We start from the raw sequence: 71,412 nt of genomic DNA, 5'->3' as shown, positions 1-71,412 counted from the left end.
GTGGGATGTACAGGTGTTCCATGCATCTGCATGCAGGCAGTCCCATGCATACGAATTGGGATGCAGCGGTTGCACGGACATCCAGTTTGACATCCGCGTGGGTGCGTGTTCTGAACTTGCACTGTCTGTGTTCCCTGTGCATCCCAGGCATGCAAACATTGCTCTTCGCATGGATGTACGCGTGGAAGGGCCCAGGCGTTGCAGACTCCCAGTCTGTCCCATCCACCTTTACGGCCTAATTTGACTGACAGGCCAGGAGACTCTTGGTTTGTCCCGCCCACCATGACATCATACCTTGACTGACAGGCCAGGAGACTCCTGGTTTGTCCCCCCCACCATGACATCATACTTGACTGACAGGCCAGGAGACTCCTGGTTTGTCCCACCCACCATGACATCATACCTTGACTGACAGGCCAGGAGACTCCTGGTTTGTCCCGCCCACCATGACATCATACCTTGATTGACAGGCCAGGAGACTTCTGGTTTGTCCGCCCACCATGACATCATACCTTGACTGACAGGCCAGGAGACTTCTGGTTTGTCCCACCCCCCATGACATAATACCTTGACTGACAGGCCAGGAGATTCCTGGTTTGTCCGCCCCACCATGAATACCTTGACTGACAGGCCAGGAGACTCCTGGGTTTGATCCACCCACCATGACATCATACCTTGACTGACAGGCCAGGAGACTCCTGGTTTGATCCACCCACCATGACATCATACCTTGACTGACAGGCCAGGAGACTCCTGATCTGATCCACCCACCATGACATAATACCTTGACTGACAGGCCAGGAGACTCCTGGTTTGATCCACCCACCATGACATCATACTTTGACTGACAGGCCAGGAGACTCCTGGTTTCTCCCCCCGCCCACCATGACATCATACCTTGACTGACCAGTCCGGAGACTCCTGGTTTGCCTAGCCCCACATGACATCATACCTTGACTGACAGGCCAGGAGACTCCTGGTTTGTCCCACCCACCATTAAATCAATACCTGACTGCCCACATACACTCCCATTAAGTGCAGCAATCCCCATGATGGGAATTATAGTACGATCTAGCATTGCCAAACAGTAAAAGGAAGCGACGTTGGCGATTCACCGATCCCTCCCCACCATGCCCGGGCATAGCTGCATCTTACCTTAAAGAATAATAACGTCACTTACATTTGTACAATCATTTGCACTAAAATGATGTAAGTTTAGAAAATGATATGTATTAATAATGGTAAGAATTATTCGGGGCACTTTGAATCCCGGAGTTCTACTCTAAAGCCAGTTAAAAAAAATGTAAAATAAAGTTGACCTTGGTCTTTAGTCTCCATTTTTTAGACAGATCTCTGAAAAGTGTTTTTTATCATTGTGGAAGGAATATGGGAGAGGAGGTTGGGGGAAGGTTGTGAAGCCCGTTGCTCTGTGATTGGTTCTCTTCCTGAGCGTTCCTTCTGTAAATAAGCCCTGAGGGTGGCGGCTGGCAGGCTGCCGGTGGGATGGGTTGCCGGGGATGAGGAGGAAGTCAGTAAACACATAAATCACTGAGATTTACGGAAGGTGTCACCTGTGCTGGTGATGAATGACGCCGGCAGCGGAGGTCCTCTTCTCTGACAACGCAAACATTCTCTGCGCACTCAGGTGACCCAAAGCTGCCGATCACCTGACCAGCTACCGGCGTCACCAGGGACTCAGTGTGAACCATCTGCCGTCATGGAGCTGGACGCTCTCTGGAAAGATTGCGGGGTGGTTACAGCTCAGGTCAGACTGAAACATATAGAATGTATCTAAAGCTTTCTTTTTCAGTTTTGTATAGAACACGGGTGGGTTAGAACCCCTGTCAAGGTTTTTTTTGGGGGGGGGGGGGGGGGCTGTCTGTGTCCTGTTGGGGGAGGATTTTCCTTCACTTCCTGTTGTGGAGACACAACAGGAAGTGAGCAGAAATGCCTGACAGGCCCGGAGTCACCTGGTTTGCCTCGCCCACCATGACATTATACCTTGACTGACAGGCCCGGGGTCTCCTGGTTTGTCCTGTCCACCATGACATTATACCTTGACTGACAGGCCAGGAGACTCCTGGTTTGTCCCGCCCACTATGACATCATACCTTGACTGACAGGCCAGGAGACTCCTGGTTTGTCCCGCCCACCATGACATCATACCTTGACTGACAGGCCAGGAGACTCCTGGTTTGTCCCGCCCACCATGACATTATACCTTGACTGACAGGCCAGGAGACTCCTGATTTGTCCCGCCCACCATGATATCAGACCTTGACAGGCCAGGAGACTCCTGGTTAGTCCCCGTCTACCATGACATCATACCTTGGCTGACAGGCCAGGAGTCTCCTGGTTTGTCCCGCACACCATAAAAATCATACCTTGACAGGCCAGGAGACTCCTGGTTAGTCCGTCTACCATGACATCATACCTTGGCTGACAGGCCAGGAGACTCCTGGTTTGTCCCGTCCACCATGACATCATACCTTGACTGACAGGCCAGGAGACTCCTGGTTTATCCCGTCCACCATGACATTATACCTTGACTGACAGGCCAGGAGACTCCTGGTTTGTCCCGCCCACCATAAAATCATACCTTGGCTGACAGGCCAGGAGACTCCTGGTTTGTCCCGTCCACCATGACATTATACCTTGACTGACAGGCCAGGAGACTCCTGGTTTGTGACGCCCACCATGATATCAGACCTTGACAGGCCAGGAGACACCTGGTTTGTCCCGCCTACCATGACATCATACCTTGACTGACAGGCCAGGAGACTCCTGGTTTGTCCCGCCCACCATGACATTTATACCTTGACTGACAGGCCAGGAGACTCCTGATTTGTCCCGCCCACCATGATATCAGACCTTGACAGGCCAGGAGACTCCTGGTTTGTCCCGTCTACCATGACATCATACCTTGGCTGACAGGCCAGGAGTCTCCTGGTTTGTCCCGCACACCATAAAATCATACCTTGACAGGCCAGGAGACTCCTGCTTTGTCCCGCCTACCATGACATCATACCTTGGCTGACAGGCCAGGAGACTCCTGGTTTGTCCCGTCCCACCATGACATCATACCTTGACTGACAGGCCAGGAGACTCCTGGTTTGTCCCATCCACCATGACATTATACCTTGACTGACAGGCCAGGAGACTCCTGGTTTGTCCCGCCCACCATAAAAATCATACCTTGGCTGACAGGCCAGGAGACTCCTGGTTTGTCCCGTCCACCATGACATTATACCTTGACTGACAGGCCAGGAGACTCCTGGTTTGTGACGCCCACCATGATATCAGACCTTGACAGGCCAGGAGACACCTGGTTTGTCCCGCCTACCATGACATCATCCTTGGCTGACAGGCCAGGAGACTCCTGGTTTGTCCCGCCTACCATGACATCATACCTTGACTGACAGGCCAGGAGACTTCTGGTTTGTCCCGCCCACCATGACATCATACCTTGACAGGCCAGGAGACTCCTGGTTTGTCCCACCTACCATGACATCATACCTTGACTGAAAGGCCCGGAGTCTCCTGGTTTGCCTCACCCACCATGACATTATACCTTGACTGACAGGCCAGGAGACTCATTTACACTAAAATTATGTAAGTTTAGAAAATGATATGTAATAATAATGGTAAGAATTATTCGGGGCACTTTGAATCCCGGAGTTCTACTCTAAAGCCAGTTAAAAAATGTAAAATAAAGTTGACCTTGGTCTATAGTCTCCATTTTTTTTAGACAGATCTGTGAAAAGTGATTTTCATCATTGTGGAAGGAATATGGGAGAGGAGGTCGGGGGAAGGTTGTGAAGCCCGTTGCTCTGTGATTGGTTCTCTTTCCTGAACGTTCCTTCTGTAAATAAGCCCTGAGGGTGGCGGCTGGCAGGCTGCCGGTGGGACGGGTTGCCGGGGATGAGGAGGAAGTCAGTAAACACATAAATCACTGAGATTTATGGAAGGTGTCACCTGTGCTGGTGATGAATGACGACGGCGGCGGAGGTCCTCTTCTCTGACAACGCAAAACCTTCTCTGCGAACTCAGGTGACCCGAAACCGCCGATCACCTGACCAGCTACCGGCGTCACCAGGGGACTCAGTGCGAACCATCTGCCGTCATGGAGGCTGGACGCTCTCTGGAAAGACTGCGGGGTGGTTACAGCTCAGGTCAGACATATAGAGTGTATCTAAAGCTTTCTTTTTCAGTTTTGTATAGAACACGGGTGGGTTAGAGCAGTGTTTCTCAACTCCAGTCCTCAAGGCGCACCAACAGGTCATGTTTTCAGGATTTCCACTATTTTGCACAGGTGATTTGATCAGTTTCACTGCCTTAGTAATTACCACAGCCGTTTCATCTGAGGGAAAACCTGAAAACATGACCTGTTGGTGCGCCTTGAGGACTGGAGTTGAGAAACACTGGGTTAGAGCCCCTGTCAAGGTTTTTTTTGGGGGGGGGGGGGCAGCTGTCTGTGTCCTGTTGGGGGAGGATTTTCCTTCACTTCCTGTTCTGGAGACACAACAGGAAGTGAGCAGAAATGCCTTTCTTAGATGTCCCCATTGGAAGATTTCCCCTTGCATCACGTTCCAGTGACAACTGTATAACTTTAATTTTCTTATCAACAGGGACAAATAGAGAAGGTTAAGTCTGCCCAGAAAGAACCTGAATAGGGGGGGTCTGATCCTTTCCACATTTCCAGAGCATATAAAGTTTTGTCTATCAAACCGTTAATCTGCTTATAATTCACCTTTCCTGGTTCCCCACCTGAAATCCAATAAATGAAAGGGGGCGGGGCCAGGGACAGTCAGGCTGGGAGAAAAATTGCTAGATGATGCTGGACGTCCTCCAACCAGGAAAAGAGACGGGGCTCTTATCTGACTTTCTACAGCTTCTAATGCACATTGTGAGAAGCTCACAGTGTGCAGTGAAATCGGAGTAAACCATCTCAGTCCAGGAGGAGGAGGAGCCAGTACAACTGTACAAGACTGAAGGGAGGCCGGATTTAACCACTTTTGGAGGAGGGGGGATGGGAGAGCCATCAGCTTGTGCTTAATCCTTCCCTCTTTGGACGTACTACATATGTCCAGAGAGCTGAAGTTGTTAGAGGGGGATGGGAGAGCCAACTTTAAATAAGCCAGGGGCCATCTACAGGAAAGTGGGCACAAGCTGATGGCGGCTGCTCCTGCAGTCATCAGCTTGTGCTTAATCCTTCTTTCTTTGGACGTGCTACGTACATCCTAATAGCTGAAGTAGTTAAATGCAGAGGGGGGTGGGAGAGCCAACTTTAAATAAACCGGGAGCCAGCTACAAGAAAGCGGCACAAGCTGATGGGCGTCTGCTACTGCCGCCATCGGCTTGTGCTTAACCCTTCACTCTTTGGACGTACTGTGTACGTCCAAAGAGCTGAAGTAGTTATAATCAGAGGGGATGGGAGAGCCACCAGCTTGTGTTTGACCATATACTCTTTGGACGTACTACAAACGTCCAGAGAGCTAAAGTAGTTAAAATCAGAGGGGAGGGGGGAGCCAACTGTAAATGAGTGAGGTGCCAGCTACTGGAAAGCAGGCAAAAGCTTATAGCAGATACTACTGCAGTCATCAGCTTGTGCTTAACCCTTCACTCTTTGGATGTGCTACGTACGTCCATAGAGCTGAAGGAGTTAAAATCCGAGGGGAATGGGAGAGCCAACTGTAAATAAGCCAGGTGCCAGCTACAGAAAAGTGGGCACAAGCTGATGGGCGGCTGCTACTGCAGTCATCGGCTTGTGCTTAACCCTTCACCCGTTGGGCGTGCTACATACGTCCAAAAGCTGAAGTATTTAAAGTCAGAGGGGAATGGGAGAGCCAACTGTAAATAAGCCAGGTGCCAGCTACAGAAAAGTGGGCACAAGCTGATGGCGGCTGCTACTGCAGTCATCGGCTTGTGCTTAAACCCTTCACTCTTTGGGCGTGCTACGTACGTCCAAAAGCTGAAGTATTTAAAGTCAGAGGGGAGTGGGAGAGTCAACTTTAAATAAGGGATGGGGTTTGCTTTTAACATACAAACATTTAAGGGTTTGACCTTTTTTTCCCCAGGAATGATCACGAGAAAGTCATCCACCAGAGAACGAACACGGTGCCCTTTGACCTCATCCCGGAGGATGCAGACGCAGGCGGTCTCGCCGTCCGAGTCATGAAACCTTTAGAAGCCACCGAGTTAGACTTGGAGACCGTCTATGAGAAGTTTCACCCCACAGTGCAATCTTTCACCCAACGCACTGGGACACCCTCCTGACCGGCGAGCGGCCGAAAGGGGTCCAGGAGACGGAGGAGATGCTGAGAATCGGGGCGGCGGTGACGGGGGTGGGCGAGCTGGTCTTGGACAATAAGACCATCAAGCTTCAGCCCCCTAAAGCCGGCATGCAGTATTATCTCAGCAAGCTGGACTTTGACTCATTGGTGCAAAGACAAGAGTCCCAGGTCCGGGTGTGGAAGATCCTGTGCCTGCTGTGCGGGGTGGCCACCTGCGTCCACCCTCTTCTTCATCCTGAGACGCCAGTACAAGCTGTACAAGGAGAAGCAGCGCCTGAAGAGGCTCCAGCAGGAATTCGAGGACGCGCGGGCGAGGCTCGGAGATGACGAAGCGGAGGAGGCCCGCAAACACCTGCATCATCTGCCTCACCAACCAGAAATCCTCCGTATTCTTAGAGTGCGGCCACGTCTGTTCCTGCTACGAGTGCTACAGGCTCTGCCCTCGCCCAAAAAGTGCCCCGTATGCAGGAACGCCATTGCCAGAGTGGTTCCTTTATACAATAGCTGATTGGTTGTTGGGATGAAAAACTCCGCCTCTCTCAGGGCAGCTTAGGTGAAGCGAAGGAGACAGGAATAAGGCCAGGCCGGGCTGAAAGTGACTCTTCTGTTGGCATTTTTGTAGCGATGTTTTTCTTCCGATTTTCATATTATTTTCTTCATTGGGATGGAACCAGAGAACACCAGACGCATTTCCCAATCTGCCATCAGGACGGGGCGATGTCTTGATGGTCATTCCATCTCTCTCTGTCTTTGTAGAAGGCAACAACTGCCGAGTGCAGCACCCTCAACCAATCAGAACTCGGCTTCATGTGCTCAGTGAAGCGACATCTGGTTGCTATGGGTTACTGCACTCCGCGTTGTCATGGGTGCTCTCCGCTCCGTGCCATAGGTCCATCTCTTCAATTATTTTGTTGATATTTTAATCCCGAATATCTCCTGGCATGTCTCTGCTCCTGAGTCACCCCGGCTGTACATATCTGTTTATAAAGGGTAAAAATATTTTTGTGAGGGAATAAAATGTGAAATAAAGTTTTATTTTCCTACATTTACCAAAGATTTATTTTTTTTTGCAGCACTTCCTGCTGCTTCTCTTGACAGAAACTTGTTTTGGAACTTGGTACACATGGCAGTTCTCGTCACGGCGTTACAGGGGTATGGGCGGAGCTTAAGGGGCAGCAATTGTGACCCCGTTCATGCTTTGGGGGGTACCCGTGCGGCCTCGCTGTCACAGGTTTTACATTGTGTTGCTGGGGAAAAGTGCCCCCGCCTCCCAGCCCAGTACAGCCCTGCCTCCCCCCCTACCCAGCCCAGTACAGCCCTGCCTCACCCACCCTGCCCAGTACAGCCCTGCCCCCCCCCCTACCCAGCCCAGTACAGCCCTGCCTCACCCACCTGCCCAGTACAGCCCTGCCCCCCCCCTACCCAGCCCAGTACAGCCCTGCCTCACCCACCCTGCCCAGTACAGCCCTGCCCCCCCCCTACCCAGCCCAGTACAGCCCTGCCTCACCCACCCCTGCCCAGTACAGCACTGCCCCCCCCCCCAGCCCAGTACAGCCCTGCCTCCCCCCCTACCCAGCCCAGTACAGCCCTGCCTCACCCACCCTGCCCAGTACAGCACTGCCCCCCCCCCCCCAGCCCAGTACAGCCCTGCCTCCCCCCCTACCCAGCCCAGTACAGCCCTGCCTAACCCACCCTGCCCAGTACAGCACTGCCCCACCCACCCTGCCCAGTACAGCCCTGCCCCACCCACTCTGCCCAGTACAGCCCTGCCCCTCCCAGCCTGCCCAGTACAGCACTGCCACCCCCCCCAGCCCAGTACAGCCCTGCCCCCCCTGCCCAGCCCAGTACAGCCCTGCCCCACCCACCAGACCCAGGGGGCCCGTCCCTGGAGCCCTCTTAAATTTCTGGTTTTACCTACACAGGCCCCTTTCCCAGCCGTGAACTCTCTGCCCTGCCCCTCCCACCCTGACCAGTACAGCACCCCCCCCCCCCCAGCCCAGAACAGCCCTGCCCCTCCCACCCAGCCCAGTACAGCCCTGCCCCACCCACCAGACCCAGGGGGCCCGTCCTGGAGCCCTCTAAATTTCTGGTTTTACCTACACAAGCCCCTTTCCCAGCCGTGCACTCTTTGCCCTGCTCCTCCCACCCACCCCAGTACAGCCCTGCCCCCCCACCCTGCCCTCCCACCCAGCCCAGTACAGCACAGCTCTGCCCACCCAGCCCAGGCAGGCCACAATCCGCGCTGATGGGTTGGCTGGCTTGTATGTTAAACTGGAATCAGATTGCTCGCCCACCCCAGTGGTAGTGGGGGGGGCAGGGGGGTCCCAGGTCAACTTTTGCAAGGGGGGGTTCCCAGGTCCACTTTCGCATTTGGGGCCCCCCAAAGCTATGCCTCTCAGATGGGGGGGGGGGTAATCCACATTAATCATGAGATTTATGTTGCTGCATTCAACATTTTTTTTGGAAAAGAGTTTTTGGAAAGTCCCAGTAAATCTATAACTGGAGGGTGCAGGGCAGAGGATTTAGGCGTATTTGGTGAAATCTGGAGGATATTGGATTAGGAAAGCTCCGAAGCCTGGGAAGTTTTCTACCTCCTAATTAAATCATCCTCCAGAGTTCGCCATTCCTTCTATTCCAGCCTGATGAAGGGAACGTTCGATATGAAATGCGTTGGCTTGTTGGATTTTATGATGCAGTGAATGCATTTAAACTCTAAAACCATCAGTGTGGCCTCCTACTTCTTCCCCCCTCCCCCAGTACTGTCCAAGAAGTTTCAAGCTAGCTGTTCATTGACACACCCACGAGCACCATCAGATCAGTCCCGCCCCTTGTGAAGTCATCAGCGCTTAACACATGAAAGGTGAAGGCTAAAGCCGACATTTCGGTTTCTGGTTATGAGACTAAAGGATTTGATGTTTCTTTTTTTTTTTTTTTTTTTTTTTTTAATTCGAAAATCCCTTTGTTCAGAAACAATGATGATTTCAGTTTGTACTTTGTGAGGTCTGTTCCTCGGGGGCGGCTCTGCAAGATGTTGATATGATGAACTGCCACCATTTCTGATGTGTAAAATAAAAAGTAATAAAACAATGATTTGTCTCTGGTTTTGAAATCTCTTTTACTGTCTTCAAATAAAATATCGCAACAATGTTATTTATAAAGCTCTGACATATACCGCAGCGCTGTACAGAGATCACTGAGCCAATCACATCAGTCTCTGTACCAGAGGAGCTTACACTCTAATGTCCCCTCCCCCCCACAGTCGCATGCTATATTATTATTATTATACATTTATATAACTCTGACATATACCGCAGTGCTGAACAGAGATCTCTCTCTGTACCAGAGGAGCTTACACTCTAATGTGTCCCCCCCCCCCCCACAGTCAATTATTGTATATATATATAGCTCTGACATATACCGCAGTGCTGTACAGAAATCACTGAGCCAGTCACATCAGTCTCTGTACCAGAGGAGCTTACACTCTAATGTCCCCTCCCCCACAGTCACATCAGTCTCTCTACAGAGGAGCTTACACTCTAATGTCCCCTCCCCCACAGTCACATCAGTCTCTATACAGAGGAGCTTACACTCTAATGTCCCCTCCCCCACAGTCACATCAGTCTCTGTACGAGGAGCTTACACTCTAATGTCTCCTCCCCCCACAGTCACATCAGTCTCTGTACAGAGGAGCTTACACTCTAATGTCTCCTCCCCCCACAGTCACACCTCTATACAGAGGAGCTTACACTCTAATGTCCCCTCACCTCACAGTCAAATATATATATATATATATATATATATATATATATATATATAGCTCTGACATATACCGCAGTGCTGTACAGAAATCACTGAGCTAGCCGCATCAATCTCTGTACCAGAGGAGCTTGCACTCTAATGTCCCCTCCCCCCAGTCACATCAGTCTCTGTACCAGAGGAGCTTACACTCTAATGTCCCTCCCCCCACAGTCACATCAGTCTCTATACAGAGGAGCTTACACTCTAATGTCCCCTCCCCCACAGTCACACGCTATTATTATTATAATACATTTATATAGCTCTTACATATACCGGCAGTGCTGTACAGAGATCAGTCTCTGTAACAGAGGAGCTTACACTCTAATGTCCCCTCCCCCACAGTCACATCAGTCTCTATACAGAGGAGCTTACACTCTAATGTCCCCTCCCCCACAGTCACATCAGTCTCTGTACCAGAGGAGCTTACACTCTAATGTCCCCTCCCTCAGAGTCACACACTATTATTATTATACATTTATAGCTCTGACATATACCGTAGTGCTGTACAGAGATCACTGAGTCAGTCACATCAGTATAACTTGGGTGTTGTTGGTTTGTAGGAGAGAAGAGTTGTACAAACTCCATGCAGAAATCGGGAGGAGAACCCAGGACCCCGGCGCTGTAAAGTGCCAACCACTGACCCCTCTCCGTGATTACAGACGGAGTCGGGCCGGTAAATATCTCGGCGGCTCCTCAGTAAATAGGTGCGGAGTGAAGCTGGGGGGTCTCGCTGTGAGTTCCCGAGGGAAAATGATGCTTATCGCTCGCCCTCCGAGCCCCATCTGTCATCCCCATCATCGGCGTGACTTCCTCCGCCGGGGCAAACATCCGCAGCTTCAAGTGTCCGGGTAAATATACAAGCCGCAGACTCCTTGTTTTGGAAACCAGATCTATTTATAGATCTCGCCCACGACAACATATTCCAGAACCAAAACAACAACATTGTCTGCTTAAAGGAGAATTCCACCCAGAACGTATTTCTCCGTCTGCATTGGCCAGAGTGCGGGGTGGGTTGCCAGATTTACAGCATATTGCTGTCTGTTGTGCGGGATTTTCTCTTACTTCCTGTTCGGATCTATGGACAGGAAGTGCAAACTTGCCAAACCAAGGACCTGGCAGCAGAAGTTTTAGCCTCCCCCCCCCCCGCTATTATTCGAAACATTTAGGCCTTATTCAAACTTGGTAATTTTTTGGGCGTTGCCCAGAACGCTTGTACAGACGTTTTTACACATTTTTTTTTTTGTTTTAGCCAACAGCTAGTAACTAGGCAAACAAAAACTGCGAAAAACACATTACATCCTTTTTTCTTTTTTTCAGGTGTTCCCATTGAAGTTTATTGGGCCGAAATGCGTGACCCCCCCCCAAAGAAGCTCAGGTACTTTTTCAAGAAATTAGCTTCAAGCAGCGCTACACTGGGTGTGAATAAGTGCCATTTAATAAAATGGAAATCCTTGTGCTGAGCGTTGAAGCGCTTTTGGTGGGGCCTTACTTTTTTGTGGTGCACTATCACACATTAACCACTTAAGGAACAGGCCTATTTTTCAGACTTTGTGTTTACAAGTTAAAATCTTTTTTTTTTGCTAGAAAATTACTTAGAACCCCCAAACATTATATGTATTTTTTTTTCAGACACCCTAGAGAATAAAATGGCGGTCGTTGCAATACTTTATGTCACACCATATTTACGCAGCGGTCTTACAAAGCAATTTTTGGGGGGGGGGGGGGGGGATACATTTTTTTTTCAATTAAAAAATGAAGACAACAGTAAAGCTAGCCCCATTTTTTTTTATTCTGTGAAAGATAATGTTACGCCGAGTAAATCAAAATTGCGGTGAATCCGCCGCTGAGACCACTTTTATCTGAAAGCGGACCGCCCGCTGTTGAAGAGGATACCGGGGTTATGGAAGCTATCTGCTGCCATAACAACAGTACTCCTCTTCAAACAGCCGACGTACCACTGCGGTGGGCGGTCCTTAAGTAGTTGATGCGCACAGCATTAAAGCCGAGCTCCAACTGTCACTTTAAAATAGTTTGCTTGGACCAATCAATTGTTAGATATTAGCGCTTGTTCACAGGGGGACCTGCGCGTATTTTCTTCTCCAAATGCAGGGCTAGAAGTTCCTGCATAAAATGCGTGCCTAAAGCACTCGTGTTTTAGATGCGTTTTAAATGCGTAAAATCCTTTCATGCCAACGAAGGACGAAACGCGCCCGCGCTTAAAATCTGCAGATTTTGGCTTATTGATTACTATAGTGCTGCGTTTTAGATATAACCCCATTGAATAACTTTAGAGCGGCGCTGGTTGTGCTCCCGGTGAGACACTGAACCTGGATGTCCGGCAGTGTCCATCCAAAGCCTAGGCTCCTCCCAGGCAGGCTGACGCATTTCGCCCCACCCACGGAGCTTAGTCATCGAGGGGAGATTGTGGAGCAACAGCTGGATTCTTATGCATCATGGGCCTCATTATTACCTGCTATACCAGCAGGTCGTGATGCAGAAAAATCTAGCTGCACGTTTTCACTTCTATGGGTGGGGCAAAACGCATCAAAAGGGCGAGGCCTGGGAGGGGCGGGGCCTAGGCTGAGGCTTCTTACTCTATTCATGGGTTGTTAGGAATGCGGCATCTTTGTGTTTCACGTTATGCTGCTTTAGATGCGCACAAAACTAAATGCATCGTGTGTGAATGAGCCCCCCCCCACTCACTGGCAGATGTGCCCACTGGGGGGCACTGTATAAACTGCACATAACCTACATACAGTACGCAACGCTGCTCATCCATTCATAGGAAACCTTGCATTTTTGTAAATGAATCCAGGGCTTCCTCTGATTGGCTGAGGGGGGGATCGTGACAGCATCCGCCTGCCTCTTCACCTCCGCCTGCCTCTTCACCTCAGCCAATCGGAGGAAGCCTTGTATTCATTCAGAAAATACAAAGCTTCCTGTGAATGGCTGAACAAAGCTCAGCTCAACTATCCGGACAGGTGCCAGGGCGCTTTACCACTCCCGCAGCTGTCTATTACCCGCTGCGGTAGGGGGCAGTGTGGTGCGCGATTCAGAGCATCACACGGCTCTTTCTTTTTTTCTTTTTTTTTTTTTGCTTTGTACAAACTTTATTTGAAGTGTACAAAACGAACACTTCAGCAATGGCGCTGTACAGCAGTGTGCTGCGCTGCAGTGCCATGCAGTTCTGTACGGTGTGCTGCCGGTGGGAGGATTTAGGTACGTTGTGCCAAGCGGAGTGCTCCTTTACATGGTAGAGCAGCGCTGCTCACGGATTGGCTGGTTCTGTAGCCCTGGGACGGACTCCAGTGAGGGCGGGTATTTGTGTCCCGATACTGCAAAGTGCCCCATTGTGGAGCGCTGGCTGTGCGGGTTCCTCCTCGCCTGTCGCACTCCATCTGGGTTGGGTAAATATTTGCTCTCGGCGTCTCTGCGTCATTGGCTCCTGAAATAAATACCTAGTTACCGGGATCATTATCACCGACACCGAGCGTAGACACCCGATACAGTGCCGTAAAATCACCACAATGCATCGAATGTCCAATGAGAGCAGGGAGGCTTCGCTCAGCTTCATAGACTCTTATACATGTCGTATTTTTAAAACAGTTTTTTATAAATCTGCAGCTTTCAATATAATAATTCCCGGGGATCCTGCCATGATGATCCTTTTTCAGGCACTTCCTGTTATAGGGTGACAACACTTTGTCCTTCTCACCCAGTTGTGCTCCTGTGTTGTCACCTTGTCGCACAGGGCTCTGACCGAGACTACAAGTGCTCATTTCATCACAGATTACACAGTCGTTGTCGACGGTCGCTCCTGCTGATCCTGCCAATAAGGGACCTTATTTAGGCACTTCCTGGTTCAGGGTGACAACGCTTTGTCCTTCTCTCCCAGGTGTGCCCCTGCGTTGTCACCCGGGGCTCTAAAAGAAACTACAAACTCATAAACTAATTTTAATTTAAAGTGATTTAATTCAATTATTTTCTTTTAATTGTAAATGAAATTGAATCAATTATTTCAAAATTTCAAGTGGCCATTTCATCATAGATTACAGTCATTGTCCTCTGCCAACCCTGGTGATCCTGCCATTAAGGACCTTTTTTAGGCAGTTCCTGGTTCACGTGACAACGCTTTGTCCCTCTCTCCCAATTGTGCTCTTGTGTAGTCACCCTGTCACATAGGCTTCCAATGGCGACTACAAGTGGCCATTTCATCATAGTTTACAGTCATTGTCCCTTATTTAGGCACTTCCTGGTTCAGGTGACAACATTTTGTCGTCCTCACCCAGTTGTGCTCTTGTGTTGTCACCTTGTCGCACAGGGCTCTGACCGAGACTAGAAGTGGCCATTTCATCACAGATTACACAGTCATTGTCCACTGTCGCCCCTGGGGATCCTGCCAATAAGGACCTTATTTAGGCACTTCCTGGTTCAGGGTGACAACGCTTTGTCCTTCTCTCCCAGTTGTGCCCCTGTGTTGTCACCCGGGGCTCTAAAAGAAACCACAAGTGGCCATTTCACCATAGATTACAGTCATCGTCCTCTGCCAACCCCAGTGATCCTGCCATTAAGGACCTTATTTAGACACTTCCTGGTTCAGGTGACAACGCTTTGTCCTTCTCTCCCAAATGTGCTCCTGTGTTGTCACCCTGTTATATGGGGCTTCCAATGAAGACTACAAGTGGCCATTTCATCACAGATTACAGTCACTGTCGCCCCTGGCGATCCTGCCATTAAGGCCCTTTTTAGGCACTTCCTGGTTCGGGGTGACACCGCTTTGTCCTTCTCTCCCAGCTGTGCTCCTCTGTTGTCACCATGTCACACAGGCTTCCGACAGAGACTACGAGTGGTCATTTCATCACACATGACATAAACATGATCCACTATTGTCACCATCAGGAAGCCCGCCCTGAGAGATGCCGTGCGGCCATTGCTGGAGTGCATGGAGACACGAAGTGGCTGCAAAGAGGCTGCAGGAGATCAGCAGCAGTGAGATGTAACAGATGAAGAAAACAAGATAGAAATAACTCCTATGATTAAAGAAATTCAGGGGGCGAACAAAATATTCATTTATGGTTAACATAAAAAAAAAAACAAAAAGAAAAAACCGTATCAGAGCGTCAGACCTCAGAATTGTGAAGAGGACGACGCGGATAATATCCAGCCTGGACGCGGTGCGGGGGGACTGAAGACGCCATCATCGCCAATGCTTCAAACAAACACAAACATGGAGGCAACTACAAAAATAAAACAATGTACTAAACTCATTTTAATTTAAAGTGATTTAATTCAATTTTTTTTTTTAATTGTAAATGAAATTGAATCAATTTATTTCAAAATTTTCATTAAAATAAATGTAATGTTCTGAATAAAATTGTTTTTTTTTTTATAATCAAACTAATAAAAACTCTTAAGATTCTTTTAAGGAGTCTGGCTGGCAATGGGACTTGCAGCAGTGCGGTTGGTGATGGGACTTTCGGCAGTGCGGTTGGTGATGGGGCTTTCGGCAATGCGGTTGGTGATGGGGCTTTCGGCAATGCGGTTGGTGATGGGGCTTTCGGCAATGCGGTTGGTGATGGGGCTTTCGGCAGTGCGGTTGGTGATGGGGCTTTCGGCAGTGCGGTTGGCGATGGGGCTTTCGGCAGTGCGGTTGGCGATGGGGCTTTCGGCAGTGCGGTTGGCGATGGGGCTTTCGGCAATGCGGTTGGTGATGGGGCTTTCAGCAATGCGGTTGGTGATGGGGCTTTCGGCAGTGCGGTTGGTGATGGGGCTTTCGGCAATGCGGTTGGTGATGGGGCTTTCGGCAGTGCGGTTGGTGATGGGGCTTTCGGCAATGCGGTTGGTGATGGGGCTTTCGGCAGTGTGGTTGGTGATGGGGCTTTCGGCAATGCGGTTGGTGATGGGGCTTTCGGCAGTGCGGTTGGTGATGGGGCTTTCGGCAGTGTGGTTGGTGATGGGGCTTTCGGCAATGCGGTTGGTGATGGGACTTTCGGCAGCGCGGTTGGCAGATGGGGCTTTCGGCAGTGCGGTTGGCGATGGGGCTTTCGGCAGTGTGGTTGGTGATGGGACAGTCCGCAGTGCGGTTGGCGATGGGGCTTTCGGCAGTGCGGTTGGCGATGGGGCTTTCGGCAGTGCAGTTGGTGATGGGGCTTTCGGCAGTGCGGTTGGTGATGTGGCTTTCGGCAGTGCAGTTGGTGATGGGGCTTTCGGCAGTGCGGTTGGTGATGGGACTTTCAGCAGCGCGGTTGGCGATGGGGCTTTCGGCAGTGCAGTTGGTGATGGGGCTTTCGGCAGTGAGGTTGGTGATGGGACAGTCCGCAGTGCGGTTGGCGATGGGGCTTTCGGCAGTGCAGTTGGTGATGGGACTTTCGGCAGTGAGGTTGGTGATGGGACAGTCCGCAGTGCGGTTGGTGATGGGGCTTTCGGCAGTGCGGTTGGTGATGGGGCTTTCGGCAGTGCAGTTGGTGATGGGGCTTTCGGCAGTGCAGTTGGTGATGAGACTTTCGGCAATGCGGTTGGTGATGGGGCTTTCGGCAGTGCGGTTGGCGATGGGACTTTCGGCAGCGCGGTTGGCGATGGGGCTTTCGGCAGTGCGGTTGGCGATGGGGCTTTCGGCAGTGCGGTTGGCGATGGGGCTTTCGGCAGTGTGGTTGGTGATGGGGCTTTTGGCAATGCGGTTGGTGATGGGGCTTTCGGCAGTGAGGATGGCGATGGGGCTTTCGGCAATGCGGTTGGTGATGGGGCTTTCGGCAGTGCGGTTGGCAATGGGGCTTTCGGCAGTGTGGTTGGTGATGGTGCTTTCGCAGTGCAGTTGGTGATGGGACTTTCGGCAGTGAGGTTGGTGATGGGACAGTCCGCAGTGCGGTTGGTGATGGGGCTTTCGGCAGTGTGGTTGGTGATGGTGCTTTCGGCAGTGTGGTTGGCAAAGGGGCTTTCGGCAGTGCGGTTGGCGATGGGACTTTCGGCAGTGCGGTTGACGATGGGGCTTTCGGCAGTGTGGTTGGTGATGGGACTTTCGGCAGTGCGGTTGGCGATGAGACTTTCGGCAGTGCGGTTGGCGATGAGACTTTCGGCAGTGCGGTTGGCGATGAGACTTTCGGCAGTGCGGTTGGCGATGAGACTTTCGGCAGTGCGGTTGGCAGTGGGACTTTCAGCAATGTGGTTGGCAATGAGACTTTTGGCTGTGCGGTTGGTGATGGGACTTTCGGCAGTGCGGTTGGCGATGGAACTTTCGGCAGTGCGGTTGGTGATGGGGCTTTCGGCAGTGTGGTTGGTGATGGGACTTTCGGCAGTGTGGTTGGTGATGAGACTTTCGACAGTGCGGTTGGCGATGGGGCTTTCAGCAGCGCGGTTGGTGATGGGGCTTTCGGCAGTGCAGTTGGTGATGGGACTTTTCGGCAGTGAGGTTGGTGATGAGACCTTCGGCAGTGCGGTTGGTGATGAGACTTTCGGCAATGCGGTTGGTGATGGGGCTTTCGGCAGTGCGGTTGGTGATGGGGCTTTCGGCAGTGCGGTTGGTGATGGGACTTTCGGCGGTGCAGTTGGTGATGGGACTTTCGGCAGTGAGGTTGGTGATGGGACAGTCCGCAGTGCAGTTGGTGATTGGACTTTCGGCAGTGAGGTTGGTGATGGGACAGTCCGCAGTGCGGTTGGCGATGGGGCTTTCGGCAGTGCGGTTGGTGATGGGGCTTTCGGCAGTGCGGTTGGTGATGGGACTATTGGCAGTGCGGTTGGTGATGGGGCTTTCGGCAGTGCGGTTGGCGATGGCTCATTTAGACTGTCGTTGGTAATGGTGTCGGCTTTAGAAAATGTTTTGACTGCTTGGCTATGGGCTGGTAAATTAAAAACCGGATCAGATCGGTTCTGACAGAGCGGAAAGGATGCTATTTGTGTGTACGGAGCTTACAGCTGTTGCCATTCCACTTTCTGAACACTAGGTGGAGACATCGTTCTTCCTATTAAAGTGGAACTCCGGGTATGATCCCACTTGGTGCTCTATAAATGGCAAATACATTCAAGTAAAAAACAAAACCATTGATTGGTAAGCGGTCGCTCTGTGGTCCTGCAATGCCGGGGATGGGAAGGACTCACTGGTGGGTCTACATCACAGATAAGATGCGCACACTCCACAGGAGTTTATAAAATAACCGGCCAATGGGACGACTCAGGAGCGGGTGGGCTGGTTCCAGGGTCCCAGTAAGAGTCCCAGCCATGAAAGGTCAGTGTGGGAACCCTGGGCACAAACATGGTGGACAGGTGACACCAGAAGTGCTGTTTTGTACACCTCTTTTCACTGGTGTCACCCTAGCACTCTTGTCCCCAGCCTGACTGTCCCTAGCCCCACCCCTTTCATTCATTGGATTTCAGTTCTTTTATTGAACATCCCATGTGGGCGTGTCCATAGAGCCTGCCTAGAACCGCCCACTCCTCCAGACTGACACACACCCATCGAATCATTTTGATATTTGTATAACTCCTCCCACTGCTTGCATTAGGATGGCTCCATAGAGGCCGGGGGCTGCGATGTTTTCAAGTAGCTATGTACAGCCCCCCCTGCTGGCCCCTCCACCAGCCATGATCTGCCTGCATTGCATAGAGAAGCACAGAGACCCAGTGATGACATGCAATGTGTCTTCTCTGGCAAGATCACAGCGCCGCGTTGGTCTCTGAGTGGCAGGAAGATTCCTACGAATGGAGTGACGTCATTCCACGCGCCAGCCAATGAAGAGGCCTGAAGACCGGCACTCAGAAGAAGATCCCGGTGCGGGAGTGCTGGATAGGTGAACGTTCACCTTTTAGTTCCACTTTAACTAAACCCCAAATATTGAACAGCCCCCCATAACCTTATTGGGTGGTTCGATTTATCAGCTCTGCGCTGCAGAGAAATTCTGACTCTCCTTCAGATTCTTTTTCTGGAACTTAGTCGCATACCGCCATGATCACCGTCACCGTGTCTGTGTACCGCCATGATCACCATCACCGTGTCTGTGTACCGCCATGATCACCGTCACCGTGTCTGTGTACCGCCATGATCACCATCACCGTGTCTGTGTACCGCCATGATCACCGTCACCGTGTCTGTGTACCGCCATGATCACCATCACCGTGTCTGTGTACCGCCATGATCACCGTCACCGTGTCTGTGTACCGCCATGATCACCGTCACCGTGTCTGTGTACCGTCATGACCACCATCATCGTGTCTGTGTACCGCCATGATCACCGTGTCTGTGTACCGCCATGATCACCGTCACCGTGTCTGTGTACCGCCATGATTAACATCACCGTGTCTGTGTACCGTCATGATCACCGTCACCGTGTCTGTGTACCGCCATGATCACCGTCACCGTGTCTGTGTACCGCCATGATCACCGTCACCGTGTCTGTGTACCGCCATGATCACCGTCACCGTGTCTGTGTACCGCCATGATCACCGTCACCGTGTCTGTGTACCGCCATGATCACCGTCACCGTGTCTGTGTACCGCCATGATCACCATCACCGTGTCTGTGTACCGCCATGATCACCGTGTCTGTGTACCGCCATGATCACCGTGTCTGTGTACCGCCATGATCACCGTGTCTGTGTACCGCCATGATCACCGTGTCTGTGTACCGCCATGATCACCGTGTCTGTGTACCGCCATGATCACCGTGTCTGTGTACCGCCATGACCACCGTCACCGTGTCTGTGTACCGCCATGATCACCATCACCGTGTCTGTGTACCGCCATGATCACCATCACCGTGTCTGTGTACCGCCATGATCACCATCACCGTGTCTGTGTACCGCCATGATCACCGTGTCTGTGTACCGCCATGATCACCGTGTCTGTGTACTGCCATGATCACCGTGTCTGTGTACCGCCATGATCACCGTGTCTGTGTACCGCCATGACCACCGTGTCTGTGTACTGCCATGATCACCGTGTCTGTGTACCGCCATGATCACCGTGTCTGTGTACCGCCATGACCACCGTCACCGTGTCTGTGTACCGCCATGATCACCATCACCGTGTCTGTGTACCGCCATGATCACCATCACCGTGTCTGTGTACCGCCATGATCACCATCACCGTGTCTGTGTACCGCCATGATCACCGTGTCTGTGTACCGCCATGATCACCGTGTCTGTGTACCGCCATGATCACCGTGTCTGTGTACCGCCATGATCACCATCACCGTGTCTGTGTACCGCCATGATCACCATCACTGTGTCTGTGTACCGCCTGGATAATGACAGTCATTGTGACATCATCATTTTTTTCGGGCAAACGTTGGTCATTTGCTGGTATGCTAAAAGTGGACCGTGGTCAGTAACCGCGAGAATCCGTTCCTGACATTCCACAATATACAGAGTAGAAAAGCTCCATCTTCAGCTGCAGTCAGTGACTGTGCCTAGGCTGAGATGACATCATCAGTTTGCTGCAGGCAGGACGAAATGTTTCCTTAGTCTCCTCCCCTCTTCCGTTTACATTCTGTGCATAAGCGATACAATGTTTCCATTTACTGGAGGATTTCCTATAAGTTGCATCCTTTTAGGTTTATACAGCAGAGAGGGCGACACCTACAGGCTGCCGGGAGGTAAACAGTGCGGCCCCTTAGCAGATCATTTGTCATGAATACATTCCAGACATCACATTATACCGCGGTCATCATTCAGAGGAGATCCACCTCTTATCAACAAGAAGTCTTCCTTCATCTCCAGTCAGTGACTGCGCCTAGACTTAGATGATGTCATCAGTCTGCTGCAGGCTGGAGGAGTCATTTCCTCAGTCTCCCCTCCCCCAGTGATCAGACTGTACATTGTAACTTTGTAGAAGGAGGCGGAGTCATTTCCTCAGTCTCTCCTCCCCCAGTGATCAGGCTGTAGATTGTAACTTTGTAGAAGGGGGAGGAGTCATTTCCTCAGTCTCCCCTCCCCCAGTGATCAGACTGTACATTGTAACTTTGTAGAAGGAGGAGGAGTCATTTCCTCAGTCTCTCCTCCCCCAGTGATCAGGGTGTACATTGTAACTTTGTAGAAGGAGGAGGAGTCATTTCCTCAGTCTCTCCTCCCCCAGTGATCAAACTGTACATTGTAACTTTGTAGAAGGAGGAGGAGTCATTTCCTCAGTCTCCCCTCCCCCAGTGATCAGACTGTACATTGTAACTTTGTAGAAGGAGGCGGAGTCATTTCCTCAGTCTCCCCTCCCCCAGTGATCAGACTGTACATTGTAACTTTCTAGGAGGAGGAGTCATTTCCTCAGTCTCCCCTCCCCCAGTGATCAGTAAAGATGGTGCCGTCCTTCTGGAGAGCAGACAGATGAAGGTGTTGTCAGGGGAAGGATTACACTGACACACATAACATGTGATGGGGGAGGGGAGGGGGATATCGGAGACGATTACATAACATTATCCGGCAGCGATGAGCGGCGTTGTGCTGCCAGGTACACATTCCGCTGATCCCGCCAACCTCCACCGCCGGAAATATCACCGGCTGCCCTGACCCCGATCCCAGGGGAACAGCTGAGGGGTGAGGATCCGGAGGAACTACAACTCCCAGCAGGCACTGACTCCCTCCGGTATAGACCGGGCCGCAGTTTGCTTCAGAAGTGTTCATCTCATGTGACCTCCGTTATATAAACTCTTGTTATTTATTTATTTTTTTTTATAAAATCTGTTTTTTTTTTTTGTTCATCCTTTGTTACATCTCAGAGCTTCTGATCTCCTGCAGCCTCTTTGCAGCCACTTCCTGTCTCCATGCACTCCAATGACGGCATTTCCCACGGCGGGTTTCCTGATGGTGACAACAGCAGACCGTGTCTGTGTCATGTGTGGTGAAGGGGCGGCTTGTAGTCTCCATAGGAAGCCCTGTGTGACAACGCAGGAGCGCGATTGGGAGACGGGGACTGAGCGTTGTCACCCCATAACAGGAAGTGGTGGGACAAGGACACTAATGGCGGGATCATCGGGGGGGGGGGGGCAACATTAAACCAAACCTTTATAATATGTGGTAAAAATGCCACTTGTCCTTATGGGAAGCCTATATGACAAGGTGACAACGCTGGAGCGCAATTGGGAGACAGGAACTGAGTGTTGTCACCCTATAACAGGAAGTGGTGGGACACGGACACTAATGGCGGGATCATCGGGGGGGGGGGGGCAACATTAAACCAAACCTTTATAATATGTGGTAAAAATGCCACTTGTCCTTATGGGAAGCCTATATGACAAGGTGACAACGCAGGAGCGCAATTGGGAGACAGGAACTGAGTGTTGTCACCCTATAACAGGAAGTGGTGGGACAAGGACAGTAATGGCGGGATCATCGGGGGGGGGGGGGGCAACAGTAGACCAAACCATCACCGTGTCTGTGTACCGCCATGATCATCATCACCGTGTCTGTGTACCGCCTGGATAATGACAGTCATTGTGACATCATCATTTTTTTCGGGCAAACGTTGGTCATTTGCTGGTATGCTAAAAGTGGACCGTGGTCAGTAACCGCGAGAATCCGTTCCTGACATTCCACAATATACAGAGTAGAAAAGCTCCATCTTCAGCTGCAGTCAGTGACTGTGCCTAGGCTGAGATGACATCATCAGTTTGCTGCAGGCAGGACGAAATGTTTCCTTAGTCTCCTCCCCTCTTCCGTTTACATTCTGTGCATAAGCGATACAATGTTTCCATTTACTGGAGGATTTCCTATAAGTTGCATCCTTTTAGGTTTATACAGCAGAGAGGGCGACACCTACAGGCTGCCGGGAGGTAAACAGTGCGGCCCCTTAGCAGATCATTTGTCATGAATACATTCCAGACATCACATTATACCGCGGTCATCATTCAGAGGAGATCCACCTCTTATCAACAAGAAGTCTTCCTTCATTTCCAGTCAGTGACTGCGCCTAGACTTAGATGATGTCATCAGTCTGCTGCAGGCTGGAGGAGTCATTTCCTCAGTCTCCCCTCCCCCAGTGATCAGACTGTACATTGTAACTTTGTAGAAGGAGGCGGAGTCATTTCCTCAGTCTCTCCTCCCCCAGTGATCAGGCTGTAGATTGTAACTTTGTAGAAGGGGGAGGAGTCATTTCCTCAGTCTCCCCTCCCCCAGTGATCAGACTGTACATTGTAACTTTGTAGAAGGAGGAGGAGTCATTTCCTCAGTCTCTCCTCCCCCAGTGATCAGACTGTACATTGTAACTTTGTAGAAGGAGGAGGAGTCATTTCCTCAGTCTCTCCTCCTCCAGTGATCAGACTGTACATTGTAACTTTGTAGAAGGAGGAGGAGTCATTTCCTCAGTCTCCCCTCCCCCAGTGATCAGACTGTACATTGTAACTTTCTAGAAGGAGGCGGAGTCATTTCCTCAGTCTCCCCTCCCCCAGTGATCAGACTGTACATTGTAACTTTCTAGGAGGAGGAGTCATTTCCTCAGTCTCCCCTCCCCCAGTGATCAGACTGTACATTGTAACTTTGTAGAAGGAGGAGGAGTCATTTCCTCAGTCTCCCCTCCCCCAGTGATCAGACTGTACATTGTAACTTTCTAGGAGGAGGAGGAGTCATTTCCTCAGTCTCCCCTCCCCCAGTGATCAGACTGTACATTGTAACTTTGTAGAAGGAGGAGGAGTCATTTCCTCAGTCTCCCCTCCCCCAGTGATCAGTAAAGATGGTGCCGTCCTTCTGGAGAGCAGACAGATGAAGGTGTTGTCAGGGGAAGGATTACACTGACACACATAACATGTGATGGGGGAGGGGAGGGGGATATCGGAGACGATTACATAACATTATCCGGCAGCGATGAGCGGCGTTGTGCTGCCAGGTACACATTCCGCTGATCCCGCCAACCTCCACCGCCGGAAATATCACCGGCTGCCCTGACCCCGATCCCAGGGGAACAGCTGAGGGGTGAGGATCCGGAGGAACTACAACTCCCAGCAGGCACTGACTCCCTCCGGTATAGACCGGGCCGCAGTTTGCTTCAGAAGTGTTCATCTCATGTGACCTCCGTTATATAAACTCTTGTTATTTATTTTTTTTTTTTATAAAATCTGTTTTTTTTTTTGTTCATCCTTTGTTACATCTCAGAGCTTCTGATCTCCTGCAGCCTCTTTGCAGCCACTTCCTGTCTCCATGCGCTCCAATGACGGCATTTCCCACGGCGGGTTTCCTGATGGTGACAACAGCAGACCGTGTCTGTGTCATGTGTGGTGAAGGGGCGGCTTGTAGTCTCCATAGGAAGCCCTGTGTGACAACGCTGGAGCGCGATTGGGAGACGGGGACTGAGCGTTGTCACCCCATAACAGGAAGTGGTGGGACACGGACACTAATGGCGGGATCATCGGGGGGGGGGGGGCAACAGTAAACCAAACCTTTATAATATGTGGTAAAAATGCCACTTGTCCTTATGGGAAGCCTATATGACAAGGTGACAACGCTGGAGCGCAATTGGGAGACAGGAACTGAGTGTTGTCACCCTATAACAGGAAGTGGTGGGACAAGGACAGTAATGGCGGGATCATCGGGGGGGGGGGGCAACAGTAGACCAAACCTTTATAATATGTGGTAAAACTGCCACTTGTCCTTATTGGAAGCCTATATGGCAGGGTGACAACGCAGGAGCACAATTGGGAGACAGGGACTGAGCGTTTTCACCCTATAGCTGGAAGTGCCTGGCCAAGAACCTTAATGGCAGGATCATCAGGGACAACAGTAGACCAAATTTTTATAATATGTGATAAAACTGCCATTTGTAGTCTTCATGGGAAGCCTTCATGACAAGGTGACAACGCTGGAGCACAATTGGGAGACAGGGACTGAGCGTTGTCACCCCATCGCAGGAAGTGCCTGGCCAAGGATCCTAATGGCGGGATCACCAGGAATAGCAGAAGCAGGCTGGGCACAGAGATGAGCGAAGGAAATCGCCCTGGCCTCGTCTCAGCTCTATGGTCTAGGAGGACCGGAGCGGTGTCGTGACGTCACTTCCTGTTTCTAGTCCCTCATAAACAAGGCTTTTTTTTTTTTTTTTCAAATCAAAAAGATTAAATTTGTTGGGTCTTTTGGACTCTCGACCTCTCGATAAAAGAGGACCTGTCATGCTGTATTGTTATCGCATGGGATCTTTACATTCCTTGCAATAGCAATAAAAGTGATACAAAAAAAAAAATGTAAGAAGACAGTGTTGAAATTTTAAAAAGTAATAAAATAAAATAAATAGTAATACAAAAAAGTAATAAAATAAAATAAATAGTAATAAAAAAAAGTAATAAAATAAAATAAATAGTAATACAAAAAAGTAATAAAATAAAGTAAATAGTAATAAAAAAAAGTAATAAAACAAAATAAATAGTAATAAAAAAGTAATAAAATAAATAGTAATACAAAAAAAAGTAATAAAATAAAAAAAAGTAATAAAATTAAATAAAATAAAAAGTACTAATAAAAAGTAATAAAAAAAAAGTAATAAAATAAAAAAAAAATTTAAAGCGCTCACGTCTCTCCACGCTCGCGCGCAGTGGTGAACGCATTACGTAGATAGCGCCCGCATATGTAAACGGTGTTCGCACCACACATGTGAGGTATCGCCGCGATCGTCGGAGCGAGAGCAATAATTCTAGCGCCAGACCTCCTCTGTAACTCTAAACTGGTAACCTGCAAAAAAAAAATTTTTTAAAGCGTCGCCTGTGGAGATTTTTAAATACTGTCGTTTGGCGCTATTCCACAAGCGCGCGCAATTTTTAAAGCGTGACGTGTTTGGTATCTGTTTACTCGGCGTAACGTCATCTTTTCACATTCTACAAAAAAAAATTGGGGTATATGTTGTGTTTTTTTTTGGTTTTAAATTCATTAAAGTGTATCCCCCCCCCCCCCCAAAAAAAATGCGTTTGAAGAACTGCTGCGTGAAAATCGATTGACTTAAAATTACAACAATCGCCATTTTATTCTCTAGGGTCTCTGTTGGAAAAAATAAAAAAATAAATAATCGAGTAATTTTCGAGCGAAAAAATACAGATTTTGTACTTCTGAACAAAAAGTGTCAGAAAAAGGGCCTGGTCAGCAATTGGTCGTCAGTGGCTGCGCATGAAAAATGCAAAGTGTTTTAACGGTTGCGTTTTTGTTTTTAAAGTCGCATGCCCGAGTTTCCGGCAAACCCGGACGCCACCCTCCTACCGGAGACAGGAAATGAGGAACATGAAAAGAAGGGGGACGTAAAATGCAGGTAAAATACGACTTTGAGTTGCAGAACATTTGAACGCAACGCGTGAAAAACGCGATAAATCCTTTAAAGGAAAACAGGACCGGCGCTATGACCAGTGCGAGGCCATCCCCCCCCCCCCCCCCCCCCAGTGAGGCAGAGCACAGGGCTCTTGGGATGGGGAGTGGGTTGATTGGTCCTGTTACCGGTGCGCCCCCCCCCCCCCACACACATCGCCCCCCCACCCCCACCCCCGTCTTCCTGAAAACCCTTCAGCCAACTCTTTCCATCTGACCCAGATGCAGAATTGTCGCCTTTCACAGCGTCTGGTCATGCGTGAGAAGCCGGATCCTGGAGAGACTCCGAGAAACCTGCTGGGGGGAGGGGGAGGGGGGGTCACATTTCCTGACAGCGGCCTGTCCGTCAAATCCTGATATAGAACAGTCCGGAACAAATCCCGCTCTTCATTCTTCCTGCCTGGGGGGGTTCCAGCACAGGGATGGTGGGAACCCCTCATAATGGGCACAGCGGGTGTACAGACCCGGGAACTCAGCACAGGGATGGTGGGAACCCCTCATAATGGGCACAGCGGGTGTACAGACCCCGGAACTCAGCACAGGGATGGTGAGAACCCCTCATAATGGGCACAGCGGGTGTACAGACCCGGGAACTCAGCACAGGGATGGTGGGAACCCCTCATAATGGGCACAGCGGTTGTACAGACCCGGGAACTCAGCACAGGGATGGTGAGAACCCCTCATAATGGGCACAGCGGGTGTACAGACCCAGGAACTCAGCACAGGGATGGTGAGAACCCCTCATAATGGGCACAGCGGGTGTACAGACCCGGGAACTCAGCACAGGGATGGTGGGAACCCCTCATAATGGGCACAGCGGGTGTACAGACCCGGGAACTCAGCACAGGGATGGTGGGAACCCCTCATAATGGGCACAGCGGGTGTACAGACCTGAGAACTCAGCACAGGGATGGTGGGAACCCCTCATAATGGGCACAGCAGGTGTACAGACCCGGGAACTCAGCACAGGGATGGTGGGAACCCCTCATAATGGGCACAGCGGGTGTACAGACCTGAGAACTCAGCACAGGGATGGTGGGAACCCCTCATAATGGGCACAGCGGGTGTACAGACCCGGGAACTCAGCACAGGGATGGTGGGAACCCCTCATAATGGGCACAGCGGGTGTACAGACCTGAGAACTCAGCACAGGGATGGTGAGAACCCCTCATAATGGGCACAGCGGGTGTACAGACCTGAGAACTCAGCACAGGGATGGTGAGAACCCCTCATAATGGGCACAGCGGGTGTACAGACCTGAGAACTCAGCACAGGGATGGTGAGAACCCCTCATAATGGGCACAGCGGGTGTACAGACCCAGGAACTCAGCACAGGGATGGTGGGAACCCCTCATAATGGGCACAGCGGGTATACAGACCCGGGAACTCAGCACAGGGATGGTGAGAACCCCTCATAATGGGCACAGCGGGTGTACAGACCTGAGAACTCAGCACAGGGATGGTGAGAACCCCTCATAATGGGCACAGCGGGTGTACAGACCCAGGAACTCAGCACAGGGATGGTGAGAACCCCTCATAATGGGCACAGCGGGTGTACAGACCCGGGAACTCAGCACAGGGATGGTGGGAACCCCTCATATCGGAGAGAGACGGGGAATTCCCCACCCAACACTGAATTTGGTTTGTTCGTTGGTCTGCGCACGTTTTGGATTCGGTTCGGTTTTAGCGCCGGCGTTATACATAAACCGGGGTGACCTTGTGTGAAAATGCTGTGAAAGGTCTAACACCCCCCCTGCCCCCCCCCCCCCCCCTTATCTACGCTTCATTGCGCCCGCCGGTGGCTGGAGGATTCCGGCGTCACGTGCGGCAATAACAAAGCCGTACGGATTAGGCGGAGAATTACCCGGCTTTGTCCAATGATATAATTGCTCCTCCGATGACCTCCAGAGATGCAGCTGCTGCAGAACGTCCACAATGAAGTGTAAATCTTCCAGCGCTGACATTTTTTAATATACAAAGTGAAAGCGCGGAGGTCAGATCCAGGATGGGGGGAGGGGGGGTTTAATCGCAGCCCCCCCTCTCTGCAGTGCCACTCGGCCAGATTTCCATGGTGGGCAGAGGGGGGGCAGAGGGGGGGGGGTGCAGCACGCTCAGCCATCTCCGGCTCTGCAGTGCTGTTATGAAGGATTACACGCAGAACCTGATTGGCTGCTGCAGCCTGGACTGCGATCCCCATAGATACGTCATTCCTCGGCCCCCACAGACGGGCAGAGCCATCGGGGGAGAGCCGCCGCCACCGTTTTTATCGTGTTTCCGCCGACTTTATATCATTTGATGATCAGATCTGATCTTGTGCCTGCGGGGGATGAATAAATGTTGGCCAATGATTGGCTCGTGGTCCCCCCCATGTCTGTAAACCTCACCACACACACGATACAATCTGATTGTACAGGGAGGGCCGTCGCGCCACCGCTGCCATTTTTATCATGATCCGGCCGACTTTATGTCTTCCAGCGCCCAGATTTGATCTTGTGTCTACGGGGAGGAAGAAATGTTGGCTCGAGGAACCCCTCCCCCCTCTGTAAAGCTGACCACACATTTTACAATCTGATTGTTTAAGCAGAGTCCCCACGCCACCGCCGCCATTTTTAATTGGATCCGGCCAAATTTATGTCACCTGGCGCTCAAATTTGATATTTTGATGATTGGCTTGTGATTCCCCTCCCCACACACGTTACAATTTGATTGTACAGGAGGTAGAGCCGCTGTCGCCATCTTTGTCAGATTCCAGGCTAATTTATGGGGGATGAACAGACGTTGTCCAACAGTTAACTTACATCACTGCTCAAGGTCCCTGATGGACAGATATTTGATAAGGGAGCGGAGGACGGACAGACGTACGATGAAGGAGCGGAGGATGGACAGACGTACGATGAAGGAGCGGAGGATGGACAGACGTACGATGAAGGAGCGGAGGACGGACAGACGTACGATGAAGGAGCGGAGGACGGACAGACGTACGATGAAGGAGCGGAGGAGGGACAGACGTACGATGAAGGAGCGGAGGATGGACAGACGTACGATGAAGGAGCGGAGGACGGACAGACGTACGATGAAGGAGCGGAGGATGGACAGACGTACGATGAAGGAGCGGAGGACGGACAGACGTACGATGAAGGAGCGGAGGAGGGACAGAGGTACGATGAAGGAGCGGAGGACGGACAGACGTACGATGAAGGAGCGGAGGATGGACAGACGTACGATGAAGGAGCGGAGGATGGACAGACGTACGATGAAGGAGCGGAGGACGGACAGACGTACGATGAAGGAGCGGAGGACGGACAGACGTACGATGAAGGAGCGGAGGAGGGACAGACGTACGATGAAGGAGCGGAGGATGGACAGACGTACGATGAAGGAGCGGAGGACGGACAGACGTACGATGAAGGAGCGGAGGATGGACAGACGTACGATGAAGGAGCGGAGGACGGACAGACGTACGATGAAGGAGCGGAGGAGGGACAGAGGTACGATGAAGGAGCGGAGGAGGGACAAACGTACGATGAAGGAGCGGAGGAGGGACAGACGTACGATGAAGGAGCGGAGGAGGGACAGACGTACGATGAAGGAGCGGAGGACGGACAGAGGTACGATGAAGGAGCGGAGGAGGGACAGGCGTATGATGAAGGAGCGGAGGAGGGACAGACGTACGATGAAGGAGCGGAGAATGGACAGACGTAGGGTGAAGGAGCGGAGGACGGACAGACGTACGATGAAGGAGCGGAGGATGGACAGAGGTACGATGAAGGAGCGGAGGAGGGACAGAGGTACGATGAAGGAGCGGAGGAGGGACAGACGTAGGATGAAGGAGCGGAGGAGGGACAGACGTACGATGAAGGAGCGGAGGATGGACAGAGGTACGATGAAGGAGCGGAGGACGGACAGAGGTACGATGAAGGAGCGGAGGACGGACAGAGGTACGATGAAGGAGCGGAGGAGGGACAGACGTAGGATGAAGGAGCGGAGGAGGGACAGAGGTACAATGAAGGAGCGGAGGAGGGACAGACGTACGATGAAGGAGCGGAGGATGGACAGAGGTACGATGAAGGAGCGGAGGAGGGACAGACGTACGATGAAGGAGCGGAGGACGGACAGACGTACGATGAAGGAGCGGAGGATGGACAGAGGTACAATGAAGGAGCGGAGGAGGGACAGACGTACGATGAAGGAGCGGAGGATGGACAGAGGTACGATGAAGGAGCGGAGGAGGGACAGACGTACGATGAAGGAGCGGAGGACGGACAGACGTACGATGAGGGAGCGGAGGAGGGACAGACGTACGATGAAGGAGCGGAGGACGGACAGATGTACGATGAGGGAGCGGAGGACGGACAGAGGTACGATGAAGGAGCGGAGGACGGACAGACGTAGGATGAAGGAGTGGAGGATGGACAGAGGTACGATGAAGGAGCGGAGGATGGACAGATGTACGATGAAGGAGCGGAGGACGGACAGATGTACGATGAAGGAGCGGAGGACGGACAGACGTACGATGAAGGAGCGGAGGACGGACAGACGTACGATGAAGGAGCGGAGGATGGACAGACGTACGATGAAGGAGCGGAGGATGGAGAGACGTACGATGAAGGAGCGGAGGATGGACAGACGTACGATGAAGGAGCGGAGGATGGACAGACGTACGATGAAGGAGCGGATGACGGACAGACGTACGATGAAGGAGCGGAGGATGGAGAGACGTACGATGAAGGAGCGGAGGATGGAGAGACGTACGATGAAGGAGCGGAGGATGGAGAGACGTACGATAAAGGAGCGGAGGATGGACAGAGGTACGATGAAGGAGTGGAGGATGGAGAGACGTACGATGAAGGAGCGGAGGATGGAGAGACGTACGATGAAGGAGCGGAGGATGGAGAGACGTACGATGAAGGAGCGGAGGATGGAGAGACGTACGATGAAGGAGCGGAGGATGGAGAGACGTACGATGAAGGAGCGGAGGATGGAGAGACGTACGATGAAGGAGCGGAGGATGCCGCACGCCAAGTTCTACGTTTGTGACTACAGGTCCCGCCCTTTTCTCCTCCACACTTTTACGAGTTGCAGAACTTCTGCAGTGAGAACTGTTTGTGTTGCACCAATTGGACGCCATCCTGACCTCTTCCGCACTGCCACTGACAATCATAAGATCCGCCATTTTTTAAAGTGGGGTACAAAGTTCTTAACGGGAAAAAGAAAAGGTTGTGAATTGGCGTCCAAAGGCCAAATGGCGCTAATCTCACGTACACCTGTATGATGTCACCCAGGCGCCGTTTCAGGGCGACGTCTGCGGCACCGACCCGATCTCTGCGCCGATCTCCCCCGCTCGCCAAAAGGTGTCAAAACGCACATTTGCACGTTCGCCTCGCCTTTGTGGAAAGTGTAAAAGACGCACACCTCCTACTCCTCGGAGTCACACTCCCCCTCCCGCCGCGTACTGTACACCCCCGTCAGTGCGCAGCCAGCGATACGGAGGAGGAGGGAGTGCGTTTATATTTAGGGCTGCCGATTGTCCCTCGTTAGCGGGGATGTTCCTTTGCATTCAGTAAAACCGTCTTCTCCCGTTTCCCTTCCACCCGCAGCCCCCCCCCCCCCAAAATCGCGAAACCCATCAGCCGGACAGCGAGCGCGCGCACATTCTGACACCGTCATGATCAGACACACCCCCTCCCCAGCTGCGGCTTTTTTCCAATTGGGACCGGTGACCAACCGAACGTTTACCGGTCCGAAAAGAAAACAATAAAAGTCATTGGCGCTCTTTACATATGGCGTCTGGGACTTGTAGTCCCCACAGCGCTCCGAGATGCAGCTGTAAAGCTGCGCAAGATTCCCTGGGCTTGTGTGTTATTGTAACTCTATTATTGGGATGTGAACGTTCTCATCATCTCCGCCGCTGCGCAGAACCCGCAGCCGATGTGCGTCATTATTTTTTATATCGTTATTATAGAGCAGGCGGTATGAAATCCCCCCCCCCCTCCGCGCGCTGACCCCAATAGCCAGCATGGTTTATGTTTACGATATATTACTATTATTAGACAGAAAATAATTGTATGTAATTCCCGCGCTGAGCTGCCAACCAATGTGCTTTATTTTATTATTATTATTATTATTATTAATATTATTATGATACAAAATAATTGTTTGTATGGAATTCCCGCACTGAACCAAGAACCATCGTGTTTTATGTTTATATTATTTTATTATTATTATTTATATTATTATTATACAGAATCATTGTTTGTGTGGATTTCATGGCACTGAGCTGACAGCCGCTGTGTTTTTGTTTATATATAATTTTTTTATTATTAATATTTTTATACAGAATCATTGTTTGCATGGAATTCCCACAATGAACCAAGAACCACCGTGTTTTATTTATATTATATTATTTTATTATTATTATTATTATTTATATTATTATACAGAATCATTGTTTGTATGGAATTCCCACAATGAACCAAGAACCACCGTGTTTTATGTTTATATTATTTTATTATTATTATTTATATTATTATACAGAATCATTGTGTGGATTTCATGTACTGAGCCAACAGCCATTAAGTTTTGTTTATATATTATTTTTTTATTATTATTTTCATACAGAAGCATTGTTTGTACTGAACCAAGATCCACTGTGTTTTATGTTTATATTATTTTATTATTGTTATTATTATTATTATTATTATTATTATTATTATTATACAGAATAGATGTTTGCATGGAATTCCCACAATGAACCAAGAACCATTGTGTTTTCTGTTTATATTATATTATTTTATTATTAGTATTATTATTTAGATTATTATACAAATTCATTTTTTGTATGGAATTCCTGCACTGAACCAAGATCCACCGTGTTTTATGTTTATATTATTTTACTATTATTATTATTATTTATATTATTATACAGAATCATGGTATGGATTTCCTGCACTGAGCCGACAGCCGTTGTGTGTTTTGTGTATATATATATTTTTTTTATTATTATTATTTTCATACAGAATCATTGTTTGTATGGAATTCTCGCACTGATCCAAGATCCACCGTGTTTTATGTTTATATTATTTTATTATTATTAGTATACAGAATCATTGTGTGGAATCCCCACACTGAGCCGGCTATAAACGTGTTTTTTATGTTTCTATTATTTTATTATTAGAATTCTTTGTATAAGATTCCTGGGTGCTGTTACTGTTTATATATCATCATCATCATTATTATTATCATCATCATTATTATTATTATTGTAGAACTATAGCAGCTGTTGTGGGATTCCTGTAGTGACTGACGCACAATGTGTTCCATTCTTTCAGTATATTATTATTATTATTATTATTAGGCTTTATTAAAGTTTTCAAAAAAAATGTGTGAATAGGAATAGACCGCTATAATACTGACACCTGTTTCCATTATAAATGTTGTCACAATGTTACCAGATTTGGAATCATTATTTGTATACATTGGGGGGGGGGGGGTTACTAAAACTGGAGCACTCAACGTCTGTACATGGCAGCCAATCAGCTTCTAGCTTCAGCCTGTTCACTTTAGCTTTGGTAATAAAACCTGGAAGCTGATTGGTTGCTATGCAGAGCTGCACCAGATTTTTCACTCTTCAGTTTTAGTAAATAACCCCCCAAACTGTATTATATTGTGACATTGTTGCTGGATTTGGAATCATTATTACCTGTATATATCTGTATCTATGTATACGTTGTATTGCATTATTACAATGTTACCGTATTTTGGAATCATGATCTGTATACGTTTTGTATTTTATTGTTGCAATGGGGATGATTTACTCAAAATGGAGAGTGCAAAACCTGGAGCAGCTCTGCGCAGAAACCAATCCGCTTCCAGTTTTTATTGTCAAAACTCAATTGAACAAGCTGACGCTAGAAGCTGATTGGCTACAATGCAGAGCTGCTCCAGGTTTTGAACTCTCCAGTTTGAGTAAATCATCCCCATTGCAACAATAAAATACAATGTATACAGATCATGATTCCAAAATACGGTAACATTGTAATAATGCAATACAACGTATACATATATATACAGATATACAGATATGTATACAGGTAATAATGATTCCAAATCCAGCAACAATGTCACAATAAAATATATTGTTTCCGGATTTGGAATCATTATCTGTATACATTGGGGGCGGGGGGGGGGGGGGGATTTACTAAAACTGGGGCACTCAGAACCAGGTGCAGCTGTGCATGGCAGCCAATCACCTTCTAGCTTCAGCTTGTTCAATTAAGCTTTGGCAATGAAACCTGGAAGCTGATTGGTTGCTATGCAGAGCTGCACCAGTTTTCACTCCTCAGGTTTAGTAAATAACCCCCCCAAACTGTATTTTATTGTGAGAATGTTTCTGGATTGTGGAATCAGTATCTGTATACCTTGTATTTTTTGCTACGTTGTTACCGTATTTGGAATCATTATCTGTATATGTTGTATTTTATTGTTACAATGTTACCAGAATTGGAATAAGTATTGTCTGTATATACTGTATTCTATTGTGACCTTGTTTGCGGGTTTAGGAATCATTATCTGTATAAGTTGTATTTTATTGTTACAATGTTTATAGATTTGGGATCAGTATCTGTATACGTTGTATTTTATTGTTACATTGTTTCCAGATTTAGGAATCATTATCTGTATATGTTGTATTTTATTGTTACAATGTTTCTAGATTTGGGGTCATTATCTGTATACGTTGTATTTTATTGTTACAATTTTTATAGATTTGGGTTCATTATCTGTATACGTTGTATTTTATTGTTACATTGTTTCCAGATTTAGGAATCATTATCTGTATACGTTGTATTTTATTATTGTTATTGAATTGTGCTATAACTGTCCCGTCTCCCTTTATATTGTAAAACAAACTGTTGGCAGAATATAAATCCTCCATAATAATAATAATTAGGTGCGGATTCATGATTTGCGATGGATCCCTGCCGCCGATGGTGGCGGCGGCGGTGGCGTTGGGGGATGGCAGGGCGCTGTGACCGTGGGGAATGTCCCTTGTTAGGAAGGGCGGTTGGCAGGCTGGTTCGCAGCAGGTGAGTAAAGGGTGAGGGGTGTCGATTCTCCCCCACCCCCCACCCCCCATGGGGGCCCCGTGTCACCGGCGCTGCGATAGGTGATGTGCGCAGATGAGGCGTCTTCGTCTCCCCTCCTCCGAGCTGAATACTGAAATGGCAGAGAGTCCCCCCTGTGCGTGTGTATGAGCCATCCTCTCTCTCCCCCAGATCTGAGTCTCCCTCCCTGCCCTCTCTGTCACTCCACCTCCCTGCTGCCTGTCTCTGCTCTCCCTCCAGCAGGATCTGTCTTTATCTGCACCGCTCTCTCTCCCTCTGGTAGGTTCTGCTGCTGCTGCTGATTGCCCCAATTTCACTCCCCCCCCCCCTTTACTCCTCTCCTTTCTGCCTAATACCCCCCCCTCCTTCTTCTCCCCCCACCCTCCCCTCCTTCTATATGCGTCACCCTCCTGTCCGTTCTTCGTACCTGTTTATCATAGAGCTCTATTATCTCCTTCTGTCTGCTCTACACATCCAATGTACAGAGGTAAGTGCCCCCCTCCCCTTACTGCAGCCGCAGAGACCCCCCCCCCCCCCTTCCCTCCCTCACCACCATTGTAGACCAGTGCAGCCACCACCTCCAACAGGTCCCCCTCCTCACCCTACCTCTGCCACCCTAATCCCCCCACCCAGGTGCCGTGTTTACATGCACACCCCCCACCTCCTACCCCCCACCACCTATACAGCAGGTTCAGATACCCAACGGCAGCAGCCTGGCCTCCCCACCCCCTCTCGGTAGGTATTGTGTCTTATCACTCCCTATGTGAGTTGTTTATGTGCCCACACCCCCCTATGCAAGGGATGAATGTGATATCCCTCTATCTGCCAGGTAACCTACGCCCGCCGGGTGATCCGGCTCACACCCCCTCACCACAGGTGTTCTCTATACATCTCCTCCCCTCCCCCTACCAGGTAATTCCAATCCTATTATCTTCATCCCTTTCCCCCCTACTGATGCTTATTACCTTTAATGGCAGCCCACCTCCTACTAGGTACCTGAATTTCTACCATTATGCAACCTACCCCCCATCATACCCTCCCTCTATGCAACCTACCTCCCTCTCACTAGGTAAGCTACCCCTACCCTCCCACTAGGTAAGGTACCCCTACCCTCCCACTATGCTACCTACCTACCTACCACTAGGTAAACTACCCTTACCCTCCCTCTATGCAACCTACCTACCTACCACTAGGTAAACTACCCTTACCCTCCCTCTATGCAACCTACCTACCTACCACTAGGTAATCTACCCCTATCCTCACACTATGCAACCTACCTACCTACCACTAGGTAATCTACCCCTATCCTCCCACTATGCAACCTACCTCCCTCCCACTAAGTAAGCTACCCCTACCCTCCCACTATGCAACCTACTTACCTCCCTCTAGGTAAGCTACCCCTACCCCCCCACTATGCAACCTACCTACCTACCACTAGGTAAACTACCCTTACGCTCCCACTATGCAACCTACCTCCCTCCCACTAAGTAAGCTACCCCTACCCTCCCACTATGCAACCTACCTACCTCCCTCTAGGTAAGCTACCCCTACCCCCCCACTATGCAACCTACCTACCTACCACTAGGTAAACTACCCTTACGCTCCCACTATGCAACCTACCTACCTCCCACTAGGTAAGCTACCCCTATCCTCCCACTATGCAACCTACCTCCCTCCCACTAGGTAAGCTACCCCTACCCTCCCACCATGCAACCTACCTCCTTCCTACTATGTAACCTAACCCTCCCCTAGGTAACCTACCTCATATCCTTCCACTATGCAACCTACCTCCCTCCCTCTAGATAACCTACTTGCCACCCTATCACTATGCAACCAACCCCCCCCCCCCATATGCAACCTACCCCCATCCCACTAGGTAACCTACCATCATCCATTCCAAAAAGCAACCCGCTAGGTAACCTACCTTTTATCCTTTCACTGTGCAACTTACCCCCCTCTCACTAGGTAACTTACACTGTACCTTACCAAACAAATCTTACCTCCCTCGTACTGGGTAATCTATCTCCTACCTTTCCAATACATGACCTACCCCTTTCCACTGGGTAACCCACCTTCTACCTCCCTAATACACAACCTATCCCCCTCCTACAAGGTAAGCTACCTCCAACCCTTCTAATGGGTAACCTACCACCTTTCCTCTCAGTAACTTAAGTCCATCCCTTCCAGTACTAATTCTACTCCCCTGCCACTAGGTAACGTTCCTCCTATCTTTCCAATACATAACCTATCCTCCTCCTACCGCATAAACTACCTCTAACCCCTCCAATAGATAACCTACCCCCCTTCCACTAGGTAACATACTTCCTACCCATCAAATACTTAAGCTACCCCTCAACCACTAGGTAACCTACCCCTACCTTCTATCCATTCAATACATAACCTACTCTCCTACTACCTCCTACCCTTCCAACACATAACCGCCCCCCCCCCCCCCCCTCCTACCGACTAGGCAACCTACCTCCTACCCTTCCAATAGATAAACAACCCCCCTCCCACTAGGTAGCCTAACTCTTACCTTCCGCTAATGCAACCTACCTGCCACAAAACCACAGTATTGGCTAATTCCAGACAATGTAAATTACCCCTAAATACATCCCAATAAGTATCCTACCTTCTTCTGCCCTCCTTCCCCAATAAGTCATTTATTTACCCCTCACACCTTCTAACCCCCTCCCCCACCTACTTAATTCTGTTCTCCCCCCTGCTCACCCCTCTCCAGGTTCCCCCGCTCCCCCAGCCGGACGATGTGATCGGGGTCTCCGTGGTGAGTGATCAGCGTCCTCCGGAGTGGGCTGTGATCGCTGTCAGCATGTCCGAAGTGCTGCCCTTCAGCGAAGCCGAGCAGCGGGGGCATTATGCCGACGGAGGGGGGGATGGCCAGATACCCCTCACCTGCCGCCTTCAGGACACCGGCAACTTCTATGGCAGCTCTGGCCAGGGGGGCGGCAAGAGACCCCCCAAACTTGGCCAGATTGGGCGCAGCAAGAGAGGTGAGTCTTCAGTATGAATCTGTGTGCCCACCCCCCCCAATTCTGACTGCACCCCCAGACTGTGTGCTCCCCTCCCAAAGCACTTGTGATGTGTGTCTCCCTATTTTATCGCCTGCCTTCACCCCAAACAAATAATTGTGCAGGTACTCTCATACTGAGCCTCTGTTTTGTATAATTCTGCCTGCACCCCAAAATTTGATTTTGGGTGTCCCCATAATACGGTTTTACTACAAGTTGAAAAAAGCCTGTCTACCTTCATAATCCTGTCATCTTTTACCCCAAAAGTAAGTTTTGTGTGTCCCTAAAATTTGGTCTGCACCCCACCCTTTAATTCAGTCTGCAGCCCCAAACTAAGCATTTGGCCCCTTAATACTACTTGCACCTTCTAAGTGTGTGAACCTTACAACTGTCTACACCCCCAAACAGAGTATGTGTCCCTCTCAATACTATCTGTACCCCCAAACCAAGCATGTGTCCCTCTCAATACTAACTGTACCCCCAAACAGAGCATGTGTCCCTTTCAATACTATCTGCACCCCCAAGCAGAACATGTGACCCTCTCAATACTATCTGTACCCCCAAACAGAAAATGTGACCCTCTCAATACTATCTGCACCCCCAAACAGAGTATGTGACCCTCTCAATACTATCTGTACCCCCAAACAGAGCATGTCTCCCTTTCAATACTATCTGCACCCCCAAACAGAGTATGTGACCCTCTCAATACTATCTGCACCCCTAAACAGAGCATGTGACCCTCTCAGTACTATCTGCACCCCCAAACAGAGAATGTGATCCTCTCAATACTATCTGTACCCCCAAACAGAAAATGTGACCCTCTCAATACTATCTGCACCCCCAAACAGAGCATGTCTCCCTTTCAATACTATCTGCACCCCCAAACAGAGTATGTGACCCTCTCAATACTATCTGTACCCCCAAACAGAGCATGTCTCCCTTTCAATACTATCTGCACCCCCAAACAGAGCATGTGACCCTCTCAGTACTATCTGCACCCCCAAACAGAGCATGTGATCCTCTCAATACTATCTGTACCCCCAAACTGAGCATGTGACCCTCTCAATACTATCTGTACCCCCAAACAGAAAATGTGACCCTCTCAATACTATCTGCACCCCCAAACAGAGCATGTGACCCTCTCAATACTATCTGTACCCCTAAACAGAGCATGTGTCCCTTTCAATAATATCTGCACCCCCAAACAGAGCATGTGACCCTCTCAATACTATCTGTACCCCCAACCTGAGCATATGTCCCTCTTAATACTATCTGCACCCCCAAACAGAGCATGTGACCCTCTCAATACTATCTGTACACCCAAACAGAGCATATGTCCCTCTTAATACTATCTGCACCCCCAAACAGAGCATGTGTCCCTCTCAATACTATCTGTACCCCCAAACAGAGCATGTGACCCTCTCAATACTATCTGCACCCCAAAACAGAGCATGTGACCCTCTCAATACTATCTGCACCCCAAAACAGAGCATGTGACCCTCTCAATACTATCTGCACCCCCAAACAGAGCACGTGACCCTCTCAATACTATCTGTACACCCAAACAGAGCATGTGTCCCTTTCAATACTATCTGTACCCCCAAACAAAGCATGTGTCCCTCTCAATACTATCTGCACCCCCAAACAGAGCACGTGACCCTCTCAATACTATCTGTACACCCAAACAGAGCATGTGTCCCTCTCAATACTATCTGTACCCCCAACCTGAGCATATGTCCCTCTTAATACTATCTGCACCCCCAAACAAAGCATGTGTCCCTTTCAATACTATCTGTGCCCCCAAACAGAGCATGTGTCCCTTTTAATACTATCTGCACCCCCAAACTGAGTCTGTGTCACTATAATTTGGTCTGCACAACCAAGTTGAGCCTTTATAGTTTTTGCACCCCCAGACTGAACATTTGTGCCCCCATCCTTGCCCTTCTTCAGCTAAGCCTATATGTTCCTCTCCTTCTGTCTGTCGGCACCCCTAAACTCAACCTGCGTGTCTCCCATGGTTCTGTCATCAATCATTTCTGTTGTTATTTTAGTATCTATAGACCACCAACATGTACCCCACTCCATGTGATTTGCATGTTCTGCAGTTAAAGTGATATGTTGTGTCCAAAAAAGCCAAAACCAGTATGGCCACCAATGACAGGAACCCATTCCCGTGCCTAAAGAGGCCTTTGTTTCACCCCAAGAATATCAATCATATAGAGAAACCAAAAACTGGCAGTATCATTCTCGGGAAACTTTCTATGACCTCATCACATTGGCATTGGTTATAAATGATCACCTGACATCTGTGTGATAGTAGAGTCAGCCAAACTATTTCAGAACAGGCCACCATTATCCATAGCTTGTGACAGGCAGAAGTCTGGAGGTCATCTGTCCATTTTCTGGTCTATATTTGTCCACCTAGAGGACATCTAGCAGAGCTTCTGGTGACCCTTCCAGCCTTTACTCAGTCCACCTTGAGGTCAGTCGTCCACCCATGTCCTGTTTTTAGCTCCTCTAGAATATGACTGTCTTCTTGAATCCAATTTTCACAACAGCTTAAGGTCAGCTGTCAAATTCTCCCCAAGTTTTGCCCATGTTGAGGCTATCTGGCCTCTCTGTACCCTTTCCTATCCTGGCTAAAGACCAGGTGGTCTATTTTCACCTATATTTGACCCATTTATAGTTTGTCTCCGAACGTTTTTTCCAGCTGTCCCTTTCAACCCTAGAAACAGATGATCTGGAGGTCAGTCTACCACCTGGCCTAAATGTTCCACGTCTAGTTGTTGGAAGTCCATTACCGTGACCTCCACCACACGGCATCATTGTATTGAATTGGCTGAAAAGTCTATATTAGGAAAACATAAGGATTGTAGGGGATTTACTAAAACTGGAGAGTTCAAAATCTGCTGCAGCTCTGCATAGAAACCAATCGGCTTCCAGGTTTTATTGTCAAAGCTAACAGTGCCTTGAAAAAGTATTCATACCCCTTGACATTCTCCACATTTTGTCATGTTACAACCAAAAACGTAAATTTATTTTATTGGGATTTTATGTGATAGACCAACACAAAGTGTCACATAATTGTGAAGTGGAAGGAAAATGATAAATGATACAAATAAATATTTTAAAAAGCACCTTCTTCCACATGTTTGCTGTGTCCTCCACATGGCTTCTCACAAACTACAAACAGGACTTCTTATGACTTTCTTTCACCAATGTCTTTCTTCTTGTCACTCTTCCATAAAGGGCAGATTTGTGGAGAACACGACTAATAGTTGTCCTGTGGACAGATTCTCCCACCTGAGCTGTGGATCTCTGCAGCTCCTCCAGAGTTACCATGGACCTCTTGGCTCTTCTCTGATGAATGCTCTCCTTGCCCGGCCGGTCAGTTTAGGTGGACGGCCATGTCTTGGTAGGTTTGCAGTTGTGCCATAATCTTTCCATTTTCCGATGATGGATTGAACAGAGCTCCGTGAGATGTTCAAAGCTTGGGAGATTTTTTTTTATAACCTAACCCTACTTTATACTTCTCCACAACTTTATCCCTGACCTGTCTGGTGTGTTCCTTGGTCTTCATGATGCTGTTTGTTCACTAAGGTTCTCTAACAAATCACTGAGGGCTTCACAGAACAGCTGTATTTATAATGAGATTACATAACACACAGGTGGACTCTATTTACTAATTAGGTGACTTCTGAAGGCAATTGGTTCCACTAGATTTTAGATAGGGGTATCAGAGTAAAGGGGACTGAATACAAATGCCTTTTCACATATTTATTTGTATCGTTTATCATTTTCCTTCCACTTCACAAATATGTGACACTTTGTGTTGGTCTATCACATAAAATCCCAATAAAATACATTTACATTTTTGGTTGTAACATGAGAAAATGTGGGAATTTTCAAGGGGTCTGAATACTTTTTCAAGGCACTGCAATTGAAGAAGTTAAAGCTAGAAGCTGATTGGCTGCCATGAACAGCTGCACCAGATTTTGCACGCTCCAGTTTTAGTAAATCTCCCCCCATTGCATCAACATACACTGAATCGAAAGTTGCCCCTCCTCTGGGCCTGACACTTATGGCCGGTTAGATGGAAAGTTGTGGGCAGCAGGTCTAAATCAGGAAGAAAATATGCCCCATTTCTGTCCCGTGTCAGTCATAGTGGGGCGCTGGTTCAGGAGGCAACGGGATCTGCTGACCCCCCTGTGAACCTACATCAGAGGGGGGCACAGACCATACATTATTCTGGGTGCCTGGGGTAGGAGAAGAGCTGATTGCAGGTCGCACCAGCCTTATGGGTGCCTTCAAAGAGCCGGTTGTATCTGTAAGACTAGATGTCAAGAACCCCCCACCCACATTACACATTATATCACAGTGCGCCCCCCTTATCTTGTGCTGCTGCAGGGAAGAATCTGGGGGTAGAGCTGGGAAGCAGAAAGGGCAGGGTCTGGAGGAGGACCAGAGGAGGGCTGGGGTCTGCTGAATGCTGAGACCAGGGGAAGCGGAGATGAGGGGGTGCTGCAGCTGCCACAGAGTGGCGCAGGATCTGTAGGAAGTGTATTTTGTTCTCCTCTATGCGGCCGACTCCTGAGATGGGGGGGGGGAGGTGGCAGAGACAAGCCTTTCTGTGACTGCACAGAGAAGTGCAGGATCTGGCGGAGGAGTTCTGTCCTTCTTTTTGCTGCCTTTCTGCTAAGTCAAGGTGCGGAGAGACTAAGGGGGTGCTGCAGCTGAGGTGCAAAGGGCCACATGAATGCTGAGACCAGGGGAGGCAGAGACGAGGGGGTGCTGCAGCTGGACAGAGTGGCGCGCAGGATCTGTAGGAAGAGTTCTGTTCTCTTCTCTATGACCGACTCCTGAGATGGGAAGTGGGGGGGGGGGGGTGGCAGAGACGAGCCTCTCTGTGACTGCACAGAGAAGTGCAGGATCTGGCGGAGGAGTTCTATTCTCCTCTCTATGACTGACTCTAAGATAGGAAGTGGGGTGGGTGACAGAGACGAGCCTCTCTGACTGCACAGAGAAGTGCAGGATCTGGCGGAGGAGTTCTATCCTCCTCTCTGCTGCCGGCTGCTAAGACAAGGTGCGGGGAAACTGGGTCTCATCTTTGTCTTTTGTATCTTCCCATAGTTTTGCTTTAAATGTGATCTCACCATCCCCAGTTGGAGAGGGCCGGGGGGGGGGGGGAGGGGGGGAGGAAGTGCCCCCCTGGCCTGACTAGGTAGCGCACGTGCATGACACAGTATAAGATATGTCAGTGAATGAGCTTAGCAGCGACCTTGCGAAATACGGAGACTAGCGTTTTTCCTGCTCAGACCCCCCTAATGCAAGCCGTACCTTTGTGTCGGGAGGGATTTTTTTTTTTTTATTAGGATGTAGATGCAGCTGAACACCATGGAAACAAAGCCACCCCCCTAACCCTGTCCTACTTTTTCTAGTGGTGATAGAAGAAGACGAACGGATCGAAGACGTCCTCATGTCCGAGAAGGCCCCTCCTGCCGTCTAAACGCTTCGAAAAGGATCTTTTAAAAATTAAAAAAAAAATAATACCACTAGTCGACAAAGAATCGAATAAGCCAGATTTTTTTGTCCTGCCATCTGAAATGTCACAGCTTATTTCAACCACAGCATACAAACAACACAACTCTCGGGGGCGCCGGGGAGAAGAACCCCCCCGGAAGAGCAGAGGTGGATCAAAGAAGGAGAAAGAAACAAAAATGGAGAGATTTGGTTTTAAAAAAAAAAATAACAGCAGCTAAGGTCATCTTTTTTTTAGGGGTTTCCGTGCCCCCCAACAACCATACCGTCACATCTTAAGGAGAGGCCGCTCGGTGGCAGCTGCTTTTTTTCTTTGTTTTTTTTGCCTCGGGGAAAAAAAAACGAACATTGACTTGTGGGGGCTTCAAAAAAGTCAACCAGCCGTGGTGGTGGTGGTGGGGGGGGGGGGTGGGGGGTTGCTCATAAAGAGATTTTGGGGACAACCGTCTTCTTTTATTCTTACGTCCGAAGGAGATTTGCCAACGCGGACACCGACCCGGGACCCTGCCGTAGCCAGATTGCGCGATTTTTTTTATTTTTTTTTGCCGGGGCGCAATGAACTGAAGGGTTCTCTGTCCAAAAAAAGGGTACATTGCCAGGTATCGCAGATTCAATATCTACTGACAAATGTGCCCGCTTTTTTTTTTTTTTTTTTTGGGATAAAAACCATTGTGTTAAATTTTTTTTTTTCTCAGTGCTTGAAGACTTTGGAGTTACCAGTTGGTACTCAGTCGTGCTGCATGATACCGTGAGATAATTCCCAAAGTTCATGATCTTCCTAAGCTTAGCCTCCTTTTCCCCTTTTACCTCTGACCCCCCTCCCCCCTTCCCCCAGCAGTAACGAGCCTTCTCTACGGCAGCTGTACATGTGCACTTTTGAAATACAAAAAAAAAAAAGTTTAGGTCTTTTTTTTATTTAAAATGAGGGGTTGGTGGGTGCTACAAAACTTTTTGTTTACGAAAAGTTGAGAATATTTTTTTTTTCCTTATTTTGTACGAAGTAAAGCAAATTTGGTGTAACTTAAGGTCTTCCAGTTGAGATTGAGCACGTCGGGGGTTTCAGTTGGAAAGCTGTTGAACCAGTCGAAGGACAAATAGCTCACAAATGTATGTGCAAAAAGTTTTTTTTTTTTCAAAGATTATACCAGTTAATGTCCAACACCGGTCAAGTCAAGAAGGCCAAGAAGGTCAGATTGGACTTGGCTCACATTGCTATAATTGCAAATTTTTGCTATGGTAGCCATCGTGTCCAACGATGATTTGTAGGACATGTTCCAAGTCTCGGGCCGGTTTGACTGAGCCACAGACCTTTCCTTTTGTGCTGTGCATCTAGTTTTAAGCTTGTCCAAAAAAATCTAAAGGCCAAAAACCCTTTGTGAGCCTAAAATGGTCCCACAGCTTGTTTGTCACCTTAGTAAAGAGCAGGCTGGATCTCAAGAAGTTCAGATTAAAATTGCTCTCATTGCTATGATTGCAACTTTTTGCTATGGTAGCTGTCATGGCCAACGATGGTTTTTGGACATGTTCCAAGTCTCAGGCCTGTTTGACTAAGCCATAGGCCGCTCCTTTTGTGCTGTGTATCTAATTTTAATCTTGTCCAAAAATCTAAAGGCTAGAGCCTCTCGTGAGCCTAAAATAGTTCCACAGCTTGGTTGTCACCTTAGTAAAGTGCAGGCTAGATCTCAAGAAGGTCAGATTGAAATTGGCTCTCATTGCTATGATTGCAACTTCTTGGTATGATAGCCAACAAAACTTTGGCCAGACCTTGTCTGGGAATATTAGCCTTGTATGTTTAATCAGATGGTTGCCATCTGTCATGGCCAGTTGAGATTGAGCTAGTCGAAGGACAAATAGCTCACAAATGTATATGGCAACTTTAAAAAAAATTATACCAGTTAATGTCCAGCACTGGTCAAGTCAAGAAGGCCAAGAAGGTCAGATTGCAATTGCTCTCATTATTATGATTGCAACTTTTTGCTATGGTAGCCAACACTTTGGCCAGATCTTGTCCTTGACTGTCTGCATGGAATAGCTTTGTACATGGCCTGTGGTTGCCATCTGTCATGGCCAGTTGAGATTGAGCATGTCAGGGTTTCGGTTGGAAAGCTGTTGAACTAGTTGAAGGACAAATAGCTCACAGATGTATATGTAAATTTAAAAAAAAATTATGCCAGTTAATGTCCAGCTTTGGTCAAGTCAAGGTGGCCAAGAAGGTCAGATTGTACTTGCTCTCATTGCTATGATTGCAACTTTTTGCTGTGGAATCCGTCATGGCCAATAATGATTTGTAGGACATGTTCCAAGTCTCAGGCCTGTTTGACTAAGCCATAGGCCGTTCCTTTTGCGCTGTGTATCTTATTTTAATCCTTCCAAAAATCTAAAGGCCAGATGCCTTAGTGAGCCTAAAATGGTTCCACAGCTTGTTTGCCACCTTAGTACAGAGCAGGCTAGATCTCGAGAAGGTCAGATTGAAATTGGCTCTCATTGCTATGATTGCAACTTTTTTGTATGGTAGCCAACACATTGGCCAGATCCTCTCCCCGACTGCTTGCATGGAATAGCTTGGTACGTGGCCTGTAATTGCCATCCATCATGGCCAGTGATGGCTTGTAGGACATGTTCCAAGTCTTGGGCCTGTTTGACTTAAGCCATAGGCCGTTCCTTTTGCGCTGTGCATCTAGTTTTAAGCTTGTTCAAAAAATTGAAAGGCCAGAGCCTTTCAGGAGTCTAAAATGGTTCCACAGCTCATTTTGCATTAGTAAAGAGCAGGCTAGATCTCCAAAACCGTTAAAAAAAAAGGTTTCCTGAGAGAGTACGAGGATAGAAGGATGAATTCCTATCATTATGGATGATTGAGCTCTTTGCCTTATCTAAGTTGACCTTGAGGGGAGCGCTCTTCCCGATTACATAGAGAGGCTGTTTGTTAACTTACAGCCCTTAGCTTGTTAACTAATAGGGGTGCTGTGTGCAGCCTGAGCCCTGATCTGAGATCACCTGTGCTGAGATGGTTGGGGGTCTCAGGGGAGATTCTTCTGGAGATGCTCACAGGAATCTAAATCAATTGCGCAAACCTTTCAATACTCTAATTGTTTTGGAAGATCTCAGAGAAGGGCTGGGCGGTCACACAGCCTCTGGCCTTCTAAAAAAAGGCGGACCTCAGCCTTTTTGCACCTCTCTGGTCAGCTTGATATGGCCTGGCTGGCCAGTGAAAACAATCAGCTTTTGTCATTTTTTGTGTTACTCTTCCCTAAGGGCTGTGCGGGCTCTGGAAGTTCCATTGGGCGCTTCCTGGCAGAGTGAAGTAAAGTCATTTTGATGATGAGATCAGCATGTCTTTTGCCTATAGATCATACTTTTGGGGCTCCCCCTTATCACAGTACTATACAGCACGACAATTATTTAAAGAGTGAAAAATCTTGACTGCTGCTTAAAGCCAGAGGTGAGCGAACGTGAGCAGGCCGCAACACGCAGGGGGAAAGATTGGTCTAGTTAGGTTAACACCTTCCCACCCAAAGAACGTGAGCAGGCCGCAACGCGTAGGGGGAAAGATTGGTCTAGTTAGGTTAACACCTTCCCACCCAAAGAACGTGAGCAGGCCGCAACGCGTAGGGAGAAAGATTGGTCTAGTTAGGTTAACACCTTCCCACCCAAAGAACCTGAGCAGGCCGCAACGCGTAGGGAGAAAGATTGGTCTAGTTAGGTTAACACCTTCCCACCCAAACTGGCGTACTTTTATCTGAGCTATTACACCCGGGGGGTGGGGGTGGAATTGTCTGACTAGTCATGTGACCATTTTGATTGGCTGTCACCTTGGCCACGTGACTGGGAGCTGGTCCCGCCGACACCAGGTGCTGTCTTTGACAGCTCGTTGTCTGGTCTGGGAGTGCACAGTGAAGGCGCTCTCAGCACAGAAACCTCTGCCGCACATCTGAGCGGAGTGTGGGTGTTAAAGCAGGCCCTTTTCACTGCCACACTTGTGCGTTACGTGGACATCAAGAGATTTGCGTTACGTGGACATCAAGAGATTTAAAAAAAATACTGTGAATCTAGCTAGATAAGGTGATACTATTTTTTTTCTTTTTTTTTTGCAAATATGGCGATTTGGGGGGGCCGGCGCGGTTCTGTTCACTCACCTCTGGGTAAAAGTATACTTGTCACCAACTCTTTTTTTTTTTTCGCTGGACGGTGGATCTGTTTATTGTAACTTTTGATGCCAACAAGTTTCCAGTGAACCGAATAAAGAGCTTTGAAAATGGTAACAAGTATACTTTGGGAAAGTAAAAAAAAAAAAAAAAAAAATTTTTTTTTTTTTGTTGAACATATATCTGAATTCCTGACAGAGCGTCTGCTTCCGCTCGCTCTGCTTCATATACTGTTTACATGATTTAACCTTGCAAAAAATATACATATATATAGATATATATGTGGAATACTGTGCACCTTTGCATGCAAGAACTGTTTTGACATGTAACATTCTTTTGACGAATGGAAAAAAAAAAACAAACAAAAAAAAAAAACAAACAAAAAAAAAACCTATTTTTAGCCGTGCAATATCGCGTGTTCCTCTTATTTGTTTTTGTTATTTAAAAAGAAATATATATATATGAAAATTTAAGGTACTATAAAAGGAGAAAGAATTACGATTTGTATTTTTTTAAAAGAAGAATTTGTTGTATTTCTGCTTTTTTTTTCTTTTTTTTTTTTTCGGTTTCCTGTGGCAGAGAATTTGTGTTTTTGTTATGAATATTTTTAACTACTTTGTTTTTTTTGTTTTTTTTGTTTTGTTTTTACTTTATTATCCTTTTTTGTGCGTGTGTAACTGTTAGCTTCCTTAATGTGGAGGTGGTGGGATGACCCGTCACAAGCTTAGGCCGAACGATCAGTCTAATGGGCCCCCCCCCCCCTTTTGTTAGCGGACGTTGAGTTTCGCTTGGCGGTTGTACGGTTTTGCCGGCCGCGTTAGGGGAAAGGGGGGGGGGGGTAATGCTTTGGTATTGAAGGGGTTACAAGTAATATGGCGGCCTAGGAGGTGAACAAAGTTCTTCCACGAGTGCCAAACTTCTATAGGAACTTGTCTTTTGTTGCTGCTTGCTCAGCAAGTCACCCGGATCTAGGACGGTCCAGTTGTTGTGGAATATGTTTTGTGACGCGCTTCCCTGTGCATTCTGGGAAGTGTACTTTTTTTTTTTTTTTTTTCCTACAGTGTTTCCAAAATAACCCCCCCAGCAGCACTACAGACCCCAGGAGGCAAGTCGAAATGCACCTTTTAGATCTCCCAGAGGGGTGAATTCCAATCATTATAGATTACTGTGTCCTTTGCCTCATCAAAGGTGTCCTTCAGGGGAGCGTTCTTAGGGAGGCCGTTCGTAAACTTCCAGCCCCCAGCTCTTTAATATATAGGGGTGCTGTGTGCAGTCTGAGCCCTGATCTGAGAACGCCATCTGGTGGGAGGGGGGTGTCTGGAGATGCTTAGAGGATTGAATGGAGGAACCTGAATTGATGGTACAAACTCCTCAGTACTCTGATGGCAGATTGTTTCAGCCGGTCTCCGTGAAGGGCTCCTCTGTCACACAGCCCCTGGCTTTAAAGACTTGAGCCCAGGTCTTTTTTTTCCTGGTCAGCTTGGCATGGTGTGACCGGCAGTGAAAATGATCAGCTTTGATCATTTTTTGGGGGGGGTTCCCTTAGGCCTGTGCAGGCTCTGGAAGTGCAAGTGGGCCACGAGGTGAAAGTTCTCCTCCCGGGGCCATGTTAGGTATCTGATTATGCCACCTTTGAGCTCAACATTCAGCAGACATGGCAGCAGGGAGGACCTCAGAATGTCATAATTTAGGTGCAAGGCTTCAAGAGCCTGCATGGGCTGAAAAGGGACAAAGTAGATACCATGTAAAATGCTGCCCAGGTTGCGGTGTCAAATCCGATTCAAAGTAGAGTTTAAAGGCTTGATCTTGCCATTGGGTGGACTGAAGATGCCGTGGCACAACTCTTGTGGCCGGGTGGCAGGGTATACCAGTCCCTCTATTATTTTCCTTTACTCAGTGTCAGCTTCCGTCTGATTCTTCTTAAGTCTCCTTTGTCACGCTCATTGGCGGTCTCCTGGCGCTTGTCTGTGTATTATCTGGGCGGTGGGTGACGGGGGAATACGGTTTATGCTCCGCGCCCTTTACGTTCTTCCTTGATGGTCTCGATGTCATATTTAACTTTTTTTTATTTTGTTGGGAAGAGAAGAAAAATTGTAAACACGAAGCTAACACGACTGTAATACCGCGTTCACGACGATGCCGGTTCTGGAAGGAATCTCCTGTACCAGTTGCCATGGTGACGACCATTTTGTGAAACTGAGCTGATTCCTTTGCTGGAAGTCGGCCCGATCGCCGAGGCACGGAGCGTCTTCTGCCCACCAGGCGGGTCTGACTGGTTCCTAGCAAATGAATAAGCTGCTTTCTCACGGCAAAGCAAAATGGCCTTCATGGGGTGACAGGTACACTTTAAATAGCGCTGAATATGTCTTTATTTTTTGCATGGCTCAGGTTTTTGCTACTGTTTTGCGGGTAAGGATTTTGTTCCGGCTGATCAGAAAAGAAAAAAAGGGGTCACGCCACGTAGGCTGGAATGTAATTTACATGATCGAGGGGGGGGGGGGGGTTTGAAAATTTGGAGTCCACTGCAATGTTTCCATACTTCGCTGAGTGATACGTTCCTACCATAGCTTTAAGGCAAGAGCGAGCAGCTTATGATGTCAAGGCAAGGTGTCCATGATGTCTATCTACAACCCTCAGCAAGTCTGCTGGGATTTATACATACGGGAATGGTGATGGAGTATGTTCTATACACATAGGATTCAAAATGGCTGCCGTGTAGTGAGCTGCGTGCCGTAGACAGGTCATCGTGTGGTAGAGTCCCAGATGGTTGGTAGGATTCCAGAATGTCTGTCATACGTTGGTTTCCGTGAGGCTGTCTGACAGGAATTGGTGAGGAGAGATTGGTGGGATTCCAAAATGGCTTCTGTGGCAAATTTGCGCCTGGTTTGTCGCTTCCTTGAGGTAGACTGGCAGGGCTTCACAATGGCTGCTGTGTGGGTAAGGTAGATGGTCAAGATTTTAAAATGGCTGCTAGATTGTTTACGAGACTGGCAGGCCTCAAAATGGCTACTAGGTGTTGAACTCCATGAGGTAAACTGGTAGGAGCTTAGTTGGTTTCACATGATAGGAATCCAAAATTGCTTCCTCATAGATGGCTTAGTGAGGTCACAGAACTTCAGAACAGCTTCTAGAGTGGTGGAAGGAGTGAGGTCACCTGACAGGAATCCAAAATGGCTTCTTGGTGGAGGGCTTAGTGGATTCATCTGACAGGATTCCAAAATGGCTTCTTGATGGTGGGCCCAGTAAAGTCACATAACTGGAATCTATAGTGTATCTCTTGGGGGGATGCTCAGTGGGAGTCATCTGACAGGATTTTTAAGATGGTTTCTACATGTATCTTGATGTGTTCACGTGGCTGCACCATAGATGGCTTAGTGGGGGTCACAGGACTTTAGAATGGCTTCTAGGGTGGGAGAAGTGAGGTCACCTGGCAGGAATTCAAAATGACTTCTTGGTGCAGGGTTTAGTAAAGTTACCTAACTTGATTCCAAGATGGTTTCTAGATAGTGGACACAGTGAGGTCACCCAACAGGACTCCAAAATGGCTTCTCGGTGGAGGGCTTAGTGAAGTCACCTGACAGGATTCCAAGATGGTTTCTAGATGTTGGACAAAGTGAGGTCACCCAACAGGACTCCAAAATGGCTTCTCGGTGGAGGGCTTAGTGGAGTCATCTGACAGAATTGCAAGATAGTTTCTATACGATGGACAAAGTAAGGTTACCCAACAGGATTTCAAAATGGCTTCTCGGGGGAGGGTTCAGTGGAATCATCTGACAATATTCCAAGATGGTTTCTAGATGGTGGGCTGGGTAAGTTCCATGACAGGAATCCAAAATAGGCTTGGTGGAGTCATGTAAAAGGATTTCAAGATGGTTTCTAGATGGTGACTCATCGCGGTCTCATGACTGCCATCCAAAATTGGTTCTTCGTGGAGAACCTACTGGAGTTGCCTGACATTAATCCATGATGGTTGCTAGATGATGGACTCAGTGAGGCCACACAACAATAATTCATAGTGGCTTATTGGTGGAGGGCTTATTGGCGTCACATAACAGGATTCCAAAATGTCTTCTTGGTGGAGGGTTTGTTGGAGGTCACATGACAGGATTCATCATGGCTGCCATGTGGCATATAAAGTGATAGGGAAGCCAAATGGCTGCCATGTAACAGGGGGTATAAGAGACAGCCAAGAAATATGAAAATGTGTGCTGTGAGGGAAAGCGGTTCAAGCCACAGGAATTCAAAACGGCTGCCATGAAATGGATAAGATGACCAAGTTGTCAAGACAACAATCAGCTTTGTGTGAAGGCCGCTTCATCGTTCAAGAAGAACGATACAATTAAAGGCCTGGCTATACTTGCCCCATGGGTCCTTCTCTTTGATATCATTAGGAAAAGTCACACTGGCCTACGTGGTTTTTGTTTTACAACATCAATTTCTAGCTGTGGGCGCCATCTGTGCCCCTTTCAGGTATAGTTTGTGGTGTGGTTCAAGTTGGTGGACCCTCTGACACAATCTGATCCATTAGATGCAAATGACTCCAACCCTGGGCTTCTCTCATCATAGACTGAAGATGGCCGGACACCTTACAATCTGGTTGTACATTCCCCTATCGATCTACCAATAGCCCTCTAGTGGGGTGGGGGTGGGGGGGTGCCAACCTGATTGAATTTAAATTGAATGTTTAAGCAGGCCTTGACATAGTTTTGGTAAATCCAATGGTTACCATGCATCAATCAAGATCATTCAATCACTCATTCAATGTGAATGGCACCTTAGAAAGGATTGTATAGAGTCAGTTTGAAACATGGCTGCCTGAATTCCCCAATAGAAGACCAGGAATGGAGCGTTTGGCGCCATATGGAAAGGGTCACATTGGAACATCTTCCACCATTTTGGAAATTCTCTTGGTGAGGGAAACATCATTTTCTTTTTTTTTAATCTTTGGTCTGTACGCCACTAACCACTGCCTGGGCCATCGAGGATCAGATTGCACGCTCCTCTCTGAATCCTCCCGCATATACTTCACCTAAATTTCCGCCATCTTGTTTTTCCATTGGGCAGTAAAGTGTTGAATTAGCAGAGCCACGTGCCGTTATTCGGTTGCCGCGTCTTACGCACAAAGAGATAGATGTAAGCTAAGACTCGGCAGACTGTAAATGGACTCCAGCCTTCGGTGAAGACAATATTTAGATGTCTTCTCTCCTTAGTAGAAGGCGAGTGGTCTATTTTTAGGGCCAGATCGAATTCATCTGTAGCTTCCCTCTAAGCCGCAGGAATCCCGTTCGGAAAAGCCCTTTTGGTAAAACGATATCCGTCTATACGTCTCTGAATCGCCGCGGGGAGGGGGGGAGGGGGGGTTCCGGGGTTGTTGCACTTAGAGTCTCCTCTTACAGATCAGCTGCTTTTTTTTTTCTTACCTCATGTGCGTCCCCCATCCTCCGTCTTCCATTACCGCATCCATTAACTGCGCATTTCTTGACTGCGTCCTTTAAACGCATTTTACGATAGAAAGGATCACTGACCGAAAAAAGAAAAAGGACCCCTCCGGCCTTTCCTCTGACAAAAGCTACCGCTAGGTCGAGCGAAGGTCTCGAATTTGATATTTATTTCAGCCTGACCTTATGTCGGAAATGGCGGTCATGGCGTTCGCTTCTTCTGCCATCTTGTAGCGCCATGAGGAAGCAGGGAGGTATTGCAGGGCTGAAAGTGGCAAGAACTGAGCTCAGCCGTTTATATTTAACGCTTTTTTTTTTCTGTACCTCTTGAAACGTGTTTGCGGCACGACCTGTGCCGTCAAAGGGGTTAAAATATGTAACTGTATGGGGGGAGGGGGAGGGAATGGGGTGGGAGGGAATGGGGGGAGGGGTACGAGGCACTTGAAAATAAATATCAAATCATATTCTACTGCTGTTTTTATTGCAATAAATTGTTGATACTGTTGACTGGTCTGTGTGTTTTTTTTTTCGTTCCTGAGGCTCCGCCTCCCTGTGTAATGTTACATATAGTTCTGTATAATACATACAATTCTGTTTAGTTACATATAGTTCCTTATAGCTAAGAATACAGTAGTTCCATTTAGTTCCATTTAGTTAAGAAAAGTTCCACATAGTTCCGTGTAGTTAAAAATAGTTCCATATATTTCTGTATAGCTAAGAATAGTTCCATATATTTCTGTATAGTTCCATATAGTTCCGTATAGTAAAGAATAGTTCCCTATAATTAAGACTAGTTCCATGTAGTTCCGTATAGTTAAAAATAGTGCCATATAGTTCTGTATAGTTACATAAAGTTCCATATAGCTAAGAATACAGTAGTTCCATATAGTTCCGTATAGCTAAGAATAGTTCCATATAGTTCTGTATAGTTAAGAATAGTTCCATATAGTTTTGTATAGTACCATACAGCTAAGAATAGTTCCATATAGCTAAGAATAGTTCCATATAGTTCTGTATAGTTAAGAATAGTTCCATATATCTAAGAATAGTTCCATATAGTTCTGTATAGTTCCATATACCTAAGAATGGTTCCATATAGTTCCGTGTAGTTAAGAATAGTTCCATATATTTCTGTATAGTTCCATATATCTAAGAATAGTTCCATATATTTCTGTATAGTTCCATATATCTAAGAATAGTTCCATATATTTCTGTATAGTTCCGTATAGTTAAGAATAATTCCATATAGTTAAGAATAGTTCCATATAGTTTTGTATAGTTCCGTATAGTTAAGAATAGTTCCATATAGCTCCATATAGCTAAGAATGGTTCTATATAGTTCTGTATATTTCCATATAGCTAAGAATAGTTTCATATAGTTATGTATAGCTAAGAATAGTTCCATATAGTTCTGTATAGTTCTGTATAGTTCTGTATAGCTAAGAATAGTTCCAAATAGTTCTGTATAGTTAAGAATATTTCCATATAGTTCCGTATAGTTAAGAATAGTTCTGTATAGCTAAGAATGGTTCCATATAGTTCCATATAATTCCGTATAGTTAAGAATAGTTCCATATAGTTCCATATAGCTATTAATGGTTCTATATAGTTCTGTATAGTTCCATATGATTCTGTATAGTTAAGAATAGTTCCCTATAGTTGACAATAGTTCCATGTAGTTCCGTATAGTTAAGAATAGTGCCATATAGTTCTGTATAGTTCCATATAGTTAGGAATAGTTCCCTAAAGATAAAAATAGTTCCATATAGTTCTGTATAGTTACGTTTTTTTTTTTTTTTTTTTTAACTTAATGGGGTTTCCATTATTCTGCCCTCACCGCCCTTTTAGAAAATCTACAGAAGTATCTTTAAAAAAATTGTCTTTTTTTTTTGGTTTCCATCTGAAAATGCCAGCTGCCTGGCTCTCTCTGGTTTCAGTACATTTTACAATCACTGACCCGGAACAAGTGTCACGTCACACTTCTTTCAGATCTGTGAAATTCATGAATCCAGGGACAGCCAATCAGCTGGATCAACTATGAAAGCCGTGTGGCCAGCACCTGTGTCTGCAGCCTCTCCTGTCGGTAGCTCTGGCAGTGTCATATTACACCTGGGGTTGGGTGATGCTCACTGATAGAACAAATGGATCCCTATGGTGTAAGATACACACCAGCAGCATGCCACAGTGACTGTCCCCCTCTCATAGCTCCCAACTGTCCCTGATTTGGAGGGACTGTCCCTGATTTGGAGCAATGTCCCTCTGTCCCTCATTCCTCCTCATTTTGATCTGATCTGTATAGTTGTGTATAAAATGCACTTTTTATCTTTCAAATGAGTCGAATATACTCCTAAACTTGCCGCATGCATTGCAATCTGATTGTACAATATCTGTACAATATCATGATGCGAAGCGCTGGGCCCGACTCCATACAAAACAAACTGACTGTCTAGGTTTGTCCTCATATTACATGGTTTTGGTGGATCTGAAGCTGGCCATACCCTACACCAGGGGTGCCCAAGTTTTGAGGAGCGAAGGCCACTTTAGCGACTTGGAAACCGGCTGTGGGCCACAATGAGTAGAGCGGGCGGATGACAGGTCCGTGTCCGCTCACAGCCCGCTCTACTCTATGGGCCTTCTAATCCGATCTGGCTGGTACTGTTGGTGGGTATGGGCTGGCTGGTACTGTTGGTGGGTACTGATGGTGGGTACTGCTGGCTGGTACTTTTGGTGGGTACTGCTGGCTGGTACTGTTGGTGGGTACTGCTGACTGGTACTGTTGGTGGGTAATGTTGGTGGGTACTGTTAGCTGGTACTTTTGGTGGGTAATATTGACTGGTACTGCTGGCTGGTACTGTTGGTGGGTATTGCTGGCTGGTACTTTTGGTGGGTACTGTTGGTGGGTAATGTTGGCTGGTACTGTTGGTGGGTATTGCTGGCTGGTACTGTTGGCAGGTGGTACTATTGGCTGGTACTGTTGGTGGGTAATGTTGGCTGGTTCTGTTGGCGGGTACTACTGGCTGGTACTGTTGGTGGGTACTACTGGCTGGTACTGTTGGTGGGTACTGCTGGCTGGTACTGTTGGCTGGTACTGTTGGCGGGTACTACTGGCTGGTACTGTTGGTGGGTACTGCTGGCTGGTACTTTTGGTGGGTACTGATGGTGGGTACTGCTGGCTGGTACTTTTGGTGGGTACTGATGGTGGGTACTGCTGGCTGGTACTTTTGGTGGGTACTGCTGGCTGGTACTTTTGGTGGGTACTGATGGTGGGTACTGCTGGCTGGTACTGTTGGTGGGTAATGTTGGTGGGTACTGTTAGCTGGTACTTTTGGTGGGTAATGCTGGCTGGAACTGTTGGTGAGTACTGCTGACTGGTACTGTTGGTGGGTACTGCTGGTGGGTACTGTTGGCTGGTACTGTTGGTGGGTAATATTGACTGGTACTGCTGGCTGGTACTGTTGGTGGGTATTGCTGGCTGGTACTGTTGGCAGGTGGTACTATTGGCTGGTACTGTTGGTGGGTAATGTTGGCTGGTTCTGTTGGCGGGTACTACTGGCTGGTACTGTTGGTGGGTACTGCTGGCTGGTACTGTTGGTGGGTACTGTTGGTGGGTAATGTTGGCTGGTACTGTTGGCAGGTGGTACTATTGGCTGGTACTGTTGGTGGGTAATGTTGGCTGGTTCTGTTGGCGGGTACTACTGGCTGGTACTGTTGGTGGGTACTGCTGGCTGGTACTGTTGGTGGGTACTGCTGGCTGGTACTGTTGGCGGGTACTGCTGGCTGGTACTGTTGGCAGGTACTGCTGGCTGGTACTGTTGGCGGGTACTGCTGGCTGGTACTGTTGGCGGGTACTGCTGGCTGGTACTGTTGGTGGGTACTGCTGGCTGGTACTGTTGGCGGGTACTGCTGGCTGGTACTGTTGGTGGGTACTGCTGGTGGGTACTATTGGTGGGTAATGTTGGCTGGTACTGTTGGCAAGTGGTACTGCTGACTGGTACTGTTGTCTGGTACTGTTGGTGGGTAATGTTGGGTGGTACTGTTAGTGGGTACTGCTGGCTGGTACTGCTGGTGGGTACTACTGATGGGCACTGTTGGTGGGTACTGTTGGCTGGTACTTCTGGTGGATATTGCTGGTGTGTACTGTTGGTGGATATTGCTGGTGTGTAATGTAGGCTGGTACTGTTGGTGGGTATAGCTGGCTGGTCCCCGACTCACCATCCCTGAGTATCAGTATGACAGGAGGCAGAGTCATGCGGCTGCAGTAGAGAGCAGAGTCGATGTATCGCTCCGGTCACAGATGGAGTACATTTGGTATCTCTCCACCTGTGACAGGAGAGGGCGCTATACAGGAAGCATTGGCTCTGCTCCTTCTACTGTTCTTCACACTGATGCTCGGGGATGGCGGGTCGGGAACCCGCGATCTGGGCTTTGCTGACCCGCCATCCCAGAGCAGGGCCACATCAGAGGGCGCCGCGGGCCAGCGGTTGGGCACCCCTGCCCTATACAATCTGGTTGTACAATCTCCTTTAACTTTACCAAAACCATGAAAAATATGCGGACAAATCTGAACAACCCGTTTAATTCAATTCCACTTAGGCAGGCCCTTGTATGAGAGATCTAAAGGAGATTGTACAGTCAGATTGTACCGTGTATCAGCAGTCTAAACAAGATTACAAAGTGATTGTACAATCTGATTGTATAGTGCATGCCCAGCTACTCACTAAAACTCTATAATGTGACAACCTGCCTAAATAATCCGTCTGATTTCTATCCAATCATATTATAATTATACGGGCGCATCTCAAAAAGTGAAACTCGTTTATTATATAAATTCATTACACATCGAGCGATATATTGCAATCTTTTCTTTCTTTTCATTTGGCTGATTATGGCTTCCAGCTATCTGGCCGTTCCTCGTGTCTGCGGAGACGTGTGTGTGTTCCGTCTCCGGTATAAACAGAAGATCCCTTCTAGGAGGAGGAGGTGACACATTGTGTACCAGAGACTTCCCGTTCCCAGGAAGTGCCGAGCGGAGCTGGAATGTGTCTCATGTGTCAAGGAGAACCGTCTGCGACCAGAGGGCCGACCGCCAGAGAAAACTCATCCCGCGTGACGCCAGCAACGCCAATCTCCCAGAGTCCCTCATTCGTCTTCAGTGCGCCAGAGGAGCTTACACTCTAATGTCCCCCCACAGTCACACACTATTATTATTATACAGATACAGTATCTGACAAAAGTAAGTACACCCCTCAGTGACATTTGTGTAAATCTTTTCTTCTCTCTTTTCATGTGACAACACTGAAGAAATGACACTTGTCTACAATGTAAAGTAGTGAGTGTACAGCTTGTATAACTGTAAATTTACTGTCCCCTCAAAATAACTCAACACACAGCCATTAATGTCTAAACCGCTGGCAACAAAAGTCAGTACACCCCTAAGTGAAAATCTCCAAATTGGGCCCAAAGTGTCAATATTTTGTGTGGTCACCATTATTTTCCAGCACTGCCTTAACCTTCTTGGGCATAGAGGTCACCAGAGCTTCACAGGTTGTCACTGGAGTCCTCTTCCCCTCCTCCATGATGACATCACAGAGCTGGTGGATGTTAGAGACCTTGCGCTCCTCCACCTTCCGTTTGAGGATGTCCCACAGATGTTCAATAGGGTTTAGGTCTGGAGACATGCTTGGCCAGTCCATCACCTTTACCCTCAGCTTGTTTAGCAAGGCAGTGGTGGTCTTGGAGGTGTGTTTGGGGTGGTTATCATGTTGGAATACTGCCCTGCGGCCCAGTCTCTGAAGGGAGGGGATCATGCTCTGCTTCAGTATATCACAGTACATGTTGGCATTCATGGTTCCCTCAATGATCTGTAGCCCCCCCAGTGCCGGCAGCACTCATGTAGCCCCAGACCATGACACTCTCACCACCATGCTTGACTGTAGACAAGACACACTTGTCTTTGTACTCCTCACCTGGTTGCCCCCACACACGCTTGTCACCATCTGAACCAAATACGTTTATCTTGGTCTCATCAGACCACAGGACATGGTTCCAGTAATCCATGTCCTTAGTCTGCTTGTCTTCAGCAAACTGTTTGCGGTCTTTCTTGTGCATCATCTTTAGAAGAGGCTTCCTTCTGGGACGACAGCCATGCAGACCAATTTGATGCAGTGTGCGGCGTATGGTCTGAGCACTGACAGGCTGACCCCCCACCCCTACAACCTCTGCAGCAATGCTGGCAGCACTCATACGTCTATTTCCCAAAGACAACCTCTGGATATGACGCTGAGCACGTGACCTCAACTTCTTTGGTGGACCATGGCGAGGCCTGTTCTGAGTGGAACCTGTCCTGTTATACCGCTGTATGGTCTTGGCCACCTAGCTGCAGCTCAGTTTCAGGGTCTTGGGAATCTTCTTATAGCCTAGGCCATCTTTATGTAGAGCAACAATTCTTTTTTTTCAGATCCTCAGAGAGTTCTTTGCCATGAGGTGCCATGTTGAACTTCCAGTGACCAGTATGAGAGAGTGAGAGCGATAACACCAAATTTAACACACCTGCTCCCCATTCACACCTGAGACCTTGTAACACTAACGAGTCACATGACACCGGGGGAGGGAAAATGGCTAATTGGGCCCAATTTGGAGATTTTCACTTAGGGGTGTACTGACTTTTGTTGCCAGCGGTTTAGACATTAATGGCTGTGTGTTGAGTTATTTTGAGGGGACAGCAAATTTACACTGTTATACAAGCTGTACACTCACTACTTTACATTGTAGACAAGTGTCATTTCTTCAGTGTTGTCACATGAAAAGATACAAGAAAAGATTTACACAAATGTCACTGAGGGGTGTACTTACTTTTGTCAGATACTGTATATAGCTCTGACATATACCGCAGTGCTGTACAGAGATCACTGAGCCAGTCACATCAGTCTCTGTACAGAAGAGCTTACACTCTAATGCCCCCTCCCCCACCCATCTCACACTATTGAAGGGGTAATCCACAGTCATTTTGTGGTGGGATTGGTTTTGGCGTACATTGTCGGTACGCACAACGCTCTCTTTTCTTGTCACAGTAACAAAATGTTACCGAAGATTCCATTTTTAAAGGGCTCCTGAGGGGCCCCTCTCTGCAGGTGGGAGCCGAGTCTCCACGCTGCGATTATGTCTTTCTGCGAGCCGATGTCTCATTAGTTTGGGAGCCGCAGTAACGCGGGAGGGAAGACGGCACCTGGCTACCATGGCAACCAGCGCCTTGGCTGCGTTCACATTCACAGACAGATTTCAAGGGAAAAGAAGGGGGGGGAGGTGACGGCCGTTAAATATCACCGATCGCTCTGCGTCCATTCGCCAGGCAGACCAGTAACCCCCCCTCCCCCATCCCCCTCCCAGGAATCGTAAATAAAATGGCGGGGAGGGGATCTGTTGATGACAACAGAAGGAGCGCCACAAAAATTCATTCACAGGTTCGCTGGCGTGACGTCACCGTCCCCCGAGGGCCGCCGCCCCCTTTTCACTGCGCTAATCTGACCCACAGCAAGACGACTGCGACACACGAGGCTTCCACCGTGCAGAGTCCGTACATACAGATACCGAGAATTACACCCGACATACAGAGAAGTGGTACTGTGCAGAGTCCATACATACAGAAAAAGAACAGATACCGAGAATTACACCCGACATACAGGACAAGAGAAGTAGTACTGTGCAGAGTCCATACATACAGAAAAAGAACAGATACCGAGAATTACACCCGACATACAGGACAAGAGAAGTAGTACTGTGCAGAGTCCATACATACAGAATAAGAACAGATACCGAGAATTACACCCGACATACAGGACAAGAGAAGTAGTACTGTGCAGAGTCCATACATACAGAATAAGAACAGATACCGAGAATTACACCCGACATACAGGACAAGAGAAGTAGTACTGTGCAGAGTCCATACATACAGAATAAGAACAGATACCGAGAATAGTGGGCAGATAAATTATAGAATGAAATGCTCAGCAGGGAACCCTCTGGATTTCAGTGGTGAAGCAATTAGGGGTATAAATATTCGGGACGCACACGTTTAGCCCCCGCGGACACCCTGGCACCTGCCCGGAGGATGGGGGGCGGAGGGGCCCCGTGTGTACAGGCAGGAAAGCGCTCATTTGTCAGCTGCTGTCACACTGACTGCCGAGGACTTCCCGGCTCTCTGAGCCTCCACAATCCATCTCAGCTGTGTGCATGGCGCTCTTCCCACTGACGTAACCGCCCTGCAGACGCATCGCACACACATTAGCAAGCAGGCGTGCAGCTGCCCTGCGTTGCCCAGGGATTCTCCTCCCTTTCACTGCTAAATAATAGAAGGATTAGCCGGCCTGGGCCAGAAAGTGCTCAGCGATGTGGAGACTCCACCAGAATGTTTTTTTAAAGGGACAGTAAGCTTAAAGGATCAATCCACCTAAAAGTGATATTTCGCTGCTGTAGTCTTTGTCTCTGCCCCTCCCACAAGGGTAAGATTTCCCTGCAGTAGTTTGTGTCTCTGCCCCTCCCACAATGGGGAGATTTCCTGCAGTAGTCTGTGTCTCTGCCCCTCCCACAATGGTGAGATTTCCTGCAGTAGTTTGTGTCTCTGCCCCTCCCACAATGGTGAGATTTCCTGCAGTAGTTTGTGTCTCTGCCCCTCCCGCAATGGTGAGATCTCCTGCAGTGATTTGTGTCTCTGCCCCTCCCACAATAGTAAGATTTCCCTGCAGTAGTTTGTGTCTCTGCCCCTCCCACAACAGTGAGATTTCCTGCAGTAGTTTGTGTCTCTGCCCCTCCCACAACAGTGAGATTTCCTGCAGTAGTTTGTGTCTCTGCCCCTCCCACAATGGTGAGATTTCCTGCAGTAGTTTGTGTCTCTGCCCCTCCCACAATGGTGAGATTTCCTGCAGTAGTTTGTGTCTCTGCCCCTCCCACAATAGGGAGATTTCTCCCAGTAGTTTGTGTCTCTGCCCCTCCCACAACAGTGAGATTTCCTGCAGTAGTTTGTGTCTCTGCCCCTCCCACAATGCAGAGATTTCCCCCAGTAGTTTGTGTCTCTGCCCCTCCCACAATGGGGAGATTTCCTGCAGTAGTTTGTGTCTCTGCCCCTCCCACAATAGGGAGATTTCTCCCAGTAGTTTGTGTCTGTGCCCCTCCCACAATGCAGAGATTTCCTGCAGTAGTTTGTGTCTCTGCCCCTCCCACAATAGGGAGATTTCTCCCAGTAGTTTGTGTCTCTGCCCCTCCCACAACAGTGAGATTTCCTGCAGTAGTTTGTGTCTCTGCCCCTCCCACAATGGGGAGATTTCCTGCAGTAGTTTGTGTCTCTGCCCCTCCCACAATGGGGAGATTTCCCTGCAGTAGTTTGTGTCTTAGTTGTGGATGGAGTCTGCCTTTAATAAGCAGTTTAGAAATCCCTAGCTACCAATCAGATTAAACATTACAGCCTTTATATCTGACGAATGGATTCTGATTGGTTGCTGCGTCTGATGGCATTTTTCTCAGGAATTTTTGCCATAATGAATGGATTCGGGTGAATTAGGATTTAGAGAAAATGGAGGCCGGAGTCCTTCCCTTGGCTGTGCGTATATCTGGTGCTGCAGTCTCAGCGCGGTAAACAAGGGGTGCCGCAGTCTCCTCCGCTGCCCCAGCTCCGCGCAAGGCTCCATTTCTGCAGGTAGTTTCCACGGCAACAGGCAGGGTGGTCAGAGGCATGTGACCGCGGCCTCACAGGCGGCTGATTATTCACGATGTGTGAGAGGAGCCGAGAGCGCAGCTAGGAGCCAACCTGTCACCAAGATGGCACGGCGATTCACCTTCACCCGACTGCCCAACATCTATACATATCGGGCGTCACCGGGGAGGGCGGAGCTCTGCGCAGGGCGCCGTCACAATTCACTGACACCTGGACTCTCTAAAGTAACGTAATGTGATCGGTTGCCAGGGGTTACCGCAGTTTGCGTGTCATCAGTACCCTTTCATCACATTAGTGAATAAGTCTGATTACATTTTTTACGTCGGTTCAGGGTGACCAAAGACGAGGCGCGGTCCGGGCTGAGCTCTGTCCGGTCACCAGGCAACAATGGATGCTGCAACAATGCTACCTATAGTGTTCAACCAATCCTCTTCTCTCCTCCCTTTCTTCTCCTCCTATTCTATCCTCCTCTTTCCTTCTCCTTCTTCTACACTTCCTTACCTTCCCCAAATATTCCGCTCCTGTCCTTTCCCTTCCTCTCCCTTCCTATTCCCTCCACTCCTTTCCCTTCCTCTCCCTCCCTATTCCCTCCACTCCTCTCCTTTCCCTTCCTCTCCCTCCCTATTCCCTCCGCTCCTGTCCCTTCCCTTCCTCTCCCTCCCTATTCCCTCCACTCCTCTCCTTTCCCTTCCTCTCCCTCCCTATTCCCTCCACTCCTTTCCCTTCCTCTCCCTCCCTATTCCCTCCACTCCTCTCCTTTCCCTTCCTCTCCCTCCCTATTCCCTCCGCTCCTGTCCTTTCCCTTCCTCTCCCTCCCTATTCCCTCCACTCCTCTCCTTTCCCTTCCTCTCCCTCCCTATTCCCTCCGCTCCTGTCCCTTCCCTTCCTCTCCCTCCCTATTCCCTCCACTCCTCTCCTTTCCCTTCCTCTCCCTCCCTATTCCCTCCACTCCTTTCCCTTCCTCTCCCTCCCTATTCCCTCCACTCCTCTCCTTTCCCTTCCTCTCCCTCCCTATTCCCTCCGCTCCTGTCCTTTCCCTTCCTCTCCCTTCCTATTCCCTCCACTCCTTTCCCTTCCTCTCCCTCCCTATTCCCTCCACTCCTCTCCTTTCCCTTCCTCTCCCTCTCTATTCCCTCCACTCCTCTCCTTTCCCTTCCTCCCCTTTCCTATTCCCTCCGCTCCTCTCCTTTCCCCTCTTCTCCCTTCCTATTCCCTCCGCTCCTGTCCTTTCCCTTCCTCTCCCTCTCTATTCCCCCCGCTCCTGTCCTTTCCCCTCTTCTCCCTTCCTATTCCCTCTGATCCTGTCCTTTCCCTTCCTCACCCTCCCTATTCCTCCCGCTCCTGTCCTTTCCCTTCCTCTCCCTCCCTATTCCTTCCACTCCTCTCCTTTCCCCTCTTCTCCCTTCCTATTCCCTCCGCTCCTGTCCTTTCCCCTCTTCTCCCTTCCTATTCCCCCTGCTCCTGTCCTTTCCCCTCTTCTCCCTTCCTATTCCCTCTGATCCTGTCCTTTCCCTTCCTCACCCTCCCTATTCCCCCCGCTCCTGTCCTTTCCCTTCCTCTCCCTCCCTATTCCCTCCACTCCTGTCCTTTCCCTTTCCTCTGCCTCCCTATTCCCTCCACTCCTGTCCTTTCCCATTCCTCTGCCTCCCTATTCCCTCTAATCCTGTCCTTTCCCATTCCTCTGCCTCCCTATTCCCTCTAATCCTGTCCTTTCCCATTCCTCTGCCTCCCTATTCCCTCCACTCCTGTCCTTTCCCATTCCTCTGCCTCCCTATTCCCTCTGATCCTGTCCTTTCCCTTTCCTCTCCCTTCCTATTCCCTCTGATCCTGTCCTTTCCCTTCCTCTCCCTCCCTATTCCCTCCACTCCTGTCCTTTCCCATTCCTCTGCCTCCCTATTCCCTCTGATCCTGTCCTTTCCCTTTCCTCTCCCTTCCTATTCCCTCTACTCCTGTCCTTTCCCTTTCCTCTCCCTTCCTATTCCCTCTAATCCTGTCCTTTCCCTTCCTCTCCCTCCCTATTCTCTCTGCTCCAGTCCTTTCCCTCCTTCTGCCTTCTCTTACTTTTATATCCCTGGTGTTCTTTTCTTCATCTATTCCCCTCTTTCCTATCCTCTGTCCCCACTTCCTTTTTATTCCATTTTATTCCCCTTTCCCCTCTTACCCAATCCTTACCATACTTTCTTCTCTCCCACCTTACCCACCCTGCCTTTCCTTTCCCTTCCTGTCTCTTCTCTTCCTCTATCCCTATTTTCTCTTCCTTTTGTGTATATACCTTCTTTTCTTTGCTGATCCCTAATGTCCTCTTCCTCCCCTTTTCATTTCCTTCCCTATCCAGACTTTTTTTTATCAGCTTTTTCCTCCCTTCCTGCCCCTCTCTTCCGTTTTCCCCAATCATTGCCCTTCCTGTCCCTCTCTTCTGTTTTCCCTAATCATTGCCCTTCCTGTCCTCTCTCTTCCTTTTCCTCCAATCTTTGCCCCTCCTGTCCTCTCTCTTTTTTTCCTCCAATCGTGGCCCTTCCTGTCCTCTCTCTTCCTTTTCATCCAATCATTGCCCTTCCTGCCCCTCTCTTCCGTTTTCCCTAACCAGTGCCCTTCCTGTCCTCTCTCTTCCTTTTACTCCAATCATTGCCCTTCCTGTCCTCTCTCTTCTTTTTTGTCCAATCATTGCTCTTCCTCTCCTCTCTCTTTGTTTTCCTCCAATCATTGCCCTTCCTGTCCTCTCTCTTCCTTTTCCTCCACTCCTCTCCTTTCCCCTCTTCTCCCTTCCTATTCCCTCCGCTCCTGTCCTTTCCCTTCCTCTCCCTCTCTATTCCCCCCGCTCCTGTCCTTTCCCCTCTTCTCCCTTCCTATTCCCTCTGATCCTGTCCTTTCCCTTCCTCACCCTCCCTATTCCTCTCGCTCCTGTCCTTTCCCTTCCTCTCCCTCCCTATTCCTTCCACTCCTCTCCTTTCCCCTCTTCTCCCTTCCTATTCCCTCCGCTCCTGTCCTTTCCCCTCTTCTCCCTTCCTATTCCCCCCGTTCCTGTCCTTTCCCTTCCTCTCCCTCCCTATTCCCTCCGCTCCTGTCCTTTCCCCTCTTCTCCCTTCCTATTCCCCCCGTTCCTGTCCTTTCCCTTCCTCACCCTCCCTATTCCCCCCGCTCCTGTCCTTTCCCTTCCTCTCCCTCCCTATTCCCTCCACTCCTGTCCTTTCCCTTCCTCTCCCTCCCTATTCCCTCTGATCCTGTCCTTTCCCTTTCCTCTGCCTCCCTATTCCCTCTACTCCTGTCCTTTCCCTTTCCTCTGCCTCCCTATTCCCTCCACTCCTGTCCTTTCCCATTCCTCTGCCTCCCTATTCCCTCTGATCCTGTCCTTTCCCTTTCCTCTCCCTTCCTATTCCCTCTGATCCTGTCCTTTCCCTTCCTCTCCCTCCCTATTCCCTCCACTCCTGTCCTTTCCCTTCATCTCCCTCCCTATTCCCTCCACTCCTGTCCTTTCCCTTTCCTCTGCCTCCCTATTCCCTCCACTCCTGTCCTTTCCCATTCCTCTGCCTCCCTATTCCCTCTGATCCTGTCCTTTCCCTTTCCTCTCCCTTCCTATTTCCTCTACTCCTGTCCTTTCCCTTTCCTCTCCCTTCCTATTCCCTCTGATCCTGTCCTTTCCCTTCCTCTCCCTCCCTATTCTCTCTGCTCCAGTCCTTTCCCTCCTTCTGCCTTCTCTTACTTTTATATCCCTGGTGTTCTTTTCTTCATCTATTCCCCTCTTTCCTATCCTCTGTCCCCACTTCCTTTTTATTCCATTTTATTCCCCTCTTACCCAATCCTTACCATACTTTCTTCTCTCCCACCTTACCCACCCTGCCTTTCCTTTCCCTTCCTGTCTCTTCTCTTCCTCTATCCCTATTTTCTCTTCCTTTTGTTTATATACCTTCTTTTCTTTGCTGATCCCTAATGTCCTCTTCCTCCCCTTTTCATTTCCTTCCCTATCCAGACTTTTTTTTATCAGCTTTTTCCTCCCTTTCTGCCCCTCTCTTCCGTTTTCCCCAATCATTGCCCTTCCTGTTCCTCTCTTCTGTTTTCCCTAATCATTGCCCTTCCTGTCCTCTCTCTTCCTTTTCCTCCAATCTTTGCCCCTCCTGTCCTCTCTCTTTTTTTCCTCCAATCGTGGCCCTTCCTGTCCTCTCTCTTCCTTTTCATCCAATCATTGCCTTTCCTCTCCTCTCCTCTCTCTTTCTTTTCCTCCAATCATTGCCCTTCCTGCCCCTCTCTTCCGTTTTCCCTAACCAGTGCCCTTCCTGTCCTCTCTCTTCCTTTTACTCCAATCATTGCCCTTCCTGTCCTCTCTCTTCTTTTTTGTCCAATCATTGCTCTTCCTCTCCTCTCTCTTTGTTTTCCTCCAATCATTGCCCTTCCTGTCCTCTCTCTTCCTTTTCCTCCAATCATTTTCCTTCCTGTCCTCTCTCTTCTTTTTTCCTCCAATCATTGCCCTTCCTGTCCTCTCTCTTCCTTTTCCTCCAATCATTGCCCTTCCTGTCCTCTCTCTTCGTTTTCCTCCAATCATTGCCCTTCCTGTCCTCTCTTCCTTTTCCTCCAATCATTGCCTTTCCTGTCCTCTCTCTTCCTTTTCCTCCCATCATTGCCCTTCCTGTCCTCTCTCTTCCTTTTCCTCCAATCGTTGCCCTTCCTGTCCTCTCTCTTCCTTTTCCTCCAATCATTGCCCTTCCTGTCCTCTCTCTTCCTTTTCCTCCAATCGTTGCCCTTCCTGTCCCCTCTCTTCCTTTTTCTCCAATCATTGCCCTTCCTGTCCTCTCTCTTCCTTTTCATCTAATCATTGTTCTTCCTGTCCTCTCTCTTCCTTTTCCTCTAATCATTGCCCTTCCTGTCCTCTCTCTTCATTTTCCTCCAATCGTTGCCCTTCCTGTCCTCCCTTCCTTTTCCTCCAATCATTGCTCTTCCTATCCTCCTATCCTTTTCCTCCAATCATTGCCCTTCCTGTCCTCTCTCTTCCTTTTCATCTAATCATTGTTCTTCCTGTCCTCTCTCTTCCTTTTACTCCAATCGTTGCCCTTCCTGTCCTCTCTCTTCCTTTTCCTCCAATCGTTGCCCTTCCTGTCCTCTCTCTTCCTTTTTCTCCAATCATTGCCCTTCCTGTCCTCTCTCTTCCTTTTCCTCCAATCATTGCCCTTCCTGTCCTCTCTCTTCCTTTTCCTCCAATCATTGCCCTATCTGTCCTCTCTCTTCCTTTTCCTCCAATCGTTGCCCTTCCTGTCCTCTCTCTTCCTTTTCATCCAATCATTGCCCTTCCTGTCCTCTCTCTTCCTTTTCATCCAATCATTGCCCTTCCTGTCCTCTCTCTTTCTTTTTCTCCAATCATTGCCCTTCCTGTCCTCTCTCTTTCTTTTCCTCCAATCATTGCCCTTCCTGTCCTCTCTCTTCCTTTTCATCCAATCATTGCCCTTCCTGTCCTCTCTCTTCCTTTTCATCCAATCATTGCCCTTCCTGTCCTCTCTCTTCCTTTTCATTCAATCATTGCCCTTCCTGTCCTCTCTCTTCCTTTTCATCCAATCATTGCCCTTCCTGTCCTCTCTCTTCCTTTTCATTCAATCGTTGCCCTTCCTGTCCTCTCTCTTCCTTTTCATCCAATCGTTGCCCTTCCTGTCCTCTCTCTTCCTTTTCCTCCAATCATTGCCCTTCCTGTCCTCTCTCTTCCTTTTCATCCAATCATTGCCCTTCCTGTCCTCTCTCTTCCTTTTCATCCAATCATTGCCCTTCCTGTCCTCTCTCTTTCTTTTTCTCCAATCATTGCCCTTCCTGTCCTCTCTCTTTCTTTTCCTCCAATTATTGCCCTTCCTGTCCTCTCTCTTCCTTTTCCTCCAATTATTGCCCTTCCTGTCCTCTCTCTTCCTTTTCATCCAATCATTGCCCTTCCTGTCCTCTCTCTTCCTTTTCATCCAATCATTGCCCTTCCTGTCCTCTCTCTTCCTTTTCATCCAATCATTGCCCTTCCTGTCCTCTCTCTTCCTTTTCATCCAATCATTGCCCTTCCTGTCCTCTCTCTTCCTTTTCATCCAATCATTGCCCTTCCTGTCCTCTCTCTTTCTTTTCCTCTAATCATTGCCCTTCCTGTCCTCTCTCTTTCTTTTTCTCCAATCATTGCCCTTCCTGTCCTCTCTCTTTCTTTTCCTCCAATCATTGCCCTTCCTGTCCTCTCTCTTCCTTTTCATCCAATCATTGCCCTTCCTGTCCTCTCTCTTCCTTTTCATCCAATCATTGCCCTTCCTGTCCTCTCTCTTCCTTTTCATTCAATCGTTGCCCTTCCTGTCCTCTCTCTTCCTTTTCATCCAATCGTTGCCCTTCCTGTCCTCTCTCTTCCTTTTCCTCCAATCATTGCCCTTCCTGTCCTCTCTCTTCCTTTTCATCCAATCATTGCCCTTCCTGTCCTCTCTCTTCCTTTTCATCCAATCATTGCCCTTCCTGTCCTCTCTCTTCCTTTTCATCCAATCATTGCCCTTCCTGTCCTCTCTCTTCCTTTTCATCCAATCATTGCCCTTCCTGTCCTCTCTCTTTCATTTTCCCCAATCATTGCCAGACAGGAAGCGAGAGGAACACTAGAACATGTCTATGTCCCATTTTCTGATTTTTCTCTGACTTCCTGTCTGGTGAAGCTGTTGTCTGCAGGACAGGAAGTGAGGGAAAATCTTTCTAATGGAGCACCAAATACCAGTAAATAACTGATGAGGTTTTAAAATGTCACATTCTTTAAAAACAAGAATAAAAGATTTAGACTTCGACATACACTTTAAGTCCCTCCCCTTGTCTGTTTAAGCCACGCCCATTCATATTATCTCCATACTGCTTGTGGTCGCTATCGATGTGTAAGTCTGGGAATGGTTCTGGTGTTACAGACTGGTCAGCCTTTCCCATTCAATCCCCAGGCCAGTGTAGGCTTTACCCCCCGATCCGTCCTAAATACACCAATACCTTCATCAGACCGAGTACAGCCGCAAACCCCGACTTACCAGCACCACATCATGACAGGTGCTCTTTACACCTTGGACTAGCCTGCCATAGCAGCGCCTATGCTGTAATTATACATCCTCCGTCTTTCTTCCTCCCCCTCCTAAATAATATTTCTCATACAATGTCATTTGCTCCATTTCATCGCCTCGCCCAGTGCGATGGATATGATTTCGGCTCCGGCGTTCTCGGCGTTGCGGCGCACAGCAGTCAATTAGGTGCTTTCAGCCCACTCAGCTATTAATTATATGTGCGCTTATTAAATGTTTATTCTTTATTTACAGCGGGATCCAGATGCAGCTCCCGGGTGGCGTCCTCGGGGCGCTCGCTGTGTGGGAGTCGGGCGCCCACTTTATTGTGTGTCAGGAGCCGGATTTAGACTTGTGCGCAATAAATAAAGTTCTGTGAAGACCCCGGGGCCCCGTAAAGCCTTTCCCCTTTATTACCAAGATGGTGATCAGAAGACGACGAATTGTCTTCTCCTTCCTCCTTCCTCCTTCCTCCTCTCCTTTCTGTATTTATTCTTTCTTCTTCTGCTTGTCTTTATTTTAAGCTCTCCTCTCTCCTCCTTTCTTATTATACTCCTCTCATCTGCCTTCCACTCCTCTCCGCTCTCCTTTATCTGCTCTCCCCAACCCTCCCCTACTTACCTTTCTTCACTTTTTTCCCAGCTTATTCACTCCACTCATTTCCTCACCTCAACTCCCCTCCTCTATTCCCCAGTACCCTCCTCTCCTCCTTTCATATACTCTCCCCTCCTATATTCCCCATTACCCTCCTCTCCTACTTTCCTATACTCTCCCCTCCTCTATTCCCCATTACCCTCCTCTCCTACTTTCCTATACTCTCCTCTCCTCCTCTAATCCCCATTACTCTCCTCTCCTCCTTTCCTATACTCTCTCCTCCTCTATTCCCCATTACCCTCCTCTCCTCCTTTCCTATACTCTCCTCTCCTCCTTTCCTATACTCTCTCCTCTCCTCCTTTCCTATACTCTCTCCTCCTCTATTCCCCATTACTCTCCTCTCCTCCTTTCCTATACTCTCCCCTCCTGTATTCCCCATTACCCTCCTCTCCTCCTTTCCTATACTCTCCCCTCCTTTATTCCCCATTACCCTCCTCTCCTCCT

The 71,412-nt window shown here is 48.6% G+C and overlaps 3 protein-coding genes across 5 annotated transcripts in view; all 3 read left to right on the top strand.

Annotated features, from left to right (window-relative positions):
- The window catches only part of MUL1 (mitochondrial E3 ubiquitin protein ligase 1), a 10,341-nt gene extending 3,003 nt beyond the window's left edge, over positions 1-7,338 (top strand). Inside the window, 5 exon segments of the mRNA XM_073601545.1 lie at positions 6,078-6,264; positions 6,267-6,509; positions 6,511-6,638; positions 6,640-6,725; positions 6,728-7,338. Of these exon segments, the coding sequence (XP_073457646.1) occupies positions 6,078-6,264; positions 6,267-6,509; positions 6,511-6,638; positions 6,640-6,725; positions 6,728-6,801 (718 nt within the window). The 3' untranslated portion in view covers positions 6,802-7,338.
- Positions 7,339-30,730: 23,392 nt separating this feature from the next.
- LOC141111465 (uncharacterized) lies at positions 30,731-31,375 on the top strand (the record flags this gene model as incomplete). Its single annotated transcript, XM_073603759.1, has 1 exon — positions 30,731-31,375. A coding segment is annotated over one exon (645 nt), but the record flags the coding sequence as incomplete, so codon positions are not given.
- Positions 31,376-35,289: 3,914 nt separating this feature from the next.
- On the top strand, positions 35,290-53,187 carry CAMK2N1 (calcium/calmodulin dependent protein kinase II inhibitor 1). Of its 3 annotated transcripts, none has more exons than XM_073601543.1 (3): positions 35,290-35,421; positions 38,180-38,450; positions 43,907-53,187. In XM_073601543.1, the coding sequence occupies exons 1-3, from the start codon at positions 35,377-35,379 to the stop codon at positions 43,972-43,974; spliced, it is 384 nt and encodes a 127-aa protein (XP_073457644.1). In that variant the 5' UTR covers positions 35,290-35,376; the 3' UTR covers positions 43,975-53,187. The 3 variants fall into 3 exon arrangements, with proteins under 3 accessions (XP_073457644.1, XP_073457645.1, XP_073457643.1); XM_073601544.1 differs by lacking the exon at positions 35,290-35,421 and adding an exon at positions 35,554-35,718; XM_073601542.1 differs by lacking the exon at positions 35,290-35,421 and adding an exon at positions 35,814-35,926.
- Positions 53,188-71,412: the final 18,225 nt, after the last annotated feature.

This window comes from Aquarana catesbeiana, linkage group LG10 (genome assembly GCF_042186555.1).
Source record: "Aquarana catesbeiana isolate 2022-GZ linkage group LG10, ASM4218655v1, whole genome shotgun sequence".
Lineage (NCBI taxonomy): Eukaryota > Metazoa > Chordata > Amphibia > Anura > Ranidae > Aquarana > Aquarana catesbeiana.
This window is presented reverse-complemented; position numbering and strand designations above follow the sequence as displayed.

Bases quoted from the DNA above. Each gene is read 5' to 3' on its own strand.
- CAMK2N1 (XM_073601542.1), top strand. From the start codon at position 35,837: ATGCGTCACCCTCCTGTCCGTTCTTCGTACCTGTTTATCATAGAGCTC. The intron at 35,927-38,179 runs GTAAGTGCCCCC...ACCCCTCTCCAG, and splicing joins TACACATCCAATGTACAGAG to GTTCCCCCGCTCCCCCAGCC. The intron at 38,451-43,906 runs GTGAGTCTTCAG...TACTTTTTCTAG, and splicing joins GATTGGGCGCAGCAAGAGAG to TGGTGATAGAAGAAGACGAA.